We start from the raw sequence: 72,089 nt of genomic DNA on the forward strand, positions 1-72,089 counted from the left end.
CAGGCGGTGGCCTACCGAGAGCTGGATGGTCACTTGAGGGCATCACAGCAGCTACAAGGGGGTGAGTACAGTGGCCATTACAACAATAATATCTAGGTGGCATGGGATTTGGGTGGTGGGTGTCAGTTAGTGGGTGCCCCTTAATGCCAGTCCAGACATTGCAGCGTGATCCAGCTCCAGGGTAATGTTTGAAAGGGAAAACAAGGTAAACTAGCTAGGTTGCATTCCATGTCAGACAGGGCTCAGTGGGTCCCAGAAGGTGTCCAGTTGGTGGTGTTTCGCCCTCATCTTGCTGTGGCCTCTACCCAAATCAATAGCAGTGCAATGTACAGTGTTCAATCCTGATCCCTGTGTGTGACGGTGCTGTGTATGCCAACTGTGGTGTTGGTGCAGTAACTGACCCAGTGTTCTCTTTCTCTCTCCCCACTTTATCTTCTGTCATCCTGTCAATGTATGCATTAGCATTTTCTGGCGGAGGAGCAGGGTCACCGGTGACAGAGGGAGCTGAATCCCACAGGACCCAAGAGGCAGAGTTCACCAACGCCAAGGGAACCAGTGGGACGGAGGGAGAGGGGGCACCACAGCGGAGACAGGTGACAACACAGACTCAGATACATCTTCCCAGACCCACTCTCCTCAACCCCAACCCATCCCATGCACACATATAGACGAGCATGCATACAAAACAACACACAAGAGTAGCACAGTCACACACAGGCACCACACTTCAACACACAAGCACTCACGCAAACACCAGACAGTTGCAGACACAACCACATCCACTGCCTCCACTGTCTCCCACTCCTCCTCCTCCACCTCCGTCACATCCACACTCACACCTGCATGCACTGCTTCAACATCCACCACCAGCATTATCACACCAAGCAGCACACACCTCACTAGCTGACACTGCCGAAACATCCATGAACGCGTCCCCGGTGTCCTCTCCAACTCTATCTGTTCCCCCTCCTCCTAAAGGTCAAAAACGCAAGCACTCCATCACCCAACAGCCATCCACCTCACATCAGCACACTCCCCATGCACCTGCACCCAATTTCAGCAGAAGTACTCCTCCAACAACCACTCCCTCAACCTACACTCCCGTCCCTCCTCCCTCTTCCCGCCCCACTGTCCCTAAAAAGCTTTTCCATGCCTAACTTGACCTCTTCCCCTCCCCTCACCCCATCCTGCCCATAAGAGCAGGGTCCCAAGGACCCGGGCCAGCACCTCAGCCAAACAGTTCATGCTGACGTTCGAGGTACCTCCTAGTCGTGGAGGCAAGACAGTGATAGTTCCCACTACACCAGCCAGGAAGGGTAAGGATCCCACAGCCACTGCCATGAAGGGGAAGAAGCCCTCAACTCCTGCCATGAAAGGGAAGGAGGCTGTTCCTCCTCGCATGAAGGGGAACGAGGCCGCACCTCCTGCCATGAAGGGGAAGAAGCCCTCGACTCCTGCCATGAAGGGAAAGAAGACCTCAACTCCTGCCATAAAGGGGAAGAAGCCCTCGACATCTGCTGTGAAGGGGAAGAAGCCCTCGACATCTGCTGTGAAGGGGAAGAAGCCCTTGACTCCAGCAGAGGGAGGCAGGATGACACCACCACCAGTGGACACGGAGCCCTAGCCTCCAGCTGAGGCAGTGCAGCCCACTCCTCCTGCAGATGCTGTACCTTCACCGGCTGAGACAGTGCAGCCCTCACCTCCAGCAGAGGCTGCCCAGGAGGCACCTTCACCTGCTAACATAGTGCATCCCTCCTCTCCAGATGAGACAGTGCAGCCCTCACCTCCAGCAGAGGGCATGTAGGCTACCCTTCCGGAACTGCTGTACAAGGAGCCCCGTCCAGAACCAGTGGGCAAGTCATCCACCTGAGAGACTGTGCCTTGCACTCCCCAGCACAGAGAAATGGGCATGGAGCCCCCTCCAGACAGTGGACAAGTTCCTGAATTCAGCTGAGGTGCCCCCCTGCCCCCTGAGGTGCCTGCCCACTTGCAAAATGATGCCCCTGCAGTTTATGTCAGGGGACAAGTTGAACCTTGGACTGTGCCCTGTGGCCATGTGTGCCCTTTGTACTTTGGACTGGGCATTGGCCCTTTGTGGACAATTGTACATATCAAGTTCATGTGGTGGCTTTTCCCTTGCTAATAGATTTTCAGTACTTCCCAAATCTAGTCCTTGTTTTATTGTGCTGTGTGTCTTGTGCGATTGGTTTACATCTGCATCTGGTATATATTTGTATATATATGTATAATATGTATACACACACATCCATATACATATCTATTTATATATATTTATTTAAATATCTATCTATCTATCTATCTATCTATCTATCTATCTATCTATCTATCTATCTATCTATCTATATTTAGTTACAAAAACAAAGGTCACAGGGACGTTCTAGTTAGGTTGTGAATTTACTCACACAAAAACAAAGAAGTTCACCAGTTAGAGTTATTTCAAGTAACTATAACTCGTGGCCTAAGGTAACTATAACTATCGGCCTAAGGTAACTATAACTTTTGACCCCGCTATGCAGTTTTTCTTCAAAAATGTGACTTCTAATGTTTCACTGATATTTTTATTAACGTTATAAAAGTTGTCATGAGTGCTGTGAAATCTTGGGTAATTTGCAGTGCATGGTGAGGTCACAAGTTATAGTTACCTTAGGCCGAGGGGGGCGTGGCCAAGATGGCGGCCGGAGCGGACGCTTGAACGAGGAGCTACGCTCTCGGCCCACTAGAATCCTTCATCGATCCTGACCCCAGCGCCAAAACAATACTAAAGTTGTAATCCGGAGCCTCCCCTAAGTCCTCTCATAGGATTGCTAGGCTCCGTAACACATGCAACAACTAGAAACGTGCGACGCGCGGTCCCATGGGGCCAGAGCCGAAGAGGATATCAATTGGCGCCCCGGCCGATAAGACCTCACGAGACTGGGATCGCGGCCCAGCCCTTCGGACGAAAGGGACGGATCTTCGGCAGAGTGCGGCCATGTAGATTGGAGCTCCTCGCTGCCACACACTTGAGGCTCAGGGAACCGGAAGAGGTGTCGGCGGGGTGAGGCAGAGCACGTGGCTCAGGACAGGCAGGATCGGACCGTCGCAGAACTTGGAACGGCAGCCCGAGGTAAGAAGCGCAGTGGACACACTGCGATCCCGGGGAAGCGCTTTTCACAAGCTGATCACGGCTCGATCGGGGCTATGAACGGTGGGGCAGCCTGATCCCCCGCTGGGTGCTCCCCTTTGCATGGCGGCCCGCAGGCCCGGAAATGGCAGAAGTGGCGGATTCGGGGAGAGGCAGTGCCCGCTGCCCCGGATGAGCTAGGCCCGAGACGAGAAGAATAAAAGTATTTAAGCGGACTTGAGGGGCGCTCCCTGCTGCCGTTCGCGGCTCGCCTTGGGCAGTGGACACAGGGCATCGGCCCCGAAGCCGAGAGGGGGGCCAACGATTGGAAGGACAGTATCATGGGGCGGGTGCCCGCGGCGCAACAGACGCCCGAAAACAAACACAATGCCATGGCCCAAGTGCACAAAATAAGCAATGACAACCCGTTCTAGCAGATAAACAACGTGGGCCCTCTCGCATAGCCTACCACTTAAAAGCCGCCCGCTGGAAGACAACACCGCTTAACAGCAGCACTCAACGACCCCGTGTGGGCAAAGGCACGATACCCTCAGACAATCCACTAGCATAAAACAGAAGGCATAATGGTCAAACCAAAACTACCCAAATTGGGACCCAGCTCGGACAGCGGCACCCCACCAGAATCACAAAGGACAACAATATCACAAGTGAATGAGACACTCCGCAAGCACTCGTTACAATTTGAAAAACTGCTGCAAGCAGTCATGGATACTAAGACTTCCCTCAAGAGTAAAATTGACTTTGCAATCTCGGAAATCACCATTCTTCGAGCGGATCACCACAAACTTACAGATAGGGTTGCGGACACAGAAACAGCATTAGAAAATGTCCAACCAGAGGTAACTGTCATGAAAAACAAAATACAGCAACTAGAGACGGAAATCACACAGCTACAGCGAAGAACTGAGGAGGCAGAGGGCCGGTCCAGACGCAATAACATCAGATTCTTGGGAATCCCAGAAAGAGCAGAAACATCACAGGCTGAAGTATTCCTGGAGAACTGGCTTAAAGACACAATGAAAATACAAGACTCTACTAAAGTTCCAATTATAGAAAGAGCTCACAGAATCCCAGGCAGACCTCCTCGCCTGGGCGCCCCACCCCACCCACTGATAGCGACATTTCTAAACTGCAGAGACAGGGACCTTGTCTTACAGCATTTCAGAACCTCTGGCACGGCCAGCATGAAGAATTGCATTATCACTGCCTACCCGGACTATATGACTGAAGTTCAAAACAAAAGGGCCTTGTTCTTCAAAATCAAGCAAGTCTTAAGAGAGAATAAAATTACTTATTCACTCATGTTCCCAGCTCGCCTCCGGATAATTTCAGATAAAAAACACTCATATTTCCAACGCTGGAGGACGCCTGGACCTGGGCACACGCGAAAGGCATAGTCGACCCAACTAAAGAAGACAAGCAAAAGGAAGAATGGATAACCCTGTACCCCCATAGAGGGAAAAAAAAGAAAAACAACTTGGTGAGACCAACCAAAACACAAATGGCAGATGATTAGACGCAAGCCTTAAAAGAGATCAGCACATTAGCACGTTCGCAATTGAGCACTAATAATGAAGCAGAGTGTATCGACAGTAGCTCGCAACACAGTGATACCAGCCCCTCCCTCTCTCCGTTGGCGAGGGGGCCGAGCCTCACCCCACATGCGGCCGACGAAATATGAGAACCACTCTCTGGTATCCCCAAAGGACCGAAACTAAAGACACCTGCCCTAAAATGTCTACGGACATAATACGAGGGAAAGCTCACTTCAAAAGTACACTGGTTGCATGCTGATCCGGATCGGCCGTGCGCTGAAGCTGAAATAACAACACCTAATTATAAGGAAACTCACAAGCTGGCGCTGGGAACAACCTGTACTAATACGGTCCAGGGGCGAGAGACTAGCCTTCATCTACGCGCGCCCCCCACTACCTACACGGTACCTGAATGGAACAGTACCCCTTCGGACACGATTTAGGCACCGGTTGTGCCAAAACACTTTAAGTTGTGCTTTGCTCAGTATATCCTTTTTATTGGTTTCTGTTGCTTTCCTCTATTCTACTTTTCTTAGTAGGTGCTTACACCAATTTCTCGGGCCACTAATATCCTACACATGCGGGACGGTAATCGGACGGGGGCCAAAGCGTGCGATGATACTATGCCGGGTGATGCAAAGAGCCAACATTATCCCCTGAGGCGGACCCTCAGGGAGATAGCCAACACAACGTAAAATGACACATAAGGACACAACATACAACATAATAACAGAATGTAAAAGGCAAGGCCGGTGCAGTTAAACGCAACAGGGTACGGGCACACCTAAAACGCCATCATATACACATTGCTATATTACAGGAAACACACATCACTCCAGCAGATGCCAAATCATTGGAAAAAAGTTGGGCGGGACAACTATACACAGCAGGCACATCATCTTTCGCGAGGGGGGTCATGATATGGATAGCGCCCGGGGTGCCATAATCTACAAAACATAATACAACAGATAAAGAAGACAGGTATATCCAGTTGATCGGCACACTGGATGGAGAACCATTAGCGATTACTGGGTTATACACTCCTAACGTTAAGCAGAGCGAATTTCTACAAACCACCATATCTCACCTATCAAACACCTTAAACATACCCAATATTTGGGGTGGCAACATGAACTGCTTGCCACAAATAGATATGGACAGATCTCCCCCCCCGCTGGTGTCTGCCCCAGTAAGGAAAAACTCACAAACACTGCAATCCTGGATATCCCAGCGCCGACTGATTGACGTGTGGAGATACCTCCACCCATTGGACAGGGAATACTCTTACCACTCACCTGTGCACCTCCTACACACCCGCATAGACCTAATACTCTGCTAACTTGAACTGACATACAAATTCACCAAAGCTGAATACTCCGCTAGAGTGATCTCAGATCACAGTCCGCTCATAGCACAAATCAAGTGGGGCAGACCACGCACATGCATCCCAACGTGGCGTTTGCAACCACAACTTTTACTGGACCCCCCCTTCAGGAAAGAGATAGCCACTCAAATTACCACATATTTTGCACTTCATAAAGGAACGACGAAGTCCAGAGCAAATGAATGGGACGCACATAAAGTAGTGGTCAGGGGCATATGCATGTCAATGTCCAGGGGGTAAGAGAAACATTGACAAATGAAATCCGAATGCACGAGCAAAATGTGAAAACCGCAGAATGTAAATTTGCAGAGGGTGCAATAGACAATGTGGGCCTCACAGCTATGCGCACATTGTGGAAGGACGCAGACCACCGACTGAGACAATACGACTATAAATATCATATGGCCCGTAGGCATTTAGAGGGCGATAGACCGGGCAGACTTCTGGCATGGCTCCTGAAAAACGAGAGACATAGTGCTCCTATCGGTGCGATACGGCTAAGCTCGGGAGCAATCGTAAACAGCCAGGCTGAAATAAATGACGCCTTCAGAGAATATTATAGCACATTATATAGAGCGCACCCCCCCCCCCACACAAGAACAACTGCGTAAGTTCCTTAGTGGAATACAAATAAAGCAACTCACACTAATACAGGCCGAGGTACTAGATAGACCAATAGACATCGCGGAAGTGCAACAGACATTACGTCAGCTGACACACGGTAAAGCACCGGGATGTGATGGCCTCCCCATAGAATATTATAACACCTTCCAAACGCAAATGCTAGCGCCATACTTTGAAATGCTGGGTGAAGCCCTTGAACGAGGTCAACTACCCGAATCACAACGTGAGGCAATAATAGTGGTGCTGCCCAAGCCAGGCCGAGACCCAATGGATGTCCGCTCATACCGACCTCTGTCACTATTAAATACAGATTGCAAACTACTAGGCAAAATACTAGCAAACCGCCTTCTCCCACTGCTGTCGACTCTGGTGCACCACGACCAATCGGGATTCATACCCGGCCGCAACACACATGTCAATATTAGGAACTTACTACGATTAATGGCAAACACCCCTGAAAATGAATGCAGACGAGTAGCGGTGTCACTGGACATTGAAAAAGCGTTCGACACACTGGGTTGGCCTTTTCTGCTAGAAACACTTGAACTCATGGGCTTTGGCAAGACATTTGTTGGGTGGACTAAAACGTTATACTCTGAACCGACAGCTAAAGTTAAAACAGGCGAAACTATATCTGAGAGGTTTAGAGTACAAAGAGGCACAAGACAGGGATGCCCATTATCTCCACTGCTGTTTGCTCTCGCCATTGAGCCCCTGGCCACCCGACTTCGCACGTATGCGTCAGAATGGGGCATTCCAGACGGCCCGCAGCACCGTATAGTTTCTCTGTATGCAGACGATGCATTATTATTTTTGCGTGACTATGCCACCTCCCTTCCTGGTATGCTCGAGCTACTAGATCAATTTGGTACTATATCCGGGCTTAAGGTCAACTGGTCGAAATCCTGTCTATTTCCAATGCGTGCGATTCCAGACTCATGCCACATAGTCCACTCTTCGACTGAGCTGCAATGGTGCTACACTACATTTAAGTACTTGGGCATAAATATTTACAATGACCCCCAGGATCTAAAGGAGGGCAATCTAGGACGCGCGATCAGAGCCCTCCGTGGATCCTTACCCTTCTGGTGCTCGCTCCCACTCTCCCCTCTGGGCAGAGTGGCCATTGCAAAGATGGTGGTCTTATCACGCCTGCTATACTTTTTTTCTGCGCTACCACTGACACTCCCTGCCTCCTTCTCTAAATCCCTATCCAGCATATTGTCAGACCTAATTTGGGGTAACGGCCGTCGTAGAGTGGCCCAAAACAAAATATACTACCCACTGGCACAGGGCGGGATGGGGGTACCATGACTAGAACTATACTATGCAATCGCCCAGCTGCAGTGGGTGCTTAAATGGATACGCGACCCTGCAAACACAGAAGCACAAAGTATATATGGCGAATTAGGACATACTAACATATTACGCCACCCATCAGATAGGGACGACACATGGCGTATGTTGGAAAATGGGTTATTGGTAGGGCAGGTAGGTACCTACACCTAGCAACAAGCCACTAACCTCCACATAGGTACAGTTAGGTCTCAGTAAATTAATCCCAGCTCAACCCTTGGTAGCTTGGCAACGAGCGTCAAGGCTTAACTTAGGAGACAAAGTGTAAAGCATTCAAATATCACAAAACAGTAATTAAATAAAACACAGAAAACAGTTTAAAAGTCGAAAACCAATTTATAAAAATAGTTTATATTTTTATCTTTAAAATGACACAAAAACGATTAAAATCGGTTCAGGGGAACCGGAGATATGAATTTTTAAAGAATTATTACTTTTCTAGCGCTTAGAAACAAAAAGCGCCAATCGGGTCATCTGGTTGCACCTCGACCGGGGCAAAGTCAAACTTTCAGGCCGACCGCGATGGAGCCCTGCTCGGCTACAGGTCGCGGGAGGCCTTGGTTAAAAAGTTACCTTCTGACTTAGGCCCTCATTACGACCCTGGCGGTATAGAACCGCCAGGGCCGCGGCACGCGGGAGCACCGCCGACAGGCTGGCAGTGCCCCGCAGGGCATTCTGACCGCGGCGGTAACGCCGCAGTCAGAACAGGAAAACTGGCGGTCTCCCGCCAGTTTCCCGTGGCCCGTTTGAATCCTCCAAGGCGGCGCAGCTTGCTGCGCCGCCGAATGGATTCTGACAAGCCATACCGCCATCCTGTTCCTGGCGGTTCGGCCGCCAGGAACAGGATGGCGGTATGGCTTGTCGTGGGGCCCCTGGGGCGCCCCTGCAGTGCCCATGCCAATGGCATGGGCACTGCAGGGCCCCCGTAAGAGGCCCCACTTTGCATTGCAGACAGTGAAATACGCGACGGGTGCCACTGCACCCGTCGCACCTTCCCACTCCGCCGGCTCGATTCCGAGCCGGCGTCCTCGTGGGAAGGTTGTTTCCCGCTGGGCTGGCGGGCGGCCGCCCAGCGGGAAACTCAGAATGCCGGTTGCGGTCTTGAGACCGCAGTGCGGTATTCCTGCGGCGCAACTGTGGCGGGCGGCCTCCGCCGCCCGTCAAAGTTGTAATGAGGGCCTTAGTCTTTATTTTGAAGTTTTTCTTCACCGGGACCAACCACGAAGTCAGGCCGGGTCGCTGTTGAGGCAAGCCGGCTAGAATTTCCGCGGCGGGTCGGTCCCTCTCTGGAGCTTTTTTCCAAAAATTCTCAAATCTTTTCCAAACTTCTGGGGCTTCACCCAGATGTTCTTTTAAGGTTCTTTTGGGGTCCACAGCTCACCCCAAGGGTCCAGAAGTTCTGTGATGGTCCTTGGGGGGTGCGGACTTCAACTCCCAGAATGCACCTGGCGCAAACTCCTTTTTGGCCACTGGACAGTGGTCAGCTGGACGCTTTCTTCAGGAGTTGGTGCAGGGGACTCTGGTTAGCAATTTTTCACCTGTAGCAAACAGGGAGTCCCTCCTTGAACCAGTTGAAGCTAGGCAAAGTCCTTCTTGTGGTGAAGCCCAAGTGTGCAGCTGGTGCAGTCCTTCTGAGTGCAGGTTCCAGGTGCAGGCCAGGGGTCCAGCAGGGCAGTCCTTCTTCTTCTTTAGTTCCTTTCTTGTTGAATTCTGGAGGGGATCTGAGGTGTGGGTGCAGGTCTGCCAGTTTTATCCTTGCTCCTGGGTGAAAAGCAGGGGGGTCCTAGTTCTCCAATCAGGGACAGGGTCGTCCCCCTGTGATGACCACTTCCTGGGAAGTGTGGCAAAAATCCATCCCAGAAGGCAACAGTCTCTAAAAATCCAACATGGATGAATCTGATTTTTGGAGGTTACATCTGGCTGAGCCCACCCACTGGTGTGGCTAAAAATCATAAACACACCCCTCTCCTGCCCTCTCCTAATCTAATCAAGGGGGCACCTAGCTGTCTGGGGTTGCAGGATGTGGGGGTGTTGCTGGGTGCTGCAAATGTGCTTCTCTGCCTTTGAAGACCAGTTTGGCAGCCCTCCCCCTTCCTGCCTCACCATCTGCTGAGGGAAGATTCTCTCCCCCAAGCACATTCCTTTGTGTGAAGCCAGGCCACTTCACACCTAATCAAGGCAGCCTGGCAGAAGCTGCTGCAGGCTGGCCAATCAGAGCACAGCAGCAAAAACAATGCAGAGCTGAAATTGGCAACTTTTTAGGTAAAGTCTAAACTTTTTACCTGGACAAGTTATATTAAATCCAACAACTGGAAGTTGTGGGATTTATTACAACAATCAATTTGATACCAAATTCTTGGTATGTAACATTTAAGGAGACTTTAAAATTTAAAATAAAGTCTGCCCATTCTAGCCTATGAAGGCCATTTACTTCAATGAGGGAAAAACGAATTTGGCTGTTTTTACCTCACCAGGGCTTATAAATCTATTTTTATAAAGTCCCTGCTTATAGTTACATGGCACCCAGCCCTAGGGGCACATAGGGCACACCTTAGGGGTGACTTATATGTAAAAATAAGGTAGTTTAAGACTTTGGAAGTACCTTTAATTCCAAAGTCGAATTTGCATATAACTTTAATTTAAAAGCAGCCAGCAAAGCAGGCCTGCCTTTAAAATGACACTGGGCACCTCAGCAGTGCACCTAGGTGTGCACCACCTATGCTGTGGTCCCTAAACCTACATGCCCTACCATATACTAGGGACTTATAGGTAGGTTAACTTAGCCAATTATAATTAGCCTAATTTGCATATTGATTTTACACAGAGCACAGGCCCTGGGACTGGTTAGCAGTACCCAGGGCACCATCAAAGTCAGGAAAACACCAGCAAAAAGAGGAAAATAGGGGCAAAAAGTTATGGGGCCTCTGCAATCAGCCCTGTTTTCTCACAGCGTACACAAAATATACTACTGCGTAATGCACGACGAATATGGCACAAATATGTGCTGTGTGGTGACAGGCCACCACAATACTCCCCCAAGATACCCCTATTAGACATACCCAAAATTGAAATAATAGCTGCAAAACTAGATTTATCAACCTGGCCAGAGAAAGGCATACAAACAGTGGGCGACTTATTCAACGACGGGCAACTAAGCACATGTGAGGCACTAGATGCCGCTCACAACCTAGGACGAGGTGATTTCATCACATTCGGAGCGGTGCGACAATTAATACGCGCTACTTGGAAATGCGGGAACAAAGAACCCACTGTAGCCCCAATACTACACGAATTGTTACATAACCCGCAAAACCTACCGAATATCTTGGGAATATATGGAACCCTGACCACAAAATTCACACAAGGCCAAGAACAAGCTAAAAGTAGATGGGACCAGACCCTCACTTACACTCTATCACAACACGAGTGGAACCAGGCCATATCGACACACACAGTATCACGTAACCCCAGGCTAAGATACACACAGTTTAACTACTTACATCAGACATACTTATCACCACACCGACTCGCACAAATGTTTCCTCAATTAACCCAGAAATGCCCAAGATGCAGCACCATCGAAGCTACTTTCTTTCACATGACATGGGAATGTCCCCCGATTTTGAATGCTTGGAGCAACATAATAACTCAAATAACTACATGGCTCGAAGTTCCATTGGCCCTCAGCCCAGCGCTATGTTTACTGGGAATAAGAGAAAGACCTAAATGCAAAAAGCAAATACACAAATGTATAGACTTAGCGTTAGTCTTGTACAGGCAATTAATAGCTATGCACTGGAAAGCTCCCAACGCACCAGGGCTGACACTATGGCACACAGAACTATTGCGCTGGGCAAAAGCAGAGACATACACATTGCAATCACTACAGGATAGAGGGATCAAAGTGAAGGGCCTTACAACCTGGAACTTCTTTGTCACAACACTTGAAAACAAGGACGATGAGCACCCCCCATGACCAGAAAAACGCAAACACTCAAATGAACAGCAAACAATAGGAGCAATAGTAAACTGTGCATAACCTAAATAACAACACTAAATACACCCCGAACACCCACTAACCAAAAGAAGCCGAATAACACTGCTACAATAATGAAGCCAATCCTCTTGGCTCCCTATATCTGCCCCTTCCCACGCTCTTTACCACTATTACACTTACCTTTTCTCTTTAGTTTCTATCTCTCTTCTCTCACTCAAACGATCTCCGTGAATACTAGCAACAAACACCAAACTAGCCATTAATATAAGAAAGCAGACCGCAAAGGTGTGACTATAATATTGGTGCTATACATAAGTGTATTATTCCAAAGGTACTAATACTGCGTATGGAGATTGTTTCTAATTTCTAATTTCTCTATTTAGCTTATACCGATGTGTAATGTTCAATAAATACAAATAAAAAGATGTTAAAAATAAAACCTTAGGCCGCTAGTGTTAGTTTTTTGAAGTAACTCTAACTATGACTGCTGAATTTCTATTGTTTGGTGGAACTAAATTCAGAACCTAACTATTACGTCCCTTTAACCTTTGGTTTTTTAAATTAATTCATAAGCTTTTTTTAAATTGCATTTCATAACTAAAACGTTCCTGTAATCTTTGTTTTTTCTATGAATTTCTATGTTTTTTAGCGTAAAGTAATTTTCATATGGTAATCTATATGTTAATCCAACCACCGACGCGTACAGCCTGCATCCAGACCCTGCAGCCAAACTCCCTAACCACCAAACCCCACGATGAGCACAGCCTTTGGCCGTTTGCAACAGGTGTTATCCGCAGGACCTGTCTCTCTGGGTGTGAGAATTGGTGTGAGAGGGTGTCTCTGGGTGTGAGAGTGGATGTGAGAGTGTCTGTGTAGGTGTGAGAGGGTCTATGTGGGTGTGAGGGTCAGTGTGAGAGTCTCTGATTGCACTCCAATAGATGAAAGATGCATTCCTCTTCACAAAGCATTTCAGATCATCTTTCAATATGAAATCGTGGAGTAAACTCTCTTGCTTTTCCTTCACCAAGCCAAAGAGTGAGGATCATTTGTCCATTTCCAGAAGTGGAGCTTCAACTGGGGCACCTGGTAGGTTTATATTTGGAAGTGCTTTCTGTTCAGGTTTCATTTCTCTGAAATGGTGATCACGGCTAGAACTGAAGCTCACCTGCTCGCTTAACCAACAAGAGTCCACAGTTTTGCACAAAATGTCTTTCCAGCTGGAGCACCTTCTTCTGGTTAGTTAGTAAGTGCTACCTCATTGGTTGAAGGGCCAATGTGGGAGGGGGGCTGTGAAATCCCCCCTACCCTGCTGATTTCGACCCAAGGACCCCATCCTCGGGTCCACTACAATTCAATGGGGGGGTCCACGTGGTCCCCCTCCCTGAGTCAATCCTAAAGATCCCCATGGACCCAGCCAGGTCCCTGCCTCCTGAGGAGCTGGCATTGCTATCACAGACATAGAGCTGCTAAACATGCAGCTCACTCTCTGTGAGAGCAATAGTTTTCTCTGTTTCCCTGCCCCCATGACTGTGGGAGGGAAAAAAGAGGAAACCTCCACTCCCAGCAAGTGAGAGCAGTTTGACTGCTCTTGTTTGCTGGGACTGGAGTATTTGCCCTGACTTGGCCGGAGCTGTCAAAGCCCCCCCCAAGTCATGATAAATGGCTATGTCTTGGGGGTGGGTGCCCCAGGACAAAACAGAAACCAGCCCAGAGGGGTGGCACCCCCCAGGGCTATTATTGGCTCCATGAGGGGTCCCCACAAACAATTGTAAACAGCCCTGAGGAGGTGTTGGTTAATGGGACTGTGGGTCCAGAATGGACTCCTTCTTTATTTTAATTCAGCCCCCAAGAGGTGGCACTCCATGCGGCTGCGGGGGTCCACGCTACCCCTTCATTGATTGTTTAGCCCTGGGGAGTTGGTGGTCACTGGGGCTGTGAAGGAGCTGGCTTTCTGCCTTTGAAGTTGGCAAACTTCAAAGGAAAGTCTCTATTGTTCACAAAATCCTGACCTGCCTAGGCCTGGCTCCGGACTCACACCAGGGGGTTGGAGACTGCATTGCGTGAGGGCAGGCACAGCCCATTAAGGTATAGGTGTCCACTCCTCCCTAAACTCATATGGCTCATCAGGATATGCATGCTACACCCTAGCTCCCTTTGTGTCACTGTCTAGTGAAGATTCACAAACAGTCCAACTGTCAGTCTGGCCCAGACAGGAAATACACAAGCAGGCAGAGTCATAGAATGGTTTAAGCAAGAAAATGTCTACTTTCTAAAAGTAGCATTTTCAAACAGATAATTTAAAAACCAACTTTACCAAAATATGTATTTTGAAATTGTGAGTCCAGAGACCCCTACATCCTTAACTCTATCTGCTCTCAAAGGGAAACTCTGCTTTAATGATAATTAAAGGCAGCCCCCATGTTAACCTATGAGAGAGATAGGCCTTGCAACAGTGAAAAACGAATATGGTGGTATTTCACTAGAAGAACATGTAAGAACACACCAGCACAAGTCCTACCTTTAACATACATTGCACCCTGCCCATAAGGCTACTTAGAGCCTACCTTAGGAGTGCCGTACATGTATATGGGGACGGGTTTGGCCTACCAGGTCGAATTGACAGTTTAAAACTGTGCACACAGACACTGCAGTGGCAGGTGTGAGCCATGTTTACAGGGCTACTCATGTGGGTGGCACAACCAGTGCTGCAGGCCCACTAGTAGCATTTGATTTACAGGCCCTGGGTACCTTTAGTGCACTTTACTAAGGACTCACTAGTAAACTCAGTATGCCAATCATGGATAAACCAATACAATTTACATAGAGAAAACTTGCATTTTACCAATGGTCAGCAGTGGGAAAGTGTCAGAGTACCAAAAACAGCAATAAAACAGCCCAGCACACAGTCGAAATATGGGAAGAAGAGGCTGAAAAATAGGGGAGACCACACCAAGCATGCAAGGTCTAACAGGAGCACAACAGGAATATATTTTAGAACTCACTTAAAATGTGCCCTAATTTTTCTTTCTACAACACTAATCATAATTTCCATGACAAAATGAACCCCTTCATTTTGTTCTTTCTAAATTAAATGTTTTAAGTTTTACCAGTTTGATTAAATCAAGATAACTTCAGGTGTACCACACTTTTGTCATAAGTAAGATTGTTAGTGCTAGAGTTCTTATTTAGATCACTGTGGTAGGCTGCAGTAGAACACATGGAAATCAACTGACAAACTGCTCCATGCTTTTTTGAGAATGTATGTCTTCATTCTCATAAGGCTGAAAAAGAAAGCATGAATTTACAGAAAATGTGCTCTCATTTTAGCTTCTGGAGCACCTCCCATAACCTCTACAGGAAAATGATGAGAAAACAGTTTTCTCTGAAATATGATTCATGAAATCCCAGCATGGCAAAATCACTTTTGAACACACCACAATTTCTAAAATTAGTAAGGTACCATCAACACATGATTTATATTGTAACAATAATGTGTTATCACCCTTTATACATTCTCCTTTTTGTGGCCCACATAACCTGCCACTCACTACTATGCATTTCAATATGGTACTACCCTATATATTGGTTCCAAGAAGGCTGCAATGCCTTTCTGGTTGAAGTGCTAACAGCCAATCAGGAACTCACCATGAGATTTGTGATTAGGCTCAGTCCACATATGCAAATTTATTTTTCCTTTAAATTCTTAAAAACGTCTGAACAGATTTACACTGAATAACAAAAAGCACTCTTTCTGGACCAACAGATATCTGCCTGACAAATTTGGTGTAATTCTTTCCAGTAGTTTTGAGATGAAGTATTGTCTAAATTCTCTTTGGGAATTCAAATGGGAAAGCACTTTTTTTGATCCCCCCTTTTCTCAGCCTCCGCCCAATGGATCACAATGAAACTTTCCATGCACAAAAATATTCATGAACAGACTTTTTATGGAACATTTTGTGAAGATTAGTCAAGTAGCTCCAAAGATATAGCCAAGTCAAAAAACACTTTCTCTATGGAAACTAGGTCCTAACCATAACTACCTACTGGATATATCTATCTATATATATATATATATATATATATATATATATATATATATATATACATATATATATATATGTACACAAGACTGCGGTTGCTAGTAGATAGTTATAGTTATGACTTAGTTTTGTTTTGCCATTAACTTTGTCCCAATTTGCTGAATCTTCACAAACTTTTCAAAATGTGTCTACAACTCACTTCATCTGTGGTCTTGAAAGTTTTGGGATGATTAGCTGGTAAAAAGGGGGTGGAGTCCCAAAACGCATTATACCCATTCAATTTTTCATGGTGATTTTAGACTTGATTGCAGCCTGAACTTCTTGACGGAAATACACCAAGGGCCTCATTATGACCCTGGCGGGCGGCGGAGGCCGCCCGCCAGGATCCCGCCCTCCAAATTACCGCGCCGCGGTCAAAAGACCGCGGCGGGTATTACGAGTTTTCCCCTGGGCTGGCGGGCGGTTCCAGTAAAACCGCCCGCCTGCCCAGGGGAAAACGACCTTCCCACGAGGATGCCGGCTCGTAATCGAGCCGGCGGAGTGGGAAGGTGCGACGGGTGCTACTGCACCCGTCGCGTATTTCACTGTCTGCAAGGCAGACACTGAAATACTTTTCGGGGCCCTCTTACGGGGGCCCCTGCCGTGCCCATGCCATTGGCATGGGCACGGCAGGGGCCCCCAGGGGCCCCGCGACCCCCCCTACCGCCATCCTGTTCATGGCGGCTTTCCCGCCATGAACTGGATGGCGGTAGGGGGGTCAGAATCCTCATGGCTGCGGAGCGCGCTCCGCAGCCATGGAGGATTCCAAAGAGCAGCGGAAAGTCAGCGGGAGACCGCTGACTTTCCGCTTCTGACCGCGGCTGAACCGCCGCGGTCAGAATGCTCATTGGAGCACCGCCAGCCTGTTGGCGGTGCTCCCGTGGTCGGTGGCCCTGGCGGCCACCGGCCGCCAGGGTCAGAATGACCCTCCAAGTTTGGCAGAAAGCTAGCTCTTGGTCCAGGAAGTGTGCATGTTGTGATTTAGTGTAAATCTGTAATTTTGGAGTTAATATTAGAAAAAGAAGTATAGCTACCTAGGGACGTGGATCATCTGTGGATCCACCTGCAGGCGATCTGTGGATCCACGCACCAAAGAAAGGCCCTGATTTGCTGGCCACAAAAGAGAAAAGTTGTGCCCACCATTTTATGCATCAGGAAATGGATCCTGGAAAGTAGCCTGCAATTTACATGAAGTTTCCTGACCCCATTTTTGTGCTAAAGTGGTGCCAAAAGCATTGCAACATCTGTGGATCCACCACAGAGCTCAGCGCCACACCTGCATAAATATGCAATGGATCTACATATCCAACCATGAATTAAACATATATATATATATATATATATATATATATATATATATATATATAAATATATATATACACTCACACACCCAAATAGAGACTCCCAAAGCGACATTCAGACCCACCGACAGACCCACTGAGACATTGTGACACCCACTCACACACACCCATAGACACTCACTCACCCACTTACACATCCACACAAACACTCACACAACCAGTAACAGTCCCACACAGGCAATCACACACCTACTCATAAACTCACACAGATACATACCCACTCACAGACCCACACACACTCAAACACCCACTCACAGGCCCACACAGACACTCTCACACTGACTCACAGACCCATACAGATACTCTCACACCCACTCACAGACCAATACAGACACTCACACACCCACTCACACACCATAACACACACACACCTACTCACAGACCCACACAAACGCTCTCATACCCACTTAAAGACCCACACGGACACTCTTAATCCCACTTGCACACCCACACAGCCACTCACACCTGCTCACAGACCTGTACAGTCATGCACCCACTAACAGACCCACACAGACACTCTCATCCCCACTCACAGACTCACACAGATACTTAAACAAGCACTAAAAGAGCCAGAAACCCACTCTCTCACCTACTCACACACTGATAAAATCACAGAAATATCAACTGTCACATCCCAAAGTGTTACTGGTATGTACTAGATGAGTACTTTTGGGTTGTAAATCCACAATGAATCTGTGGACCTGAATGAGATTTAAAAAGCATGAATTGAAAAAAACAGAAAAATATTAGATCTGAAAAGAGCTGTTGTGTTTATGACGTGTAGATAATAATTACACATAAAACAGGATGTAGTCTTTCAAGTTCTGGAAGTACACTCTGTTGCCTTCCTCTGTCAAATGAGCTCCATCATTTCTTTATACACTGTCCAGATCAAAGCATCAATTAATGAGGGTTATAAATCCCATGTTGTGATCTCTGAGGAATTCAGAAACAGTTTTATTCAAATGCTTCCTGGATTTGTCTATCTGGGGACAGAATTCAGCTGACCACTTCCACTTCTGACTTTAGCAAATTTTTGAGAACACTTAGGCAGTGTGTGGGAAACATGTTGTCAATTTACCAAGGGTATACTTCATAAGGATTTCCAGTCCTACTGCAGTAATGGTACCTAGGTAAATGCCACCACAGTGCGCAACCATGAGGTCTAGATTTTTGTAATTCATAACGCTTTCAACCAAAGGCAGCAATTGATGCCACTTTAATCCTCTCTGGCCAAGCAAAGTAATATGCGCATTAGGTAAACCCAGGTCTCTGTCAATGCCACTCTTTCTATCACACTGTCTGGCCCAAAGGCAAAAGTATGGCCCACAATCCATACTCTGAGCGTTTTAAAGGGAAGCTGGAGTAGCACACAGGAGAAGGCTGCAGCTGAATGAGATAGATTTCAAATGAAAGGCAGTTAAAATGAAGGATAGCACATAGAATTTAAAAGATCATTTTTGATTGGATAGTGTAAATATGCAGAAAGCTAAAACTAGGTAGTCATATTAAGGTAAAAGTAAGTGTATGTATGATTGGAGAAATAAGAAAAAACTAATGGTGTTTGGCATATGTTTTTAATTCCAAATACTCAACCACACCTGCTGAAGTTTAGTTTTAAGGCTAGAATGACGCCCTGAGTCAGAATTCTGAACATTTCATTTGTTGCTAGCAGAGAATGTTTTAAACTTGGTCACTGTGGAGATGGAGCTACACGAGCATGGGTCAAGGGTACAAAAAAGACTAGACTATTAACATGAAGCTAGAGTGATATAGAAAGAAATGCTGAATAAGGAGTGTTTGGGTTCAAATTTAGTAATTTATAGCAAGTTTAGTTAACTGAAAATTATTTTTAGTTGAAATGTGAAGTGGATTTTCAGTCTCCTGTGTGGATCCATGGATCTGCTGTGAATTTCATGGGGGGCCATGCTGAGTGCTGCAGCGGATCCAAACCCCAACCAAATTGGGCTTCTTTAGAGAAGTATGAGAAAGGATTAAAAAAGATTGACCATTCAAGAGTGATATCACAAAATCAAATATAAAAGAAAGGTTATGATTTGTTTTCTACATATGTTTCCCTGAAAGCAAAGATGTAAAGGTTGCCATTAATGGTTCAATTGTATAAGAGTGGTACACCATTCTTATGCTTGGTATTTCTCATTTTCATCGAAAAAAGATTCTAACTGACAAAAAATCTTACAGACCAACAAACACATTTTACGGGTCTGTGAATTAGGATGTAAAAGAAAGTGTGTTTTAAAAGGTATGTGTGTATGTAAGGTGGATGACAGTGTGTAGGATGTTCACAAAAGTGATAGGGTATTTAAAGGGAGGGCACATCATGAAAATAAGGAAAAGTATAGTGATCACCAAACAACTGAAAAAGATTTGTAGAGAGTAACAATACTTTTTTTATCTATGTGTTAAAAGCTTGTGTGTTTTGAAAGTAGATGTAGATGATTAATTACAGTAAATCAAAGATTAATACATTTTTGTACCCAGTCAGAAATACAGCCAGATACTTATACACAAAGTTTCAGTTTTAGAGAACCAACTATCATCACTGTACTAGTATAAGTAGAGAGTGACACACTGTTTTTCACACCACCATACAGACATTCTGGCCCTCATTATGACATTGGCGGTAAAAGCCGCTTACCACCCTGCAGAAGACGCCACCACACCACCACAGCCGCGGAATTCCACCACTGCTATTATGACCCACAGTTCAGATCCGCCTAAATTCAGACACCCACACAAATCCGCCACACCAAAGGTCAGTGATAAACTGCCGATAACAAAACCTTCACTGTCACGCCAACAGAAATACGCCCACATCATCACGACCCACGAATCCACGAGGCGGTCTTTCAACCGCGGTATTCCATTGGCAGTACACACAGCCGCGCTCAAAATACACACACATGTACAAAACACAGCCACATTGGACAATTCAAAATACACACACCTGATACACACACACACACCACTCCCACACACTCAATACAATATAAAACACAAACCCACATCATCCACAAACCCTTACGACCACAAATCACGAACGAAAGCCAGAGAGAGACACCACCCTCAACAGCACTAGCATTCACAGGCACACAACACCATCACCCACATAACTTCCATGCACCTCACACAACACCCCACTACATATCAGCACACTTATCACCCCACACACCACCCCACACATCACCTACACCACCCCATGGCACGGCAAAGACACCCCAGGTTCTCGGAGGAGGAGCTCAGGGTCATGGTGGAGGAAATCGTCCGGGTAGAGCCACAGCTATTTGGATCACAGGTGCAGCACACCTCCATTGCAAGGAAGATGGAGCTATGGCGAAGAATAGTGGACAGGGTCAACGCAGTGGGACAACACCCAAGAAATCGGGAAGACATCAGGAAGAGGTGGAACAACCTACGGGGGAAGGTGCGTCCATGGTCTCCAGACACCACCTGGCGGCGGACCCCCACCCCCTCCCTCACAACTAACAAAATGGGAGGAGCAGGTCTTGCCGATTCTACATCCTGAGGGCCTCGCAGGAGTAGGTGGAGGAATGGACTCTGGTAAGTCAAAGCTTTACTATTACATCCCCCACCCTACCTGCATTCCAGGACATACCCCCACCTTCACACTCACCCCCATCACTCCAACTCCTCACAAATGTCCCACTATCACAAACCACCCATCCCAACACCAAGCCCCTGACACTAGCCTGGATGATGAACTGCCCACCCCTTCCGCAGGCGCTAGTGGACCTGAGGCACAGCCACATGACCACCACACCAGCACCCTACCCCCTGCAGAGGGAGAACCACCTCGCAAACGGTCCCTGAGATCCAGGACAAAGACAGAGAACAATGCCAAGACCCCCGCCAAGAAATGAGACCACCCTGATTGTCATCCTACAGTCCCACTTTGTCACCCTGTCCATCCTCAAACTGCCCTAACTCCACTTCCTATGCCCATTTGGGCAATGCACCTGTGAGACTAATAGACTGGACTCTGCCATGGATATTTCTCCGCCATCACCCCTCACCATTTTACAACCCCCTCCAATATTGAGCACTTAAATAAACACCCTTAAAGCACAAAAAAATCTGGAGTCTGTCTGTGATTTCGGAATACTGTATTAGCAATAACTGTGGCAAAAAGCTTTTTCATTGGTAATGGCAACATACCTATGTCACACAGCTCTAGTCCATGAGGAATCAAAGCAGATGTCACACAGTGGGACCCACATCTGTGAAATCGTAAGGGAAAGTGACAACTCAGTGACCATACACTGGGTGAAAACAACAGACAGTAGAGAGGTAGTAGTGTTTAAGTACATATAGGAGGCAGGTTTGTATTCTTACCTGTGTGTCACTGGAAATATTGCTGGATCACTGAGTCCCTGTTGTCCATGTCTTCTTCCTCTGCTTGCTCGTCTTCACTGTCCACAGGCTCCACAGCTGCAACAAAACCGCCATATGGACCATCCTCCTGCAGAAAGGGCACCTGTCGTCGCAAAGCCAAGTTATGAAGCATACAGCAGGCCACAATGATCTGGAACATCCTTCTTTGGTGAGTAGAATAGGGATCCACCTGTCATATGGAGGCACCTGAACCTGGCCTTCAGGAGGCCAAAGGTCCGCTCAATCACCCTCCTAGTTCACCCATAGGCCTCATTGTAGCGTTCCTCTGCCCTTGTCCTGGGATTCCTCACTGGAGTCAGTAGCCTTGAAAGGTTGGGGTAACCAGAGTCACCTGCAAATGGCGAGGGACAACTGTTAGACACACACTAACCTGGAGGGATATCCCCAGACCCAGACAACCATTCCCACCGACTAGCTTCCAGGTGCTCACCTAAAAGCCACACATGGTGCCTCTGGATTTGACCCATCACATAAGGGATGCTGCTATTTCGCAGGATGTAAGCGTCATGCACTGAGCCAGGGAACATGGCATTCACATGGGAGATGTACTAGTCTGCCAAACATACCATCTGTACATTCATCGAATGATAACTCTTCCGGTTTCTGTACACCTGTTCACTCCTGTGGGGGGAGGGACCGAAGCCACATGGGTCCCATCAATGGCACCTATCATGTTGGGGATATGTCCCAGGGCATAGAAATCACCTTTCACTGTAGGAAAATCCTCCACCTGAGGGAAAACAATGTAGCTCCGCATGTGTTTCAGCAGGGCAGACAACACTCTGGACAACACGTTGGAAAACATAGGCTGGGACATCCCTGATGCCATGGCCACTGTTGTTTGAAAAGACCCACTTGCAAGGAAATGGAGTACTGACAGCACCTGCACTTGAGGGGGGATTCCTGTGGGATGGCGAATAGCTGACATCAGGTCTGGCTCCAACTGGGTACACAGTTCTTGGATTGTGGCACGGTCAAGCCTGTATGTGATTATCACATGTCTTTCCTCCATTGTTGACAGGTCTACCAACAGTTGGTACACTGGAGGATGCCGCCATCTCTTCACATGTCCCAGCGGACGGTGCCTATGAAGGACGACAGCGAGCACAGAGTCAAACAACTCAGAGGTACGTACCCACAGCTTACAAAGAACACCATTCATACTCAAAAAGTGGCCTGTATGTGTGTTGAGTCTAGGCCTAGGTATGTGTGACGCAGTTGAAAATGAAGCCATGTGGGCCCCTGAAATGGTGGCTGCCTGACCTCTAAAGTGGGACAATGGGATGTGAGATAACTGCGCTGGCGTTGTACACCGTCGTGGTAGGCGGTCGGAGACCGCAGTGCAATGCTGCATTGGTTAACATTAGACCCTATGGGTCCCAGGAGCCAATGACGATGTACGCCGGCGGTGACAGTACGCACCGCCGCAGAAGTGACCGTCATTTTCTATCTGTTCAATCACTCGATACCTGATCTTGGAGAGGACCTATACTGCAAGTGCTGCTGTGACCTCGGTCTGGAAGAGACAATGGCTCGAGTGTCTGCGGAAAGGGTCCCTGCCTTCACATCGGAGGAGTTGGAGAAACTCGTGGACGGGGTCCTCCCCCAGTACATGCTACTCTACGGTCCTCCAGACAAACAGGTAAGTACACTGGGAGCATGCTGTATGGGCTATGCCTGTGTTGAGAGGGGTGGATGTAAGAAGTAAGGAGGGAGAGTGTGGCGTGCATGAAACGACTGTGAGTGCATGTGCCACATGGCAAGGGTAGGGATGGGGGTCAATCACTTTGACGGTGCAGTTGGTAATAACTTTCTCTTCCCCCAGTACAAATCATGTAGGTTAGCGCCCACCAGAAAAAACATATTTGGCGTGCCATAGCCAAGGACATCCGGACCCTGGGGGTCTACCACAGACGGAGCACCCGCTGCCAGAAAAGATGGGAGGACATTCGCCGCTGGAGCAAGAAGACGGCGGAGGCTCAGCTGGGGATGGCCTCCCAACGTGGGAGGGGTGCCCGTTGCACCATGACCCCCCTGATGTTCAGGAATCTTGCGGTGGCGTACCCGGAGTTGGATAGGCGCTTGAGGGCATCACAGCAGCCTCAAGGGGGTGAATACACTCGCATTCTGCTGACGTTGCACGCAGTGGAGGGGTCTGGGTGGGGAGGTGGGCTGTGGGTTTCCCTTGGCCAGGGCGAGTTCCGTAGGCAAGGTCCCTCCATAAGGCAGGCCATGTGGCACCCCACCCCACCTCTGTAGAGTGACAATTACACCTAGTCATGCCCCTGTGTCATCTATGTGTGCAGATGTCATCCATAGCCTTGTAGGGCATTTACCAGGAATTGAACAGTGGAGCCCAAGAGCGCGGCGTAGTGCAGGGGGCTTCTGTGTCTGTCGTGTCCGCCAACGGTAGCGGTAATGCATGCACTCAACATGTCTTTCTTCTGTCTCCCCCCCTTTTTGTGGTCTCGCTGTTGGAAAATGGGTTATTGGTAGGGCAGGTAGGTACCTACACTTAGCAACAAGCCACAAACCTCCACAAAAGTACAGTTAGGTCTCAGTAAATTAATCCCAGCTCTACCCTTGGTAGCTTGGCATCGAGCGTCAAGGCTTAACTTAGGAGACAAAGTGTAAAGCATTCAAATATCACAAAACAGTAATTAAATAAAACACAGGAAACAGTTTAAAAATCCAAAACCAATTTATAAAAATAGCTTATATTTTTATCTTTAAAATGACACAAAAACGATTAAAATCGGTTCAGGGGAACCGGAGATATGAATTTTTAAAGTATTATTATTTTCTAGCGCTTAGAAACGAAAAGCGCCAATCGGGTCATCTGGTTGCACCAGGACCGGGGCAAAGTCAAACTTTCAGGCCGACCGCGATGGAGCCCTGCTCGGCTACAAGTCGCGGGAGGCCTCGGTTAAAAAGTTACCTTCTGACTTAGTCTCTTTTTTGATGTTTTTCTTCCCCGGGACGAACCTGCCAGTTGGATCCGACCTCCTGGAGCCCTTGTCCGGATACGCGGAGTCGGTTTCCTCGGTGGTGATTTTTACCTTCGGACTTAGTCGTTTTTTCGAGATGAAAATCCTTCGACCGGGGTAAACCTGGATCTTGATCCGACGTCCGTGGAGCCCTTCTCGGATACGATGGCTGGAAGGTCCCGGTCAACTTTTTACGTTCGGACTTAGTCTCTTTTTCGGATGTTTTTCTTTACCGGGACGAACCACGAAGTCAGGCCGGGTCGCGGTTGAGGCAAGCCGGCTAGAATTTCCGCGTCGGGTCGGTCACTTTATGGAGCTTTTTTCTAAAAATTCTCCAATCTTCTCCAAACTTCTGGGGCTTCACCCAGATGTTCTTTTAAGGTTCTTTTGGGGTCCACAGCTCACCCCAAGGGTCCAGAAGTTCTGTGATGGTCCTTGGGAAGTGCGGACTTCAACTCCCAGAATGCACCTGGCGCAAACTCCTTTTTGGCCACTGGACAGTGGTCAGCTGGTCACTTTTTCAGGAGTTGGTGCAGGGGACTCTGGTTAGCAATTTTTCACCTGTAGCAAACAGGGAGTCCCTCCTTGAACCAGTGGAAGCCAGGCAAAGTCCTTCTTGTGGTGAAGCCCAAGTGTGCAGCTGGTGCAGTCTTTCTGAGTGCAGGGTCCAGGTGCAGGCCAGGGGTCCAGCAGGGCAGTCCTTCTTCTCCTTGTAGTTCTTTCTTCTTGAAATTTGGTGGGGATCTGAGGCGTGGGTGCAGGTCTGCCAGTTTTATCCTTGCTCCTGGGTGAAAAGCAGGGGGGCCCTGGTCCTCCAATCAGGGACAGGGTCGTCCCCCTGTGATGACCACTTCCTGGGAAGTGTGGCAAAAATCCATCCCAGAAGGCAACAGTCTCTAAAAATCCAAAATGGATGAATCTGATTTTTGGAGGAGAGATCTGGCTGAGCCCACCCACTGGTGTGGCTAAAAATCATAAACACACCCCTCTCCTGCCCTCTCCTAATCTAATCAAGGGGGCACCTAGCTGTCTGGGGTTGCAGGATGTGGGGGTGTTGCTGGGTGCTCCAGATGTCCTTCTCTGCCTTTGAAGACCAGTTTGGCAGCCCTCCCCCTTCCTGCCTCACCATCTGCTGAGGGGAGATTCTCTCCCCCAAGCACATTCCTTTGTGTGAAGTCAGGCCACTTCACACCTCATTAAAGTAGCCTGGCAGAAGCTGCTGCAGGCTGGCCAATCAGAGCACAGCAGCAAAAACAATGCAGAGCTGAAATTGGCAACTTTTTAGGTAAAGTCTAAACTTTTTACCTGCACTAGTTATATTAAATCCAACAACTGGAAGTTGTGGGATTTATTATAACAATCAATTTGATACCAAATTCTTGGTATGTAACATTTAAGGAGACTTTAAAATTTAAAATAAAGTCTGCCCATTCTAGCCTATGAAGGCCATTTACTTCAATGAGGGAAAAACGAATTTGGCTGTTTTTACCTCACCAGGGCTTATAAATCTATTTTTATAAAGTCCCTGCTTATAGTTACATGGCACCCAGCCCTAGGGGCACATAGGGCACACCTTAGGGGTGACTTATATGTAAAAATAAGGTAATTTAAGACTTTGGAAGTACCTTTAATTCCAAAGTCGAATTTGCATATAACTTTAATTTAAAAGCAGCCAGCAAGGCATGCTTGCTTTTAAAATGACACTGGGCACCTCAGCAATGCACCTAGGTGTGCACCACCTATGCTGTGGTCCCTAAACCTACATGCCCTACCATATACTAGGGACTTATAGGTAGGTTAACTTAGCCAATTATAATTAGCCTAATTTGCATATCCATTTTACACAGAGCACAGGCCCTGGGACTGGTTAGCAGTACCCAGGGCACCATCAGAGTCAGGAAAACACCACCATAAAGTGGAAAATGGGGGCAAAAAGTTAGGGGGCCTCTGCAATCAGCCCCAGTTTCTCACACAACCCCCCCCCCAGCCCACACGCCCAGGAGACTCAGCCCAACCCTGGGAGAGTCTTCCTGGCTTGTTAGGCGAGGAAGACAGTGCAGAAAACTGGCTGTCCCTTTGCAGGGCCTACTCTGCCTTATATCCTCCTGTCAGGGTCACTCCCTCTGGGTAGTGAAGCCATCCCAACAGTAAAAGGACCCAACCCAAACTGAAACTTCCCTCTAGGGGGGTCTTCCTCCTCTCTCTCTGCCAACTTGGGTAGTGAGGTGCCCACCTCCCCTACTCCTAACTTTGCTAGGGCAACACCTAGCTTACCCAAAGAGGTCACCCAACACTTGAGCAACCCCACCATGACCAACAGGGTCAGGGGGCCTACTTTGCTATTGGCCCTGGGGTCTGCCTCCCAGGCCAAGTACAGTGCTGCCAGGAAGGCTAGCACCCAGCAGAGGCTACTGACAGCTGTCAGTACCCAGAACCACACCCTAAGCTCTCCACTGACAGGTGGCTGAGCTGCTTTAGGGGCAACTTTGGGGTCCTGGCACCCCTCTTGCTGTCTAGAGTGGGGGGCTACCACCTCCTGTGGCAGACACCCTCCTTCCACTCTCCCTTCTGTCAGTGCAGGGGCAACACCTTGCATCTGGACAGCTGCCTGACTACTCAGGACTTCCTTGGGGTCAGGTGAGGCCTCACCAGTGCCACCTCTGGGCTCCCCCCTCACTGGGGCAGAAGGCCTTTGGCTCCCTGGAACTCTCTTTAAGAGTGGCCTACCCTTCCTTTTCTTCTTTCCTTTTCTTGGGGACCCCTGTCTCCTAACTGTAGGGACTGACTCCCCAGGACTTTGGGTTGGGGGGGCGCCCTGGGCGACCACCCCATCTGTGACCAGACTCACCTCTGGGAGGTCATTGCCCAGGATACAATCTAGGGGAAGGTCAGCACTGACTACCACCCTAATCCAGTCAAGGATACCCTCCCTCTCTAGGGGCACTATGGCTACAGGTTTGGAGGTGACCTCCCCTGTGGCTATCCTGACTTTCTTTGTCTTTCCTGGGACATACATGTCTGGGGTCACTAACCGGTCACTCACTACAGTGTGACTGGCACAGGTGTCTCTCAGGCCAGTGGTAGGGATCCCATTCACTTGAATGTGGTGGAAGTGCCTACTCCCACCCTCAGGGATCACCAGCTTACCATCTGGTCCTGTCTCCCAGCACAATGCTAGGAGGACTTCATCATCTGAGGAATCCTCCTCTATGGCTACACTGGACAGCCCAGTGCTAACCACTTTCTTTGGACAGGCTGCATCTCCTCTGAAGTGACCTGTCTGCTGACAGTCAAAGCAAGCCCTACTGTCCAAGAGCTTTTTTAACCCTGGGTCTCCCTGTCTCTGCATGTCAGATTGGGAGTGGGATTTACTCTCCTCCTTCTTAGGGTTCTGGGGTACAGAGGGAGTCTCTGTGGTGGGCTTACCACCTCCCTCCTTAGGTTCTTGGGGACCTGTCCCCCCCTTCTTGGAGTCTCCCCCCTGGGACTTGACAACCACCCTGGTTCTCAACCACTCATCAGCTGCCTCCCCTAGCTCTCTAGGGTTGGTCAGCTTAGAGTCCACTAGATGCTGGCGTAACCTTTCTTGGATACAATTGGTCAAGATGTGCTCTCTCATGATCAGATTGTATAACCCCTCATAAGTATTTACTTTGTTGCCAATAATCCAGCCCTCTAGTGCCTTTAGTGAGGTGTCCACAAAGTCAACCCAAGACTGGGTACTGACCTTCTGGGTGTCCCTGAACTTCATTCTATATTGCTCTGGGGTCAGACCAAACTTCTTGACTAAGCACCTCTTCATACTAGGGTATGAATCTGCCTCCTCCCCCCTTAAGGTCAGAAGCCTATCCCTCCCTGAGTTGGGGACCAACTCCCACAAAAGGGAACCCCAGTATTGAGGCCTAACCCTTCTCATTTGGAGTGCCCTCTCAAAGGCCCCTAGCCACTTATCTATGTCATCCCCCTCTACATAAGCAGGAACCACCCCCTTGGGTAATCTGGGGCAAACTCCCCCACCCATGGACACCTCAGCTTCTTTATCGCTGCTTCCATCTTTTTTTTCTTTGCTTGCCCACTTCTTTTTTTCTAGGGCAAGCTTATCTGCCTCCAAAGCTATGTAGGCTAGCTGGGCTTCCAGCTCTCTCTCCCTGATGGATGGGTTCTCTCCTCCTGAAAGGACCCTCTTCCTACCACTAGCTTTGGGTCTGCCCCTAGTGACTGTATCCAGTGAGGACCGTTCCTCCTCTTCCTCACTTGGGGTCTGATGCCTTCCCTCCCCTGAGTGGTTAGAGTTAGCATCTTCCTCTTTTTCTTCCTCCACTGGAGCTTCCTCTGTCTCTACCTCTTGGGCCTCAGCCCATGCTGTCAGGGATGTGATCAGGATTTGCTTCCTGAGATCAGTGGTTGCAGGCAACCCTCTTTCAATACACAACCCCCTAAGCTGGACTACTGTCAGTGTGGGTAGGCTAGCCAGATCAAGCTCCATGGTTCCCTAGTTTTGTGTCACCAAAAACTTTTTGCAAAAATTGGAAACAAGAATTTAGAAAAATTACAAAAATTCAATAATTGAAATTAATCCAAATTAATTAAAAAAATAAAATAAAAAAAAATTAAAAATTAAAAACAATTTTTGCACTAGGACAATTTAAAGGATTTTTAATTTGTTTTATCTAAAACTGTAACGTGATATTGAACACAAGTACAGGATCCCGTCGCTGCTTCCAATTATGTTGGAAAATGGGTTATTGGTAGGGCAGGTAGGTACCTACACTTAGCAACAAGCCACAAACCTCCACAAAAGTACAGTTAGGTCTCAGTAAATTAATCCCAGCTCTACCCTTGGTAGCTTGGCATCGAGCGTCAAGGCTTAACTTAGGAGACAAAGTGTAAAGCATTCAAATATCACAAAACAGTAATTAAATAAAACACAGGAAACAGTTTAAAAATCCAAAACCAATTTATAAAAATAGCTTATATTTTTATCTTTAAAATGACACAAAAACGATTAAAATCGGTTCAGGGGAACCGGAGATATGAATTTTTAAAGTATTATTATTTTCTAGCGCTTAGAAACGAAAAGCGCCAATCGGGTCATCTGGTTGCACCAGGACCGGGGCAAAGTCAAACTTTCAGGCCGACCGCGATGGAGCCCTGCTCGGCTACAAGTCGCGGGAGGCCTCGGTTAAAAAGTTACCTTCTGACTTAGTCTCTTTTTTGATGTTTTTCTTCCCCGGGACGAACCTGCCAGTTGGATCCGACCTCCTGGAGCCCTTGTCCGGATACGCGGAGTCGGTTTCCTCGGTGGTGATTTTTACCTTCGGACTTAGTCGTTTTTTCGAGATGAAAATCCTTCGACCGGGGTAAACCTGGATCTTGATCCGACGTCCGTGGAGCCCTTCTCGGATACGATGGCTGGAAGGTCCCGGTCAACTTTTTACGTTCGGACTTAGTCTCTTTTTCGGATGTTTTTCTTTACCGGGACGAACCACAAAGTCAGGCCGGGTCGCGGTTGAGGCAAGCCGGCTAGAATTTCCGCGTCGGGTCGGTCACTTTATGGAGCTTTTTTCTAAAAATTCTCCAATCTTCTCCAAACTTCTGGGGCTTCACCCAGATGTTCTTTTAAGGTTCTTTTGGGGTCCACAGCTCACCCCAAGGGTCCAGAAGTTCTGTGATGGTCCTTGGGAAGTGCGGACTTCAACTCCCAGAATGCACCTGGCGCAAACTCCTTTTTGGCCACTGGACAGTGGTCAGCTGGTCACTTTTTCAGGAGTTGGTGCAGGGGACTCTGGTTAGCAATTTTTCACCTGTAGCAAACAGGGAGTCCCTCCTTGAACCAGTGGAAGCCAGGCAAAGTCCTTCTTGTGGTGAAGCCCAAGTGTGCAGCTGGTGCAGTCTTTCTGAGTGCAGGGTCCAGGTGCAGGCCAGGGGTCCAGCAGGGCAGTCCTTCTTCTCCTTGTAGTTCTTTCTTCTTGAAATTTGGTGGGGATCTGAGGCGTGGGTGCAGGTCTGCCAGTTTTATCCTTGCTCCTGGGTGAAAAGCAGGGGGGCCCTGGTCCTCCAATCAGGGACAGGGTCGTCCCCCTGTGATGACCACTTCCTGGGAAGTGTGGCAAAAATCCATCCCAGAAGGCAACAGTCTCTAAAAATCCAAAATGGATGAATCTGATTTTTGGAGGAGAGATCTGGCTGAGCCCACCCACTGGTGTGGCTAAAAATCATAAACACACCCCTCTCCTGCCCTCTCCTAATCTAATCAAGGGGGCACCTAGCTGTCTGGGGTTGCAGGATGTGGGGGTGTTGCTGGGTGCTCCAGATGTCCTTCTCTGCCTTTGAAGACCAGTTTGGCAGCCCTCCCCCTTCCTGCCTCACCATCTGCTGAGGGGAGATTCTCTCCCCCAAGCACATTCCTTTGTGTGAAGTCAGGCCACTTCACACCTCATTAAAGTAGCCTGGCAGAAGCTGCTGCAGGCTGGCCAATCAGAGCACAGCAGCAAAAACAATGCAGAGCTGAAATTGGCAACTTTTTAGGTAAAGTCTAAACTTTTTACCTGCACTAGTTATATTAAATCCAACAACTGGAAGTTGTGGGATTTATTATAACAATCAATTTGATACCAAATTCTTGGTATGTAACATTTAAGGAGACTTTAAAATTTAAAATAAAGTCTGCCCATTCTAGCCTATGAAGGCCATTTACTTCAATGAGGGAAAAACGAATTTGGCTGTTTTTACCTCACCAGGGCTTATAAATCTATTTTTATAAAGTCCCTGCTTATAGTTACATGGCACCCAGCCCTAGGGGCACATAGGGCACACCTTAGGGGTGACTTATATGTAAAAATAAGGTAATTTAAGACTTTGGAAGTACCTTTAATTCCAAAGTCGAATTTGCATATAACTTTAATTTAAAAGCAGCCAGCAAGGCATGCTTGCTTTTAAAATGACACTGGGCACCTCAGCAATGCACCTAGGTGTGCACCACCTATGCTGTGGTCCCTAAACCTACATGCCCTACCATATACTAGGGACTTATAGGTAGGTTAACTTAGCCAATTATAATTAGCCTAATTTGCATATCCATTTTACACAGAGCACAGGCCCTGGGACTGGTTAGCAGTACCCAGGGCACCATCAGAGTCAGGAAAACACCACCATAAAGTGGAAAATGGGGGCAAAAAGTTAGGGGGCCTCTGCAATCAGCCCCAGTTTCTCACACAACCCCCCCCCAGCCCACACGCCCAGGAGACTCAGCCCAACCCTGGGAGAGTCTTCCTGGCTTGTTAGGCGAGGAAGACAGTGCAGAAAACTGGCTGTCCCTTTGCAGGGCCTACTCTGCCTTATATCCTCCTGTCAGGGTCACTCCCTCTGGGTAGTGAAGCCATCCCAACAGTAAAAGGACCCAACCCAAACTGAAACTTCCCTCTAGGGGGGTCTTCCTCCTCTCTCTCTGCCAACTTGGGTAGTGAGGTGCCCACCTCCCCTACTCCTAACTTTGCTAGGGCAACACCTAGCTTACCCAAAGAGGTCACCCAACACTTGAGCAACCCCACCATGACCAACAGGGTCAGGGGGCCTACTTTGCTATTGGCCCTGGGGTCTGCCTCCCAGGCCAAGTACAGTGCTGCCAGGAAGGCTAGCACCCAGCAGAGGCTACTGACAGCTGTCAGTACCCAGAACCACACCCTAAGCTCTCCACTGACAGGTGGCTGAGCTGCTTTAGGGGCAACTTTGGGGTCCTGGCACCCCTCTTGCTGTCTAGAGTGGGGGGCTACCACCTCCTGTGGCAGACACCCTCCTTCCACTCTCCCTTCTGTCAGTGCAGGGGCAACACCTTGCATCTGGACAGCTGCCTGACTACTCAGGACTTCCTTGGGGTCAGGTGAGGCCTCACCAGTGCCACCTCTGGGCTCCCCCCTTACTGGGGCAGAAGGCCTTTGGCTCCCTGGAACTCTCTTTAAGAGTGGCCTACCCTTCCTTTTCTTCTTTCCTTTTCTTGGGGACCCCTGTCTCCTAACTGTAGGGACTGACTCCCCAGGACTTTGGGTTGGGGGGGCGCCCTGGGCGACCACCCCATCTGTGACCAGACTCACCTCTGGGAGGTCATTGCCCAGGATACAATCTAGGGGAAGGTCAGCACTGACTACCACCCTAATCCTGTCAAGGATACCCTCCCTCTCTAGGGGCACTATGGCTACTGGTTTGGAGGTGACCTCCCCTGTGGCTATCCTGACTTTCTTTGTCTTTCCTGGGACATACATGTCTGGGGTCACTAACCGGTCACTCACTACAGTGTGACTGGCACAGGTGTCTCTCAGGCCAGTGGTAGGGATCCCATTCACTTGAATGTGGTGGAAGTGCCTACTCCCACCCTCAGGGATCACCAGCTTACCATCTGGTCCTGTCTCCCAGCACAATGCTAGGAGGACTTCATCATCTGAGGAATCCTCCTCTATGGCTACACTGGACAGCCCAGTGCTAACCACTTTCTTTGGACAGGCTGCATCTCCTCTGAAGTGACCTGTCTGCTGACAGTCAAAGCAAGCACTACTGTCCAAGAGCTTTTTTAACCCTGGGTCTCCCTGTCTCTGCATGTCAGATTGGGAGTGGGATTTACTCTCCTCCTTCTTAGGGTTCTGGGGTACAGAGGGAGTCTCTGTGGTGGGCTTACCACCTCCCTCCTTAGGTTCTTGGGGACCTGTCCCCCCCTTCTTGGAGTCTCCCCCCTGGGACTTGACAACCACCCTGGTTCTCAACCACTCATCAGCTGCCTCCCCTAGCTCTCTAGGGTTGGTCAGCTTAGAGTCCACTAGATGCTGGCGTAACCTTTCTTGGATACAATTGGTCAAGATGTGCTCTCTCATGATCAGATTGTATAACCCCTCATAAGTATTTACTTTGTTGCCAATAATCCAGCCCTCTAGTGCCTTTAGTGAGGTGTCCACAAAGTCAACCCAAGACTGGGTACTGACCTTCTGGGTGTCCCTGAACTTCATTCTATATTGCTCTGGGGTCAGACCAAACTTCTTGACTAAGCACCTCTTCATACTAGGGTATGAATCTGCCTCCTCCCCCCTTAAGGTCAGAAGCCTATCCCTCCCTGAGTTGGGGACCAACTCCCACAAAAGGGAACCCCAGTATTGAGGCCTAACCCTTCTCATTTGGAGTGCCCTCTCAAAGGCCCCTAGCCACTTATCTATGTCATCCCCCTCTACATAAGCAGGAACCACCCCCTTGGGTAATCTGGGGCAAACTCCCCCACCCATGGACACCTCAGCTTCTTTATCGCTGCTTCCATCTTTTTTTTCTTTGCTTGCCCACTTCTTTTTTTCTAGGGCAAGCTTATCTGCCTCCAAAGCTATGTAGGCTAGCTGGGCTTCCAGCTCTCTCTCCCTGATGGATGGGTTCTCTCCTCCTGAAAGGACCCTCTTCCTACCACTAGCTTTGGGTCTGCCCCTAGTGACTGTATCCAGTGAGGACCGTTCCTCCTCTTCCTCACTTGGGGTCTGATGCCTTCCCTCCCCTGAGTGGTTAGAGTTAGCATCTTCCTCTTTTTCTTCCTCCACTGGAGCTTCCTCTGTCTCTACCTCTTGGGCCTCAGCCCATGCTGTCAGGGATGTGATCAGGATTTGCTTCCTGAGATCAGTGGTTGCAGGCAACCCTCTTTCAATACACAACCCCCTAAGCTGGACTACTGTCAGTGTGGGTAGGCTAGCCAGATCAAGCTCCATGGTTCCCTAGTTTTGTGTCACCAAAAACTTTTTGCAAAAATTGGAAACAAGAATTTAGAAAAATTACAAAAATTCAATAATTGAAATTAATCCAAATTAATTAAAAAAAATAAATAAAAAAAAATTAAAAATTAAAAACAATTTTTGCACTAGGACAATTTAAAGGATTTTTAATTTGTTTTATCTAAAACTGTAACGTGATATTGAACACAAGTACAGGATCCCGTCGCTGCTTCCAATTATGTTGGAAAATGGGTTATTGGTAGGGCAGGTAGGTACCTACACTTAGCAACAAGCCACAAACCTCCACAAAAGTACAGTTAGGTCTCAGTAAATTAATCCCAGCTCTACCCTTGGTAGCTTGGCATCGAGCGTCAAGGCTTAACTTAGGAGACAAAGTGTAAAGCATTCAAATATCACAAAACAGTAATTAAATAAAACACAGGAAACAGTTTAAAAATCCAAAACCAATTTATAAAAATAGCTTATATTTTTATCTTTAAAATGACACAAAAACGATTAAAATCGGTTCAGGGGAACCGGAGATATGAATTTTTAAAGTATTATTATTTTCTAGCGCTTAGAAACGAAAAGCGCCAATCGGGTCATCTGGTTGCACCAGGACCGGGGCAAAGTCAAACTTTCAGGCCGACCGCGATGGAGCCCTGCTCGGCTACAAGTCGCGGGAGGCCTCGGTTAAAAAGTTACCTTCTGACTTAGTCTCTTTTTTGATGTTTTTCTTCCCCGGGACGAACCTGCCAGTTGGATCCGACCTCCTGGAGCCCTTGTCCGGATACGCGGAGTCGGTTTCCTCGGTGGTGATTTTTACCTTCGGACTTAGTCGTTTTTTCGAGATGAAAATCCTTCGACCGGGGTAAACCTGGATCTTGATCCGACGTCCGTGGAGCCCTTCTCGGATACGATGGCTGGAAGGTCCCGGTCAACTTTTTACGTTCGGACTTAGTCTCTTTTTCGGATGTTTTTCTTTACCGGGACGAACCACAAAGTCAGGCCGGGTCGCGGTTGAGGCAAGCCGGCTAGAATTTCCGCGTCGGGTCGGTCACTTTATGGAGCTTTTTTCTAAAAATTCTCCAGTCTTCTCCAAACTTCTGGGGCTTCACCCAGATGTTCTTTTAAGGTTCTTTTGGGGTCCACAGCTCACCCCAAGGGTCCAGAAGTTCTGTGATGGTCCTTGGGAAGTGCGGACTTCAACTCCCAGAATGCACCTGGCGCAAACTCCTTTTTGGCCACTGGACAGTGGTCAGCTGGTCACTTTTTCAGGAGTTGGTGCAGGGGACTCTGGTTAGCAATTTTTCACCTGTAGCAAACAGGGAGTCCCTCCTTGAACCAGTGGAAGCCAGGCAAAGTCCTTCTTGTGGTGAAGCCCAAGTGTGCAGCTGGTGCAGTCTTTCTGAGTGCAGGGTCCAGGTGCAGGCCAGGGGTCCAGCAGGGCAGTCCTTCTTCTCCTTGTAGTTCTTTCTTCTTGAAATTTGGTGGGGATCTGAGGCGTGGGTGCAGGTCTGCCAGTTTTATCCTTGCTCCTGGGTGAAAAGCAGGGGGGCCCTGGTCCTCCAATCAGGGACAGGGTCGTCCCCCTGTGATGACCACTTCCTGGGAAGTGTGGCAAAAATCCATCCCAGAAGGCAACAGTCTCTAAAAATCCAAAATGGATGAATCTGATTTTTGGAGGAGAGATCTGGCTGAGCCCACCCACTGGTGTGGCTAAAAATCATAAACACACCCATCTCCTGCCCTCTCCTAATCTAATCAAGGGGGCACCTAGCTGTCTGGGGTTGCAGGATGTGGGGGTGTTGCTGGGTGCTCCAGATGTCCTTCTCTGCCTTTGAAGACCAGTTTGGCAGCCCTCCCCCTTCCTGCCTCACCATCTGCTGAGGGGAGATTCTCTCCCCCAAGCACATTCCTTTGTGTGAAGTCAGGCCACTTCACACCTCATTAAAGTAGCCTGGCAGAAGCTGCTGCAGGCTGGCCAATCAGAGCACAGCAGCAAAAACAATGCAGAGCTGAAATTGGCAACTTTTTAGGTAAAGTCTAAACTTTTTACCTGCACTAGTTATATTAAATCCAACAACTGGAAGTTGTGGGATTTATTATAACAATCAATTTGATACCAAATTCTTGGTATGTAACATTTAAGGAGACTTTAAAATTTAAAATAAAGTCTGCCCATTCTAGCCTATGAAGGCCATTTACTTCAATGAGGGAAAAACGAATTTGGCTGTTTTTACCTCACCAGGGCTTATAAATCTATTTTTATAAAGTCCCTGCTTATAGTTACATGGCACCCAGCCCTAGGGGCACATAGGGCACACCTTAGGGGTGACTTATATGTAAAAATAAGGTAATTTAAGACTTTGGAAGTACCTTTAATTCCAAAGTCGAATTTGCATATAACTTTAATTTAAAAGCAGCCAGCAAGGCATGCTTGCTTTTAAAATGACACTGGGCACCTCAGCAATGCACCTAGGTGTGCACCACCTATGCTGTGGTCCCTAAACCTACATGCCCTACCATATACTAGGGACTTATAGGTAGGTTAACTTAGCCAATTATAATTAGCCTAATTTGCATATCCATTTTACACAGAGCACAGGCCCTGGGACTGGTTAGCAGTACCCAGGGCACCATCAGAGTCAGGAAAACACCACCATAAAGTGGAAAATGGGGGCAAAAAGTTAGGGGGCCTCTGCAATCAGCCCCAGTTTCTCACACAACCCCCCCCAGCCCACACGCCCAGGAGACTCAGCCCAACCCTGGGAGAGTCTTCCTGGCTTGTTAGGCGAGGAAGACAGTGCAGAAAACTGGCTGTCCCTTTGCAGGGCCTACTCTGCCTTATATCCTCCTGTCAGGGTCACTCCCTCTGGGTAGTGAAGCCATCCCAACAGTAAAAGGACCCAACCCAAACTGAAACTTCCCTCTAGGGGGGTCTTCCTCCTCTCTCTCTGCCAACTTGGGTAGTGAGGTGCCCACCTCCCCTACTCCTAACTTTGCTAGGGCAACACCTAGCTTACCCAAAGAGGTCACCCAACACTTGAGCAACCCCACCATGACCAACAGGGTCAGGGGGCCTACTTTGCTATTGGCCCTGGGGTCTGCCTCCCAGGCCAAGTACAGTGCTGCCAGGAAGGCTAGCACCCAGCAGAGGCTACTGACAGCTGTCAGTACCCAGAACCACACCCTAAGCTCTCCACTGACAGGTGGCTGAGCTGCTTTAGGGGCAACTTTGGGGTCCTGGCACCCCTCTTGCTGTCTAGAGTGGGGGGCTACCACCTCCTGTGGCAGACACCCTCCTTCCACTCTCCCTTCTGTCAGTGCAGGGGCAACACCTTGCATCTGGACAGCTGCCTGACTACTCAGGACTTCCTTGGGGTCAGGTGAGGCCTCACCAGTGCCACCTCTGGGCTCCCCCCTTACTGGGGCAGAAGGCCTTTGGCTCCCTGGAACTCTCTTTAAGAGTGGCCTACCCTTCCTTTTCTTCTTTCCTTTTCTTGGGGACCCCTGTCTCCTAACTGTAGGGACTGACTCCCCAGGACTTTGGGTTGGGGGGGCGCCCTGGGCGACCACCCCATCTGTGACCAGACTCACCTCTGGGAGGTCATTGCCCAGGATACAATCTAGGGGAAGGTCAGCACTGACTACCACCCTAATCCAGTCAAGGATACCCTCCCTCTCTAGGGGCACTATGGCTACAGGTTTGGAGGTGACCTCCCCTGTGGCTATCCTGACTTTCTTTGTCTTTCCTGGGACATACATGTCTGGGGTCACTAACCGGTCACTCACTACAGTGTGACTGGCACAGGTGTCTCTCAGGCCAGTGGTAGGGATCCCATTCACTTGAATGTGGTGGAAGTGCCTACTCCCACCCTCAGGGATCACCAGCTTACCATCTGGTCCTGTCTCCCAGCACAATGCTAGGAGGACTTCATCATCTGAGGAATCCTCCTCTATGGCTACACTGGACAGCCCAGTGCTAACCACTTTCTTTGGACAGGCTGCATCTCCTCTGAAGTGACCTGTCTGCTGACAGTCAAAGCAAGCCCTACTGTCCAAGAGCTTTTTTAACCCTGGGTCTCCCTGTCTCTGCATGTCAGATTGGGAGTGGGATTTACTCTCCTCCTTCTTAGGGTTCTGGGGTACAGAGGGAGTCTCTGTGGTGGGCTTACCACCTCCCTCCTTAGGTTCTTGGGGACCTGTCCCCCCCTTCTTGGAGTCTCCCCCCTGGGACTTGACAACCACCCTGGTTCTCAACCACTCATCAGCTGCCTCCCCTAGCTCTCTAGGGTTGGTCAGCTTAGAGTCCACTAGATGCTGGCGTAACCTTTCTTGGATACAATTGGTCAAGATGTGCTCTCTCATGATCAGATTGTATAACCCCTCATAAGTATTTACTTTGTTGCCAATAATCCAGCCCTCTAGTGCCTTTAGTGAGGTGTCCACAAAGTCAACCCAAGACTGGGTACTGACCTTCTGGGTGTCCCTGAACTTCATTCTATATTGCTCTGGGGTCAGACCAAACTTCTTGACTAAGCACCTCTTCATACTAGGGTATGAATCTGCCTCCTCCCCCCTTAAGGTCAGAAGCCTATCCCTCCCTGAGTTGGGGACCAACTCCCACAAAAGGGAACCCCAGTATTGAGGCCTAACCCTTCTCATTTGGAGTGCCCTCTCAAAGGCCCCTAGCCACTTATCTATGTCATCCCCCTCTACATAAGCAGGAACCACCCCCTTGGGTAATCTGGGGCAAACTCCCCCACCCATGGACACCTCAGCTTCTTTATCGCTGCTTCCATCTTTTTTTTCTTTGCTTGCCCACTTCTTTTTTTCTAGGGCAAGCTTATCTGCCTCCAAAGCTATGTAGGCTAGCTGGGCTTCCAGCTCTCTCTCCCTGATGGATGGGTTCTCTCCTCCTGAAAGGACCCTCTTCCTACCACTAGCTTTGGGTCTGCCCCTAGTGACTGTATCCAGTGAGGACCGTTCCTCCTCTTCCTCACTTGGGGTCTGATGCCTTCCCTCCCCTGAGTGGTTAGAGTTAGCATCTTCCTCTTTTTCTTCCTCCACTGGAGCTTCCTCTGTCTCTACCTCTTGGGCCTCAGCCCATGCTGTCAGGGATGTGATCAGGATTTGCTTCCTGAGATCAGTGGTTGCAGGCAACCCTCTTTCAATACACAACCCCCTAAGCTGGACTACTGTCAGTGTGGGTAGGCTAGCCAGATCAAGCTCCATGGTTCCCTAGTTTTGTGTCACCAAAAACTTTTTGCAAAAATTGGAAACAAGAATTTAGAAAAATTACAAAAATTCAATAATTGAAATTAATCCAAATTAATTAAAAAAAATAAATAAAAAAAAATTAAAAATTAAAAACAATTTTTGCACTAGGACAATTTAAAGGATTTTTAATTTGTTTTATCTAAAACTGTAACGTGATATTGAACACAAGTACAGGATCCCGTCGCTGCTTCCAATTATGTTGGAAAATGGGTTATTGGTAGGGCAGGTAGGTACCTACACTTAGCAACAAGCCACAAACCTCCACAAAAGTACAGTTAGGTCTCAGTAAATTAATCCCAGCTCTACCCTTGGTAGCTTGGCATCGAGCGTCAAGGCTTAACTTAGGAGACAAAGTGTAAAGCATTCAAATATCACAAAACAGTAATTAAATAAAACACAGGAAACAGTTTAAAAATCCAAAACCAATTTATAAAAATAGCTTATATTTTTATCTTTAAAATGACACAAAAACGATTAAAATCGGTTCAGGGGAACCGGAGATATGAATTTTTAAAGTATTATTATTTTCTAGCGCTTAGAAACGAAAAGCGCCAATCGGGTCATCTGGTTGCACCAGGACCGGGGCAAAGTCAAACTTTCAGGCCGACCGCGATGGAGCCCTGCTCGGCTACAAGTCGCGGGAGGCCTCGGTTAAAAAGTTACCTTCTGACTTAGTCTCTTTTTTGATGTTTTTCTTCCCCGGGACGAACCTGCCAGTTGGATCCGACCTCCTGGAGCCCTTGTCCGGATACGCGGAGTCGGTTTCCTCGGTGGTGATTTTTACCTTCGGACTTAGTCGTTTTTTCGAGATGAAAATCCTTCGACCGGGGTAAACCTGGATCTTGATCCGACGTCCGTGGAGCCCTTCTCGGATACGATGGCTGGAAGGTCCCGGTCAACTTTTTACGTTCGGACTTAGTCTCTTTTTCGGATGTTTTTCTTTACCGGGACGAACCACAAAGTCAGGCCGGGTCGCGGTTGAGGCAAGCCGGCTAGAATTTCCGCGTCGGGTCGGTCACTTTATGGAGCTTTTTTCTAAAAATTCTCCAATCTTCTCCAAACTTCTGGGGCTTCACCCAGATGTTCTTTTAAGGTTCTTTTGGGGTCCACAGCTCACCCCAAGGGTCCAGAAGTTCTGTGATGGTCCTTGGGAAGTGCGGACTTCAACTCCCAGAATGCACCTGGCGCAAACTCCTTTTTGGCCACTGGACAGTGGTCAGCTGGTCACTTTTTCAGGAGTTGGTGCAGGGGACTCTGGTTAGCAATTTTTCACCTGTAGCAAACAGGGAGTCCCTCCTTGAACCAGTGGAAGCCAGGCAAAGTCCTTCTTGTGGTGAAGCCCAAGTGTGCAGCTGGTGCAGTCTTTCTGAGTGCAGGGTCCAGGTGCAGGCCAGGGGTCCAGCAGGGCAGTCCTTCTTCTCCTTGTAGTTCTTTCTTCTTGAAATTTGGTGGGGATCTGAGGCGTGGGTGCAGGTCTGCCAGTTTTATCCTTGCTCCTGGGTGAAAAGCAGGGGGGCCCTGGTCCTCCAATCAGGGACAGGGTCGTCCCCCTGTGATGACCACTTCCTGGGAAGTGTGGCAAAAATCCATCCCAGAAGGCAACAGTCTCTAAAAATCCAAAATGGATGAATCTGATTTTTGGAGGAGAGATCTGGCTGAGCCCACCCACTGGTGTGGCTAAAAATCATAAACACACCCCTCTCCTGTCCTCTCCTAATCTAATCAAGGGGGCACCTAGCTGTCTGGGGTTGCAGGATGTGGGGGTGTTGCTGGGTGCTCCAGATGTCCTTCTCTGCCTTTGAAGACCAGTTTGGCAGCCCTCCCCCTTCCTGCCTCACCATCTGCTGAGGGGAGATTCTCTCCCCCAAGCACATTCCTTTGTGTGAAGTCAGGCCACTTCACACCTCATTAAAGTAGCCTGGCAGAAGCTGCTGCAGGCTGGCCAATCAGAGCACAGCAGCAAAAACAATGCAGAGCTGAAATTGGCAACTTTTTAGGTAAAGTCTAAACTTTTTACCTGCACTAGTTATATTAAATCCAACAACTGGAAGTTGTGGGATTTATTATAACAATCAATTTGATACCAAATTCTTGGTATGTAACATTTAAGGAGACTTTAAAATTTAAAATAAAGTCTGCCCATTCTAGCCTATGAAGGCCATTTACTTCAATGAGGGAAAAACGAATTTGGCTGTTTTTACCTCACCAGGGCTTATAAATCTATTTTTATAAAGTCCCTGCTTATAGTTACATGGCACCCAGCCCTAGGGGCACATAGGGCACACCTTAGGGGTGACTTATATGTAAAAATAAGGTAATTTAAGACTTTGGAAGTACCTTTAATTCCAAAGTCGAATTTGCATATAACTTTAATTTAAAAGCAGCCAGCAAGGCATGCTTGCTTTTAAAATGACACTGGGCACCTCAGCAATGCACCTAGGTGTGCACCACCTATGCTGTGGTCCCTAAACCTACATGCCCTACCATATACTAGGGACTTATAGGTAGGTTAACTTAGCCAATTATAATTAGCCTAATTTGCATATCCATTTTACACAGAGCACAGGCCCTGGGACTGGTTAGCAGTACCCAGGGCACCATCAGAGTCAGGAAAACACCACCATAAAGTGGAAAATGGGGGCAAAAAGTTAGGGGGCCTCTGCAATCAGCCCCAGTTTCTCACACAACCCCCCCCCAGCCCACACGCCCAGGAGACTCAGCCCAACCCTGGGAGAGTCTTCCTGGCTTGTTAGGCGAGGAAGACAGTGCAGAAAACTGGCTGTCCCTTTGCAGGGCCTACTCTGCCTTATATCCTCCTGTCAGGGTCACTCCCTCTGGGTAGTGAAGCCATCCCAACAGTAAAAGGACCCAACCCAAACTGAAACTTCCCTCTAGGGGGGTCTTCCTCCTCTCTCTCTGCCAACTTGGGTAGTGAGGTGCCCACCTCCCCTACTCCTAACTTTGCTAGGGCAACACCTAGCTTACCCAAAGAGGTCACCCAACACTTGAGCAACCCCACCATGACCAACAGGGTCAGGGGGCCTACTTTGCTATTGGCCCTGGGGTCTGCCTCCCAGGCCAAGTACAGTGCTGCCAGGAAGGCTAGCACCCAGCAGAGGCTACTGACAGCTGTCAGTACCCAGAACCACACCCTAAGCTCTCCACTGACAGGTGGCTGAGCTGCTTTAGGGGCAACTTTGGGGTCCTGGCACCCCTCTTGCTGTCTAGAGTGGGGGGCTACCACCTCCTGTGGCAGACACCCTCCTTCCACTCTCCCTTCTGTCAGTGCAGGGGCAACACCTTGCATCTGGACAGCTGCCTGACTACTCAGGACTTCCTTGGGGTCAGGTGAGGCCTCACCAGTGCCACCTCTGGGCTCCCCCCTTACTGGGGCAGAAGGCCTTTGGCTCCCTGGAACTCTCTTTAAGAGTGGCCTACCCTTCCTTTTCTTCTTTCCTTTTCTTGGGGACCCCTGTCTCCTAACTGTAGGGACTGACTCCCCAGGACTTTGGGTTGGGGGGGCGCCCTGGGCGACCACCCCATCTGTGACCAGACTCACCTCTGGGAGGTCATTGCCCAGGATACAATCTAGGGGAAGGTCAGCACTGACTACCACCCTAATCCAGTCAAGGATACCCTCCCTCTCTAGGGGCACTATGGCTACAGGTTTGGAGGTGACCTCCCCTGTGGCTATCCTGACTTTCTTTGTCTTTCCTGGGACATACATGTCTGGGGTCACTAACCGGTCACTCACTACAGTGTGACTGGCACAGGTGTCTCTCAGGCCAGTGGTAGGGATCCCATTCACTTGAATGTGGTGGAAGTGCCTACTCCCACCCTCAGGGATCACCAGCTTACCATCTGGTCCTGTCTCCCAGCACAATGCTAGGAGGACTTCATCATCTGAGGAATCCTCCTCTATGGCTACACTGGACAGCCCAGTGCTAACCACTTTCTTTGGACAGGCTGCATCTCCTCTGAAGTGACCTGTCTGCTGACAGTCAAAGCAAGCCCTACTGTCCAAGAGCTTTTTTAACCCTGGGTCTCCCTGTCTCTGCATGTCAGATTGGGAGTGGGATTTACTCTCCTCCTTCTTAGGGTTCTGGGGTACAGAGGGAGTCTCTGTGGTGGGCTTACCACCTCCCTCCTTAGGTTCTTGGGGACCTGTCCCCCCCTTCTTGGAGTCTCCCCCCTGGGACTTGACAACCACCCTGGTTCTCAACCACTCATCAGCTGCCTCCCCTAGCTCTCTAGGGTTGGTCAGCTTAGAGTCCACTAGATGCTGGCGTAACCTTTCTTGGATACAATTGGTCAAGATGTGCTCTCTCATGATCAGATTGTATAACCCCTCATAAGTATTTACTTTGTTGCCAATAATCCAGCCCTCTAGTGCCTTTAGTGAGGTGTCCACAAAGTCAACCCAAGACTGGGTACTGACCTTCTGGGTGTCCCTGAACTTCATTCTATATTGCTCTGGGGTCAGACCAAACTTCTTGACTAAGCACCTCTTCATACTAGGGTATGAATCTGCCTCCTCCCCCCTTAAGGTCAGAAGCCTATCCCTCCCTGAGTTGGGGACCAACTCCCACAAAAGGGAACCCCAGTATTGAGGCCTAACCCTTCTCATTTGGAGTGCCCTCTCAAAGGCCCCTAGCCACTTATCTATGTCATCCCCCTCTACATAAGCAGGAACCACCCCCTTGGGTAATCTGGGGCAAACTCCCCCACCCATGGACACCTCAGCTTCTTTATCGCTGCTTCCATCTTTTTTTTCTTTGCTTGCCCACTTCTTTTTTTCTAGGGCAAGCTTATCTGCCTCCAAAGCTATGTAGGCTAGCTGGGCTTCCAGCTCTCTCTCCCTGATGGATGGGTTCTCTCCTCCTGAAAGGACCCTCTTCCTACCACTAGCTTTGGGTCTGCCCCTAGTGACTGTATCCAGTGAGGACCGTTCCTCCTCTTCCTCACTTGGGGTCTGATGCCTTCCCTCCCCTGAGTGGTTAGAGTTAGCATCTTCCTCTTTTTCTTCCTCCACTGGAGCTTCCTCTGTCTCTACCTCTTGGGCCTCAGCCCATGCTGTCAGGGATGTGATCAGGATTTGCTTCCTGAGATCAGTGGTTGCAGGCAACCCTCTTTCAATACACAACCCCCTAAGCTGGACTACTGTCAGTGTGGGTAGGCTAGCCAGATCAAGCTCCATGGTTCCCTAGTTTTGTGTCACCAAAAACTTTTTGCAAAAATTGGAAACAAGAATTTAGAAAAATTACAAAAATTCAATAATTGAAATTAATCCAAATTAATTAAAAAAAATAAATAAAAAAAAATTAAAAATTAAAAACAATTTTTGCACTAGGACAATTTAAAGGATTTTTAATTTGTTTTATCTAAAACTGTAACGTGATATTGAACACAAGTACAGGATCCCGTCGCTGCTTCCAATTATGTTGGAAAATGGGTTATTGGTAGGGCAGGTAGGTACCTACACTTAGCAACAAGCCACAAACCTCCACAAAAGTACAGTTAGGTCTCAGTAAATTAATCCCAGCTCTACCCTTGGTAGCTTGGCATCGAGCGTCAAGGCTTAACTTAGGAGACAAAGTGTAAAGCATTCAAATATCACAAAACAGTAATTAAATAAAACACAGGAAACAGTTTAAAAATCCAAAACCAATTTATAAAAATAGCTTATATTTTTATCTTTAAAATGACACAAAAACGATTAAAATCGGTTCAGGGGAACCGGAGATATGAATTTTTAAAGTATTATTATTTTCTAGCGCTTAGAAACGAAAAGCGCCAATCGGGTCATCTGGTTGCACCAGGACCGGGGCAAAGTCAAACTTTCAGGCCGACCGCGATGGAGCCCTGCTCGGCTACAAGTCGCGGGAGGCCTCGGTTAAAAAGTTACCTTCTGACTTAGTCTCTTTTTTGATGTTTTTCTTCCCCGGGACGAACCTGCCAGTTGGATCCGACCTCCTGGAGCCCTTGTCCGGATACGCGGAGTCGGTTTCCTCGGTGGTGATTTTTACCTTCGGACTTAGTCGTTTTTTCGAGATGAAAATCCTTCGACCGGGGTAAACCTGGATCTTGATCCGACGTCCGTGGAGCCCTTCTCGGATACGATGGCTGGAAGGTCCCGGTCAACTTTTTACGTTCGGACTTAGTCTCTTTTTCGGATGTTTTTCTTTACCGGGACGAACCACAAAGTCAGGCCGGGTCGCGGTTGAGGCAAGCCGGCTAGAATTTCCGCGTCGGGTCGGTCACTTTATGGAGCTTTTTTCTAAAAATTCTCCAATCTTCTCCAAACTTCTGGGGCTTCACCCAGATGTTCTTTTAAGGTTCTTTTGGGGTCCACAGCTCACCCCAAGGGTCCAGAAGTTCTGTGATGGTCCTTGGGAAGTGCGGACTTCAACTCCCAGAATGCACCTGGCGCAAACTCCTTTTTGGCCACTGGACAGTGGTCAGCTGGTCACTTTTTCAGGAGTTGGTGCAGGGGACTCTGGTTAGCAATTTTTCACCTGTAGCAAACAGGGAGTCCCTCCTTGAACCAGTGGAAGCCAGGCAAAGTCCTTCTTGTGGTGAAGCCCAAGTGTGCAGCTGGTGCAGTCTTTCTGAGTGCAGGGTCCAGGTGCAGGCCAGGGGTCCAGCAGGGCAGTCCTTCTTCTCCTTGTAGTTCTTTCTTCTTGAAATTTGGTGGGGATCTGAGGCGTGGGTGCAGGTCTGCCAGTTTTATCCTTGCTCCTGGGTGAAAAGCAGGGGGGCCCTGGTCCTCCAATCAGGGACAGGGTCGTCCCCCTGTGATGACCACTTCCTGGGAAGTGTGGCAAAAATCCATCCCAGAAGGCAACAGTCTCTAAAAATCCAAAATGGATGAATCTGATTTTTGGAGGAGAGATCTGGCTGAGCCCACCCACTGGTGTGGCTAAAAATCATAAACACACCCCTCTCCTGCCCTCTCCTAATCTAATCAAGGGGGCACCTAGCTGTCTGGGGTTGCAGGATGTGGGGGTGTTGCTGGGTGCTCCAGATGTCCTTCTCTGCCTTTGAAGACCAGTTTGGCAGCCCTCCCCCTTCCTGCCTCACCATCTGCTGAGGGGAGATTCTCTCCCCCAAGCACATTCCTTTGTGTGAAGTCAGGCCACTTCACACCTCATTAAAGTAGCCTGGCAGAAGCTGCTGCAGGCTGGCCAATCAGAGCACAGCAGCAAAAACAATGCAGAGCTGAAATTGGCAACTTTTTAGGTAAAGTCTAAACTTTTTACCTGCACTAGTTATATTAAATCCAACAACTGGAAGTTGTGGGATTTATTATAACAATCAATTTGATACCAAATTCTTGGTATGTAACATTTAAGGAGACTTTAAAATTTAAAATAAAGTCTGCCCATTCTAGCCTATGAAGGCCATTTACTTCAATGAGGGAAAAACGAATTTGGCTGTTTTTACCTCACCAGGGCTTATAAATCTATTTTTATAAAGTCCCTGCTTATAGTTACATGGCACCCAGCCCTAGGGGCACATAGGGCACACCTTAGGGGTGACTTATATGTAAAAATAAGGTAATTTAAGACTTTGGAAGTACCTTTAATTCCAAAGTCGAATTTGCATATAACTTTAATTTAAAAGCAGCCAGCAAGGCATGCTTGCTTTTAAAATGACACTGGGCACCTCAGCAATGCACCTAGGTGTGCACCACCTATGCTGTGGTCCCTAAACCTACATGCCCTACCATATACTAGGGACTTATAGGTAGGTTAACTTAGCCAATTATAATTAGCCTAATTTGCATATCCATTTTACACAGAGCACAGGCCCTGGGACTGGTTAGCAGTACCCAGGGCACCATCAGAGTCAGGAAAACACCACCATAAAGTGGAAAATGGGGGCAAAAAGTTAGGGGGCCTCTGCAATCAGCCCCAGTTTCTCACACAACCCCCCCCCAGCCCACACGCCCAGGAGACTCAGCCCAACCCTGGGAGAGTCTTCCTGGCTTGTTAGGCGAGGAAGACAGTGCAGAAAACTGGCTGTCCCTTTGCAGGGCCTACTCTGCCTTATATCCTCCTGTCAGGGTCACTCCCTCTGGGTAGTGAAGCCATCCCAACAGTAAAAGGACCCAACCCAAACTGAAACTTCCCTCTAGGGGGGTCTTCCTCCTCTCTCTCTGCCAACTTGGGTAGTGAGGTGCCCACCTCCCCTACTCCTAACTTTGCTAGGGCAACACCTAGCTTACCCAAAGAGGTCACCCAACACTTGAGCAACCCCACCATGACCAACAGGGTCAGGGGGCCTACTTTGCTATTGGCCCTGGGGTCTGCCTCCCAGGCCAAGTACAGTGCTGCCAGGAAGGCTAGCACCCAGCAGAGGCTACTGACAGCTGTCAGTACCCAGAACCACACCCTAAGCTCTCCACTGACAGGTGGCTGAGCTGCTTTAGGGGCAACTTTGGGGTCCTGGCACCCCTCTTGCTGTCTAGAGTGGGGGGCTACCACCTCCTGTGGCAGACACCCTCCTTCCACTCTCCCTTCTGTCAGTGCAGGGGCAACACCTTGCATCTGGACAGCTGCCTGACTACTCAGGACTTCCTTGGGGTCAGGTGAGGCCTCACCAGTGCCACCTCTGGGCTCCCCCCTTACTGGGGCAGAAGGCCTTTGGCTCCCTGGAACTCTCTTTAAGAGTGGCCTACCCTTCCTTTTCTTCTTTCCTTTTCTTGGGGACCCCTGTCTCCTAACTGTAGGGACTGACTCCCCAGGACTTTGGGTTGGGGGGGCGCCCTGGGCGACCACCCCATCTGTGACCAGACTCACCTCTGGGAGGTCATTGCCCAGGATACAATCTAGGGGAAGGTCAGCACTGACTACCACCCTAATCCAGTCAAGGATACCCTCCCTCTCTAGGGGCACTATGGCTACAGGTTTGGAGGTGACCTCCCCTGTGGCTATCCTGACTTTCTTTGTCTTTCCTGGGACATACATGTCTGGGGTCACTAACCGGTCACTCACTACAGTGTGACTGGCACAGGTGTCTCTCAGGCCAGTGGTAGGGATCCCATTCACTTGAATGTGGTGGAAGTGCCTACTCCCACCCTCAGGGATCACCAGCTTACCATCTGGTCCTGTCTCCCAGCACAATGCTAGGAGGACTTCATCATCTGAGGAATCCTCCTCTATGGCTACACTGGACAGCCCAGTGCTAACCACTTTCTTTGGACAGGCTGCATCTCCTCTGAAGTGACCTGTCTGCTGACAGTCAAAGCAAGCACTACTGTCCAAGAGCTTTTTTAACCCTGGGTCTCCCTGTCTCTGCATGTCAGATTGGGAGTGGGATTTACTCTCCTCCTTCTTAGGGTTCTGGGGTACAGAGGGAGTCTCTGTGGTGGGCTTACCACCTCCCTCCTTAGGTTCTTGGGGACCTGTCCCCCCCTTCTTGGAGTCTCCCCCCTGGGACTTGACAACCACCCTGGTTCTCAACCACTCATCAGCTGCCTCCCCTAGCTCTCTAGGGTTGGTCAGCTTAGAGTCCACTAGATGCTGGCGTAACCTTTCTTGGATACAATTGGTCAAGATGTGCTCTCTCATGATCAGATTGTATAACCCCTCATAAGTATTTACTTTGTTGCCAATAATCCAGCCCTCTAGTGCCTTTAGTGAGGTGTCCACAAAGTCAACCCAAGACTGGGTACTGACCTTCTGGGTGTCCCTGAACTTCATTCTATATTGCTCTGGGGTCAGACCAAACTTCTTGACTAAGCACCTCTTCATACTAGGGTATGAATCTGCCTCCTCCCCCCTTAAGGTCAGAAGCCTATCCCTCCCTGAGTTGGGGACCAACTCCCACAAAAGGGAACCCCAGTATTGAGGCCTAACCCTTCTCATTTGGAGTGCCCTCTCAAAGGCCCCTAGCCACTTATCTATGTCATCCCCCTCTACATAAGCAGGAACCACCCCCTTGGGTAATCTGGGGCAAACTCCCCCACCCATGGACACCTCAGCTTCTTTATCGCTGCTTCCATCTTTTTTTTCTTTGCTTGCCCACTTCTTTTTTTCTAGGGCAAGCTTATCTGCCTCCAAAGCTATGTAGGCTAGCTGGGCTTCCAGCTCTCTCTCCCTGATGGATGGGTTCTCTCCTCCTGAAAGGACCCTCTTCCTACCACTAGCTTTGGGTCTGCCCCTAGTGACTGTATCCAGTGAGGACCGTTCCTCCTCTTCCTCACTTGGGGTCTGATGCCTTCCCTCCCCTGAGTGGTTAGAGTTAGCATCTTCCTCTTTTTCTTCCTCCACTGGAGCTTCCTCTGTCTCTACCTCTTGGGCCTCAGCCCATGCTGTCAGGGATGTGATCAGGATTTGCTTCCTGAGATCAGTGGTTGCAGGCAACCCTCTTTCAATACACAACCCCCTAAGCTGGACTACTGTCAGTGTGGGTAGGCTAGCCAGATCAAGCTCCATGGTTCCCTAGTTTTGTGTCACCAAAAACTTTTTGCAAAAATTGGAAACAAGAATTTAGAAAAATTACAAAAATTCAATAATTGAAATTAATCCAAATTAATTAAAAAAAATAAATAAAAAAAAATTAAAAATTAAAAACAATTTTTGCACTAGGACAATTTAAAGGATTTTTAATTTGTTTTATCTAAAACTGTAACGTGATATTGAACACAAGTACAGGATCCCGTCGCTGCTTCCAATTATGTTGGAAAATGGGTTATTGGTAGGGCAGGTAGGTACCTACACTTAGCAACAAGCCACAAACCTCCACAAAAGTACAGTTAGGTCTCAGTAAATTAATCCCAGCTCTACCCTTGGTAGCTTGGCATCGAGCGTCAAGGCTTAACTTAGGAGACAAAGTGTAAAGCATTCAAATATCACAAAACAGTAATTAAATAAAACACAGGAAACAGTTTAAAAATCCAAAACCAATTTATAAAAATAGCTTATATTTTTATCTTTAAAATGACACAAAAACGATTAAAATCGGTTCAGGGGAACCGGAGATATGAATTTTTAAAGTATTATTATTTTCTAGCGCTTAGAAACGAAAAGCGCCAATCGGGTCATCTGGTTGCACCAGGACCGGGGCAAAGTCAAACTTTCAGGCCGACCGCGATGGAGCCCTGCTCGGCTACAAGTCGCGGGAGGCCTCGGTTAAAAAGTTACCTTCTGACTTAGTCTCTTTTTTGATGTTTTTCTTCCCCGGGACGAACCTGCCAGTTGGATCCGACCTCCTGGAGCCCTTGTCCGGATACGCGGAGTCGGTTTCCTCGGTGGTGATTTTTACCTTCGGACTTAGTCGTTTTTTCGAGATGAAAATCCTTCGACCGGGGTAAACCTGGATCTTGATCCGACGTCCGTGGAGCCCTTCTCGGATACGATGGCTGGAAGGTCCCGGTCAACTTTTTACGTTCGGACTTAGTCTCTTTTTCGGATGTTTTTCTTTACCGGGACGAACCACAAAGTCAGGCCGGGTCGCGGTTGAGGCAAGCCGGCTAGAATTTCCGCGTCGGGTCGGTCACTTTATGGAGCTTTTTTCTAAAAATTCTCCAGTCTTCTCCAAACTTCTGGGGCTTCACCCAGATGTTCTTTTAAGGTTCTTTTGGGGTCCACAGCTCACCCCAAGGGTCCAGAAGTTCTGTGATGGTCCTTGGGAAGTGCGGACTTCAACTCCCAGAATGCACCTGGCGCAAACTCCTTTTTGGCCACTGGACAGTGGTCAGCTGGTCACTTTTTCAGGAGTTGGTGCAGGGGACTCTGGTTAGCAATTTTTCACCTGTAGCAAACAGGGAGTCCCTCCTTGAACCAGTGGAAGCCAGGCAAAGTCCTTCTTGTGGTGAAGCCCAAGTGTGCAGCTGGTGCAGTCTTTCTGAGTGCAGGGTCCAGGTGCAGGCCAGGGGTCCAGCAGGGCAGTCCTTCTTCTCCTTGTAGTTCTTTCTTCTTGAAATTTGGTGGGGATCTGAGGCGTGGGTGCAGGTCTGCCAGTTTTATCCTTGCTCCTGGGTGAAAAGCAGGGGGGCCCTGGTCCTCCAATCAGGGACAGGGTCGTCCCCCTGTGATGACCACTTCCTGGGAAGTGTGGCAAAAATCCATCCCAGAAGGCAACAGTCTCTAAAAATCCAAAATGGATGAATCTGATTTTTGGAGGAGAGATCTGGCTGAGCCCACCCACTGGTGTGGCTAAAAATCATAAACACACCCATCTCCTGCCCTCTCCTAATCTAATCAAGGGGGCACCTAGCTGTCTGGGGTTGCAGGATGTGGGGGTGTTGCTGGGTGCTCCAGATGTCCTTCTCTGCCTTTGAAGACCAGTTTGGCAGCCCTCCCCCTTCCTGCCTCACCATCTGCTGAGGGGAGATTCTCTCCCCCAAGCACATTCCTTTGTGTGAAGTCAGGCCACTTCACACCTCATTAAAGTAGCCTGGCAGAAGCTGCTGCAGGCTGGCCAATCAGAGCACAGCAGCAAAAACAATGCAGAGCTGAAATTGGCAACTTTTTAGGTAAAGTCTAAACTTTTTACCTGCACTAGTTATATTAAATCCAACAACTGGAAGTTGTGGGATTTATTATAACAATCAATTTGATACCAAATTCTTGGTATGTAACATTTAAGGAGACTTTAAAATTTAAAATAAAGTCTGCCCATTCTAGCCTATGAAGGCCATTTACTTCAATGAGGGAAAAACGAATTTGGCTGTTTTTACCTCACCAGGGCTTATAAATCTATTTTTATAAAGTCCCTGCTTATAGTTACATGGCACCCAGCCCTAGGGGCACATAGGGCACACCTTAGGGGTGACTTATATGTAAAAATAAGGTAATTTAAGACTTTGGAAGTACCTTTAATTCCAAAGTCGAATTTGCATATAACTTTAATTTAAAAGCAGCCAGCAAGGCATGCTTGCTTTTAAAATGACACTGGGCACCTCAGCAATGCACCTAGGTGTGCACCACCTATGCTGTGGTCCCTAAACCTACATGCCCTACCATATACTAGGGACTTATAGGTAGGTTAACTTAGCCAATTATAATTAGCCTAATTTGCATATCCATTTTACACAGAGCACAGGCCCTGGGACTGGTTAGCAGTACCCAGGGCACCATCAGAGTCAGGAAAACACCACCATAAAGTGGAAAATGGGGGCAAAAAGTTAGGGGGCCTCTGCAATCAGCCCCAGTTTCTCACACAACCCCCCCCCAGCCCACACGCCCAGGAGACTCAGCCCAACCCTGGGAGAGTCTTCCTGGCTTGTTAGGCGAGGAAGACAGTGCAGAAAACTGGCTGTCCCTTTGCAGGGCCTACTCTGCCTTATATCCTCCTGTCAGGGTCACTCCCTCTGGGTAGTGAAGCCATCCCAACAGTAAAAGGACCCAACCCAAACTGAAACTTCCCTCTAGGGGGGTCTTCCTCCTCTCTCTCTGCCAACTTGGGTAGTGAGGTGCCCACCTCCCCTACTCCTAACTTTGCTAGGGCAACACCTAGCTTACCCAAAGAGGTCACCCAACACTTGAGCAACCCCACCATGACCAACAGGGTCAGGGGGCCTACTTTGCTATTGGCCCTGGGGTCTGCCTCCCAGGCCAAGTACAGTGCTGCCAGGAAGGCTAGCACCCAGCAGAGGCTACTGACAGCTGTCAGTACCCAGAACCACACCCTAAGCTCTCCACTGACAGGTGGCTGAGCTGCTTTAGGGGCAACTTTGGGGTCCTGGCACCCCTCTTGCTGTCTAGAGTGGGGGGCTACCACCTCCTGTGGCAGACACCCTCCTTCCACTCTCCCTTCTGTCAGTGCAGGGGCAACACCTTGCATCTGGACAGCTGCCTGACTACTCAGGACTTCCTTGGGGTCAGGTGAGGCCTCACCAGTGCCACCTCTGGGCTCCCCCCTTACTGGGGCAGAAGGCCTTTGGCTCCCTGGAACTCTCTTTAAGAGTGGCCTACCCTTCCTTTTCTTCTTTCCTTTTCTTGGGGACCCCTGTCTCCTAACTGTAGGGACTGACTCCCCAGGACTTTGGGTTGGGGGGGCGCCCTGGGCGACCACCCCATCTGTGACCAGACTCACCTCTGGGAGGTCATTGCCCAGGATACAATCTAGGGGAAGGTCAGCACTGACTACCACCCTAATCCAGTCAAGGATACCCTCCCTCTCTAGGGGCACTATGGCTACAGGTTTGGAGGTGACCTCCCCTGTGGCTATCCTGACTTTCTTTGTCTTTCCTGGGACATACATGTCTGGGGTCACTAACCGGTCACTCACTACAGTGTGACTGGCACAGGTGTCTCTCAGGCCAGTGGTAGGGATCCCATTCACTTGAATGTGGTGGAAGTGCCTACTCCCACCCTCAGGGATCACCAGCTTACCATCTGGTCCTGTCTCCCAGCACAATGCTAGGAGGACTTCATCATCTGAGGAATCCTCCTCTATGGCTACACTGGACAGCCCAGTGCTAACCACTTTCTTTGGACAGGCTGCATCTCCTCTGAAGTGACCTGTCTGCTGACAGTCAAAGCAAGCCCTACTGTCCAAGAGCTTTTTTAACCCTGGGTCTCCCTGTCTCTGCATGTCAGATTGGGAGTGGGATTTACTCTCCTCCTTCTTAGGGTTCTGGGGTACAGAGGGAGTCTCTGTGGTGGGCTTACCACCTCCCTCCTTAGGTTCTTGGGGACCTGTCCCCCCCTTCTTGGAGTCTCCCCCCTGGGACTTGACAACCACCCTGGTTCTCAACCACTCATCAGCTGCCTCCCCTAGCTCTCTAGGGTTGGTCAGCTTAGAGTCCACTAGATGCTGGCGTAACCTTTCTTGGATACAATTGGTCAAGATGTGCTCTCTCATGATCAGATTGTATAACCCCTCATAAGTATTTACTTTGTTGCCAATAATCCAGCCCTCTAGTGCCTTTAGTGAGGTGTCCACAAAGTCAACCCAAGACTGGGTACTGACCTTCTGGGTGTCCCTGAACTTCATTCTATATTGCTCTGGGGTCAGACCAAACTTCTTGACTAAGCACCTCTTCATACTAGGGTATGAATCTGCCTCCTCCCCCCTTAAGGTCAGAAGCCTATCCCTCCCTGAGTTGGGGACCAACTCCCACAAAAGGGAACCCCAGTATTGAGGCCTAACCCTTCTCATTTGGAGTGCCCTCTCAAAGGCCCCTAGCCACTTATCTATGTCATCCCCCTCTACATAAGCAGGAACCACCCCCTTGGGTAATCTGGGGCAAACTCCCCCACCCATGGACACCTCAGCTTCTTTATCGCTGCTTCCATCTTTTTTTTCTTTGCTTGCCCACTTCTTTTTTTCTAGGGCAAGCTTATCTGCCTCCAAAGCTATGTAGGCTAGCTGGGCTTCCAGCTCTCTCTCCCTGATGGATGGGTTCTCTCCTCCTGAAAGGACCCTCTTCCTACCACTAGCTTTGGGTCTGCCCCTAGTGACTGTATCCAGTGAGGACCGTTCCTCCTCTTCCTCACTTGGGGTCTGATGCCTTCCCTCCCCTGAGTGGTTAGAGTTAGCATCTTCCTCTTTTTCTTCCTCCACTGGAGCTTCCTCTGTCTCTACCTCTTGGGCCTCAGCCCATGCTGTCAGGGATGTGATCAGGATTTGCTTCCTGAGATCAGTGGTTGCAGGCAACCCTCTTTCAATACACAACCCCCTAAGCTGGACTACTGTCAGTGTGGGTAGGCTAGCCAGATCAAGCTCCATGGTTCCCTAGTTTTGTGTCACCAAAAACTTTTTGCAAAAATTGGAAACAAGAATTTAGAAAAATTACAAAAATTCAATAATTGAAATTAATCCAAATTAATTAAAAAAAATAAATAAAAAAAAATTAAAAATTAAAAACAATTTTTGCACTAGGACAATTTAAAGGATTTTTAATTTGTTTTATCTAAAACTGTAACGTGATATTGAACACAAGTACAGGATCCCGTCGCTGCTTCCAATTATGTTGGAAAATGGGTTATTGGTAGGGCAGGTAGGTACCTACACTTAGCAACAAGCCACAAACCTCCACAAAAGTACAGTTAGGTCTCAGTAAATTAATCCCAGCTCTACCCTTGGTAGCTTGGCATCGAGCGTCAAGGCTTAACTTAGGAGACAAAGTGTAAAGCATTCAAATATCACAAAACAGTAATTAAATAAAACACAGGAAACAGTTTAAAAATCCAAAACCAATTTATAAAAATAGCTTATATTTTTATCTTTAAAATGACACAAAAACGATTAAAATCGGTTCAGGGGAACCGGAGATATGAATTTTTAAAGTATTATTATTTTCTAGCGCTTAGAAACGAAAAGCGCCAATCGGGTCATCTGGTTGCACCAGGACCGGGGCAAAGTCAAACTTTCAGGCCGACCGCGATGGAGCCCTGCTCGGCTACAAGTCGCGGGAGGCCTCGGTTAAAAAGTTACCTTCTGACTTAGTCTCTTTTTTGATGTTTTTCTTCCCCGGGACGAACCTGCCAGTTGGATCCGACCTCCTGGAGCCCTTGTCCGGATACGCGGAGTCGGTTTCCTCGGTGGTGATTTTTACCTTCGGACTTAGTCGTTTTTTCGAGATGAAAATCCTTCGACCGGGGTAAACCTGGATCTTGATCCGACGTCCGTGGAGCCCTTCTCGGATACGATGGCTGGAAGGTCCCGGTCAACTTTTTACGTTCGGACTTAGTCTCTTTTTCGGATGTTTTTCTTTACCGGGACGAACCACAAAGTCAGGCCGGGTCGCGGTTGAGGCAAGCCGGCTAGAATTTCCGCGTCGGGTCGGTCACTTTATGGAGCTTTTTTCTAAAAATTCTCCAATCTTCTCCAAACTTCTGGGGCTTCACCCAGATGTTCTTTTAAGGTTCTTTTGGGGTCCACAGCTCACCCCAAGGGTCCAGAAGTTCTGTGATGGTCCTTGGGAAGTGCGGACTTCAACTCCCAGAATGCACCTGGCGCAAACTCCTTTTTGGCCACTGGACAGTGGTCAGCTGGTCACTTTTTCAGGAGTTGGTGCAGGGGACTCTGGTTAGCAATTTTTCACCTGTAGCAAACAGGGAGTCCCTCCTTGAACCAGTGGAAGCCAGGCAAAGTCCTTCTTGTGGTGAAGCCCAAGTGTGCAGCTGGTGCAGTCTTTCTGAGTGCAGGGTCCAGGTGCAGGCCAGGGGTCCAGCAGGGCAGTCCTTCTTCTCCTTGTAGTTCTTTCTTCTTGAAATTTGGTGGGGATCTGAGGCGTGGGTGCAGGTCTGCCAGTTTTATCCTTGCTCCTGGGTGAAAAGCAGGGGGGCCCTGGTCCTCCAATCAGGGACAGGGTCGTCCCCCTGTGATGACCACTTCCTGGGAAGTGTGGCAAAAATCCATCCCAGAAGGCAACAGTCTCTAAAAATCCAAAATGGATGAATCTGATTTTTGGAGGAGAGATCTGGCTGAGCCCACCCACTGGTGTGGCTAAAAATCATAAACACACCCCTCTCCTGCCCTCTCCTAATCTAATCAAGGGGGCACCTAGCTGTCTGGGGTTGCAGGATGTGGGGGTGTTGCTGGGTGCTCCAGATGTCCTTCTCTGCCTTTGAAGACCAGTTTGGCAGCCCTCCCCCTTCCTGCCTCACCATCTGCTGAGGGGAGATTCTCTCCCCCAAGCACATTCCTTTGTGTGAAGTCAGGCCACTTCACACCTCATTAAAGTAGCCTGGCAGAAGCTGCTGCAGGCTGGCCAATCAGAGCACAGCAGCAAAAACAATGCAGAGCTGAAATTGGCAACTTTTTAGGTAAAGTCTAAACTTTTTACCTGCACTAGTTATATTAAATCCAACAACTGGAAGTTGTGGGATTTATTATAACAATCAATTTGATACCAAATTCTTGGTATGTAACATTTAAGGAGACTTTAAAATTTAAAATAAAGTCTGCCCATTCTAGCCTATGAAGGCCATTTACTTCAATGAGGGAAAAACGAATTTGGCTGTTTTTACCTCACCAGGGCTTATAAATCTATTTTTATAAAGTCCCTGCTTATAGTTACATGGCACCCAGCCCTAGGGGCACATAGGGCACACCTTAGGGGTGACTTATATGTAAAAATAAGGTAATTTAAGACTTTGGAAGTACCTTTAATTCCAAAGTCGAATTTGCATATAACTTTAATTTAAAAGCAGCCAGCAAGGCATGCTTGCTTTTAAAATGACACTGGGCACCTCAGCAATGCACCTAGGTGTGCACCACCTATGCTGTGGTCCCTAAACCTACATGCCCTACCATATACTAGGGACTTATAGGTAGGTTAACTTAGCCAATTATAATTAGCCTAATTTGCATATCCATTTTACACAGAGCACAGGCCCTGGGACTGGTTAGCAGTACCCAGGGCACCATCAGAGTCAGGAAAACACCACCATAAAGTGGAAAATGGGGGCAAAAAGTTAGGGGGCCTCTGCAATCAGCCCCAGTTTCTCACACAACCCCCCCCCAGCCCACACGCCCAGGAGACTCAGCCCAACCCTGGGAGAGTCTTCCTGGCTTGTTAGGCGAGGAAGACAGTGCAGAAAACTGGCTGTCCCTTTGCAGGGCCTACTCTGCCTTATATCCTCCTGTCAGGGTCACTCCCTCTGGGTAGTGAAGCCATCCCAACAGTAAAAGGACCCAACCCAAACTGAAACTTCCCTCTAGGGGGGTCTTCCTCCTCTCTCTCTGCCAACTTGGGTAGTGAGGTGCCCACCTCCCCTACTCCTAACTTTGCTAGGGCAACACCTAGCTTACCCAAAGAGGTCACCCAACACTTGAGCAACCCCACCATGACCAACAGGGTCAGGGGGCCTACTTTGCTATTGGCCCTGGGGTCTGCCTCCCAGGCCAAGTACAGTGCTGCCAGGAAGGCTAGCACCCAGCAGAGGCTACTGACAGCTGTCAGTACCCAGAACCACACCCTAAGCTCTCCACTGACAGGTGGCTGAGCTGCTTTAGGGGCAACTTTGGGGTCCTGGCACCCCTCTTGCTGTCTAGAGTGGGGGGCTACCACCTCCTGTGGCAGACACCCTCCTTCCACTCTCCCTTCTGTCAGTGCAGGGGCAACACCTTGCATCTGGACAGCTGCCTGACTACTCAGGACTTCCTTGGGGTCAGGTGAGGCCTCACCAGTGCCACCTCTGGGCTCCCCCCTTACTGGGGCAGAAGGCCTTTGGCTCCCTGGAACTCTCTTTAAGAGTGGCCTACCCTTCCTTTTCTTCTTTCCTTTTCTTGGGGACCCCTGTCTCCTAACTGTAGGGACTGACTCCCCAGGACTTTGGGTTGGGGGGGCGCCCTGGGCGACCACCCCATCTGTGACCAGACTCACCTCTGGGAGGTCATTGCCCAGGATACAATCTAGGGGAAGGTCAGCACTGACTACCACCCTAATCCAGTCAAGGATACCCTCCCTCTCTAGGGGCACTATGGCTACAGGTTTGGAGGTGACCTCCCCTGTGGCTATCCTGACTTTCTTTGTCTTTCCTGGGACATACATGTCTGGGGTCACTAACCGGTCACTCACTACAGTGTGACTGGCACAGGTGTCTCTCAGGCCAGTGGTAGGGATCCCATTCACTTGAATGTGGTGGAAGTGCCTACTCCCACCCTCAGGGATCACCAGCTTACCATCTGGTCCTGTCTCCCAGCACAATGCTAGGAGGACTTCATCATCTGAGGAATCCTCCTCTATGGCTACACTGGACAGCCCAGTGCTAACCACTTTCTTTGGACAGGCTGCATCTCCTCTGAAGTGACCTGTCTGCTGACAGTCAAAGCAAGCACTACTGTCCAAGAGCTTTTTTAACCCTGGGTCTCCCTGTCTCTGCATGTCAGATTGGGAGTGGGATTTACTCTCCTCCTTCTTAGGGTTCTGGGGTACAGAGGGAGTCTCTGTGGTGGGCTTACCACCTCCCTCCTTAGGTTCTTGGGGACCTGTCCCCCCCTTCTTGGAGTCTCCCCCCTGGGACTTGACAACCACCCTGGTTCTCAACCACTCATCAGCTGCCTCCCCTAGCTCTCTAGGGTTGGTCAGCTTAGAGTCCACTAGATGCTGGCGTAACCTTTCTTGGATACAATTGGTCAAGATGTGCTCTCTCATGATCAGATTGTATAACCCCTCATAAGTATTTACTTTGTTGCCAATAATCCAGCCCTCTAGTGCCTTTAGTGAGGTGTCCACAAAGTCAACCCAAGACTGGGTACTGACCTTCTGGGTGTCCCTGAACTTCATTCTATATTGCTCTGGGGTCAGACCAAACTTCTTGACTAAGCACCTCTTCATACTAGGGTATGAATCTGCCTCCTCCCCCCTTAAGGTCAGAAGCCTATCCCTCCCTGAGTTGGGGACCAACTCCCACAAAAGGGAACCCCAGTATTGAGGCCTAACCCTTCTCATTTGGAGTGCCCTCTCAAAGGCCCCTAGCCACTTATCTATGTCATCCCCCTCTACATAAGCAGGAACCACCCCCTTGGGTAATCTGGGGCAAACTCCCCCACCCATGGACACCTCAGCTTCTTTATCGCTGCTTCCATCTTTTTTTTCTTTGCTTGCCCACTTCTTTTTTTCTAGGGCAAGCTTATCTGCCTCCAAAGCTATGTAGGCTAGCTGGGCTTCCAGCTCTCTCTCCCTGATGGATGGGTTCTCTCCTCCTGAAAGGACCCTCTTCCTACCACTAGCTTTGGGTCTGCCCCTAGTGACTGTATCCAGTGAGGACCGTTCCTCCTCTTCCTCACTTGGGGTCTGATGCCTTCCCTCCCCTGAGTGGTTAGAGTTAGCATCTTCCTCTTTTTCTTCCTCCACTGGAGCTTCCTCTGTCTCTACCTCTTGGGCCTCAGCCCATGCTGTCAGGGATGTGATCAGGATTTGCTTCCTGAGATCAGTGGTTGCAGGCAACCCTCTTTCAATACACAACCCCCTAAGCTGGACTACTGTCAGTGTGGGTAGGCTAGCCAGATCAAGCTCCATGGTTCCCTAGTTTTGTGTCACCAAAAACTTTTTGCAAAAATTGGAAACAAGAATTTAGAAAAATTACAAAAATTCAATAATTGAAATTAATCCAAATTAATTAAAAAAAATAAATAAAAAAAAATTAAAAATTAAAAACAATTTTTGCACTAGGACAATTTAAAGGATTTTTAATTTGTTTTATCTAAAACTGTAACGTGATATTGAACACAAGTACAGGATCCCGTCGCTGCTTCCAATTATGTTGGAAAATGGGTTATTGGTAGGGCAGGTAGGTACCTACACTTAGCAACAAGCCACAAACCTCCACAAAAGTACAGTTAGGTCTCAGTAAATTAATCCCAGCTCTACCCTTGGTAGCTTGGCATCGAGCGTCAAGGCTTAACTTAGGAGACAAAGTGTAAAGCATTCAAATATCACAAAACAGTAATTAAATAAAACACAGGAAACAGTTTAAAAATCCAAAACCAATTTATAAAAATAGCTTATATTTTTATCTTTAAAATGACACAAAAACGATTAAAATCGGTTCAGGGGAACCGGAGATATGAATTTTTAAAGTATTATTATTTTCTAGCGCTTAGAAACGAAAAGCGCCAATCGGGTCATCTGGTTGCACCAGGACCGGGGCAAAGTCAAACTTTCAGGCCGACCGCGATGGAGCCCTGCTCGGCTACAAGTCGCGGGAGGCCTCGGTTAAAAAGTTACCTTCTGACTTAGTCTCTTTTTTGATGTTTTTCTTCCCCGGGACGAACCTGCCAGTTGGATCCGACCTCCTGGAGCCCTTGTCCGGATACGCGGAGTCGGTTTCCTCGGTGGTGATTTTTACCTTCGGACTTAGTCGTTTTTTCGAGATGAAAATCCTTCGACCGGGGTAAACCTGGATCTTGATCCGACGTCCGTGGAGCCCTTCTCGGATACGATGGCTGGAAGGTCCCGGTCAACTTTTTACGTTCGGACTTAGTCTCTTTTTCGGATGTTTTTCTTTACCGGGACGAACCACAAAGTCAGGCCGGGTCGCGGTTGAGGCAAGCCGGCTAGAATTTCCGCGTCGGGTCGGTCACTTTATGGAGCTTTTTTCTAAAAATTCTCCAGTCTTCTCCAAACTTCTGGGGCTTCACCCAGATGTTCTTTTAAGGTTCTTTTGGGGTCCACAGCTCACCCCAAGGGTCCAGAAGTTCTGTGATGGTCCTTGGGAAGTGCGGACTTCAACTCCCAGAATGCACCTGGCGCAAACTCCTTTTTGGCCACTGGACAGTGGTCAGCTGGTCACTTTTTCAGGAGTTGGTGCAGGGGACTCTGGTTAGCAATTTTTCACCTGTAGCAAACAGGGAGTCCCTCCTTGAACCAGTGGAAGCCAGGCAAAGTCCTTCTTGTGGTGAAGCCCAAGTGTGCAGCTGGTGCAGTCTTTCTGAGTGCAGGGTCCAGGTGCAGGCCAGGGGTCCAGCAGGGCAGTCCTTCTTCTCCTTGTAGTTCTTTCTTCTTGAAATTTGGTGGGGATCTGAGGCGTGGGTGCAGGTCTGCCAGTTTTATCCTTGCTCCTGGGTGAAAAGCAGGGGGGCCCTGGTCCTCCAATCAGGGACAGGGTCGTCCCCCTGTGATGACCACTTCCTGGGAAGTGTGGCAAAAATCCATCCCAGAAGGCAACAGTCTCTAAAAATCCAAAATGGATGAATCTGATTTTTGGAGGAGAGATCTGGCTGAGCCCACCCACTGGTGTGGCTAAAAATCATAAACACACCCATCTCCTGCCCTCTCCTAATCTAATCAAGGGGGCACCTAGCTGTCTGGGGTTGCAGGATGTGGGGGTGTTGCTGGGTGCTCCAGATGTCCTTCTCTGCCTTTGAAGACCAGTTTGGCAGCCCTCCCCCTTCCTGCCTCACCATCTGCTGAGGGGAGATTCTCTCCCCCAAGCACATTCCTTTGTGTGAAGTCAGGCCACTTCACACCTCATTAAAGTAGCCTGGCAGAAGCTGCTGCAGGCTGGCCAATCAGAGCACAGCAGCAAAAACAATGCAGAGCTGAAATTGGCAACTTTTTAGGTAAAGTCTAAACTTTTTACCTGCACTAGTTATATTAAATCCAACAACTGGAAGTTGTGGGATTTATTATAACAATCAATTTGATACCAAATTCTTGGTATGTAACATTTAAGGAGACTTTAAAATTTAAAATAAAGTCTGCCCATTCTAGCCTATGAAGGCCATTTACTTCAATGAGGGAAAAACGAATTTGGCTGTTTTTACCTCACCAGGGCTTATAAATCTATTTTTATAAAGTCCCTGCTTATAGTTACATGGCACCCAGCCCTAGGGGCACATAGGGCACACCTTAGGGGTGACTTATATGTAAAAATAAGGTAATTTAAGACTTTGGAAGTACCTTTAATTCCAAAGTCGAATTTGCATATAACTTTAATTTAAAAGCAGCCAGCAAGGCATGCTTGCTTTTAAAATGACACTGGGCACCTCAGCAATGCACCTAGGTGTGCACCACCTATGCTGTGGTCCCTAAACCTACATGCCCTACCATATACTAGGGACTTATAGGTAGGTTAACTTAGCCAATTATAATTAGCCTAATTTGCATATCCATTTTACACAGAGCACAGGCCCTGGGACTGGTTAGCAGTACCCAGGGCACCATCAGAGTCAGGAAAACACCACCATAAAGTGGAAAATGGGGGCAAAAAGTTAGGGGGCCTCTGCAATCAGCCCCAGTTTCTCACACAACCCCCCCCCAGCCCACACGCCCAGGAGACTCAGCCCAACCCTGGGAGAGTCTTCCTGGCTTGTTAGGCGAGGAAGACAGTGCAGAAAACTGGCTGTCCCTTTGCAGGGCCTACTCTGCCTTATATCCTCCTGTCAGGGTCACTCCCTCTGGGTAGTGAAGCCATCCCAACAGTAAAAGGACCCAACCCAAACTGAAACTTCCCTCTAGGGGGGTCTTCCTCCTCTCTCTCTGCCAACTTGGGTAGTGAGGTGCCCACCTCCCCTACTCCTAACTTTGCTAGGGCAACACCTAGCTTACCCAAAGAGGTCACCCAACACTTGAGCAACCCCACCATGACCAACAGGGTCAGGGGGCCTACTTTGCTATTGGCCCTGGGGTCTGCCTCCCAGGCCAAGTACAGTGCTGCCAGGAAGGCTAGCACCCAGCAGAGGCTACTGACAGCTGTCAGTACCCAGAACCACACCCTAAGCTCTCCACTGACAGGTGGCTGAGCTGCTTTAGGGGCAACTTTGGGGTCCTGGCACCCCTCTTGCTGTCTAGAGTGGGGGGCTACCACCTCCTGTGGCAGACACCCTCCTTCCACTCTCCCTTCTGTCAGTGCAGGGGCAACACCTTGCATCTGGACAGCTGCCTGACTACTCAGGACTTCCTTGGGGTCAGGTGAGGCCTCACCAGTGCCACCTCTGGGCTCCCCCCTTACTGGGGCAGAAGGCCTTTGGCTCCCTGGAACTCTCTTTAAGAGTGGCCTACCCTTCCTTTTCTTCTTTCCTTTTCTTGGGGACCCCTGTCTCCTAACTGTAGGGACTGACTCCCCAGGACTTTGGGTTGGGGGGGCGCCCTGGGCGACCACCCCATCTGTGACCAGACTCACCTCTGGGAGGTCATTGCCCAGGATACAATCTAGGGGAAGGTCAGCACTGACTACCACCCTAATCCAGTCAAGGATACCCTCCCTCTCTAGGGGCACTATGGCTACAGGTTTGGAGGTGACCTCCCCTGTGGCTATCCTGACTTTCTTTGTCTTTCCTGGGACATACATGTCTGGGGTCACTAACCGGTCACTCACTACAGTGTGACTGGCACAGGTGTCTCTCAGGCCAGTGGTAGGGATCCCATTCACTTGAATGTGGTGGAAGTGCCTACTCCCACCCTCAGGGATCACCAGCTTACCATCTGGTCCTGTCTCCCAGCACAATGCTAGGAGGACTTCATCATCTGAGGAATCCTCCTCTATGGCTACACTGGACAGCCCAGTGCTAACCACTTTCTTTGGACAGGCTGCATCTCCTCTGAAGTGACCTGTCTGCTGACAGTCAAAGCAAGCCCTACTGTCCAAGAGCTTTTTTAACCCTGGGTCTCCCTGTCTCTGCATGTCAGATTGGGAGTGGGATTTACTCTCCTCCTTCTTAGGGTTCTGGGGTACAGAGGGAGTCTCTGTGGTGGGCTTACCACCTCCCTCCTTAGGTTCTTGGGGACCTGTCCCCCCCTTCTTGGAGTCTCCCCCCTGGGACTTGACAACCACCCTGGTTCTCAACCACTCATCAGCTGCCTCCCCTAGCTCTCTAGGGTTGGTCAGCTTAGAGTCCACTAGATGCTGGCGTAACCTTTCTTGGATACAATTGGTCAAGATGTGCTCTCTCATGATCAGATTGTATAACCCCTCATAAGTATTTACTTTGTTGCCAATAATCCAGCCCTCTAGTGCCTTTAGTGAGGTGTCCACAAAGTCAACCCAAGACTGGGTACTGACCTTCTGGGTGTCCCTGAACTTCATTCTATATTGCTCTGGGGTCAGACCAAACTTCTTGACTAAGCACCTCTTCATACTAGGGTATGAATCTGCCTCCTCCCCCCTTAAGGTCAGAAGCCTATCCCTCCCTGAGTTGGGGACCAACTCCCACAAAAGGGAACCCCAGTATTGAGGCCTAACCCTTCTCATTTGGAGTGCCCTCTCAAAGGCCCCTAGCCACTTATCTATGTCATCCCCCTCTACATAAGCAGGAACCACCCCCTTGGGTAATCTGGGGCAAACTCCCCCACCCATGGACACCTCAGCTTCTTTATCGCTGCTTCCATCTTTTTTTTCTTTGCTTGCCCACTTCTTTTTTTCTAGGGCAAGCTTATCTGCCTCCAAAGCTATGTAGGCTAGCTGGGCTTCCAGCTCTCTCTCCCTGATGGATGGGTTCTCTCCTCCTGAAAGGACCCTCTTCCTACCACTAGCTTTGGGTCTGCCCCTAGTGACTGTATCCAGTGAGGACCGTTCCTCCTCTTCCTCACTTGGGGTCTGATGCCTTCCCTCCCCTGAGTGGTTAGAGTTAGCATCTTCCTCTTTTTCTTCCTCCACTGGAGCTTCCTCTGTCTCTACCTCTTGGGCCTCAGCCCATGCTGTCAGGGATGTGATCAGGATTTGCTTCCTGAGATCAGTGGTTGCAGGCAACCCTCTTTCAATACACAACCCCCTAAGCTGGACTACTGTCAGTGTGGGTAGGCTAGCCAGATCAAGCTCCATGGTTCCCTAGTTTTGTGTCACCAAAAACTTTTTGCAAAAATTGGAAACAAGAATTTAGAAAAATTACAAAAATTCAATAATTGAAATTAATCCAAATTAATTAAAAAAAATAAATAAAAAAAAATTAAAAATTAAAAACAATTTTTGCACTAGGACAATTTAAAGGATTTTTAATTTGTTTTATCTAAAACTGTAACGTGATATTGAACACAAGTACAGGATCCCGTCGCTGCTTCCAATTATGTTGGAAAATGGGTTATTGGTAGGGCAGGTAGGTACCTACACTTAGCAACAAGCCACAAACCTCCACAAAAGTACAGTTAGGTCTCAGTAAATTAATCCCAGCTCTACCCTTGGTAGCTTGGCATCGAGCGTCAAGGCTTAACTTAGGAGACAAAGTGTAAAGCATTCAAATATCACAAAACAGTAATTAAATAAAACACAGGAAACAGTTTAAAAATCCAAAACCAATTTATAAAAATAGCTTATATTTTTATCTTTAAAATGACACAAAAACGATTAAAATCGGTTCAGGGGAACCGGAGATATGAATTTTTAAAGTATTATTATTTTCTAGCGCTTAGAAACGAAAAGCGCCAATCGGGTCATCTGGTTGCACCAGGACCGGGGCAAAGTCAAACTTTCAGGCCGACCGCGATGGAGCCCTGCTCGGCTACAAGTCGCGGGAGGCCTCGGTTAAAAAGTTACCTTCTGACTTAGTCTCTTTTTTGATGTTTTTCTTCCCCGGGACGAACCTGCCAGTTGGATCCGACCTCCTGGAGCCCTTGTCCGGATACGCGGAGTCGGTTTCCTCGGTGGTGATTTTTACCTTCGGACTTAGTCGTTTTTTCGAGATGAAAATCCTTCGACCGGGGTAAACCTGGATCTTGATCCGACGTCCGTGGAGCCCTTCTCGGATACGATGGCTGGAAGGTCCCGGTCAACTTTTTACGTTCGGACTTAGTCTCTTTTTCGGATGTTTTTCTTTACCGGGACGAACCACAAAGTCAGGCCGGGTCGCGGTTGAGGCAAGCCGGCTAGAATTTCCGCGTCGGGTCGGTCACTTTATGGAGCTTTTTTCTAAAAATTCTCCAATCTTCTCCAAACTTCTGGGGCTTCACCCAGATGTTCTTTTAAGGTTCTTTTGGGGTCCACAGCTCACCCCAAGGGTCCAGAAGTTCTGTGATGGTCCTTGGGAAGTGCGGACTTCAACTCCCAGAATGCACCTGGCGCAAACTCCTTTTTGGCCACTGGACAGTGGTCAGCTGGTCACTTTTTCAGGAGTTGGTGCAGGGGACTCTGGTTAGCAATTTTTCACCTGTAGCAAACAGGGAGTCCCTCCTTGAACCAGTGGAAGCCAGGCAAAGTCCTTCTTGTGGTGAAGCCCAAGTGTGCAGCTGGTGCAGTCTTTCTGAGTGCAGGGTCCAGGTGCAGGCCAGGGGTCCAGCAGGGCAGTCCTTCTTCTCCTTGTAGTTCTTTCTTCTTGAAATTTGGTGGGGATCTGAGGCGTGGGTGCAGGTCTGCCAGTTTTATCCTTGCTCCTGGGTGAAAAGCAGGGGGGCCCTGGTCCTCCAATCAGGGACAGGGTCGTCCCCCTGTGATGACCACTTCCTGGGAAGTGTGGCAAAAATCCATCCCAGAAGGCAACAGTCTCTAAAAATCCAAAATGGATGAATCTGATTTTTGGAGGAGAGATCTGGCTGAGCCCACCCACTGGTGTGGCTAAAAATCATAAACACACCCCTCTCCTGCCCTCTCCTAATCTAATCAAGGGGGCACCTAGCTGTCTGGGGTTGCAGGATGTGGGGGTGTTGCTGGGTGCTCCAGATGTCCTTCTCTGCCTTTGAAGACCAGTTTGGCAGCCCTCCCCCTTCCTGCCTCACCATCTGCTGAGGGGAGATTCTCTCCCCCAAGCACATTCCTTTGTGTGAAGTCAGGCCACTTCACACCTCATTAAAGTAGCCTGGCAGAAGCTGCTGCAGGCTGGCCAATCAGAGCACAGCAGCAAAAACAATGCAGAGCTGAAATTGGCAACTTTTTAGGTAAAGTCTAAACTTTTTACCTGCACTAGTTATATTAAATCCAACAACTGGAAGTTGTGGGATTTATTATAACAATCAATTTGATACCAAATTCTTGGTATGTAACATTTAAGGAGACTTTAAAATTTAAAATAAAGTCTGCCCATTCTAGCCTATGAAGGCCATTTACTTCAATGAGGGAAAAACGAATTTGGCTGTTTTTACCTCACCAGGGCTTATAAATCTATTTTTATAAAGTCCCTGCTTATAGTTACATGGCACCCAGCCCTAGGGGCACATAGGGCACACCTTAGGGGTGACTTATATGTAAAAATAAGGTAATTTAAGACTTTGGAAGTACCTTTAATTCCAAAGTCGAATTTGCATATAACTTTAATTTAAAAGCAGCCAGCAAGGCATGCTTGCTTTTAAAATGACACTGGGCACCTCAGCAATGCACCTAGGTGTGCACCACCTATGCTGTGGTCCCTAAACCTACATGCCCTACCATATACTAGGGACTTATAGGTAGGTTAACTTAGCCAATTATAATTAGCCTAATTTGCATATCCATTTTACACAGAGCACAGGCCCTGGGACTGGTTAGCAGTACCCAGGGCACCATCAGAGTCAGGAAAACACCACCATAAAGTGGAAAATGGGGGCAAAAAGTTAGGGGGCCTCTGCAATCAGCCCCAGTTTCTCACACTCGCTGTTCTTGTGTGCATTAGCATCATCTGGCAGAGGAGCAGTGGCACCCGAGCACCAGGGGGTTGTATCCCACATGGCCATAGAGGGCCACACTACGGAATCGTACTTCACCAGTGGGACGGAGGGCGAGGGGAGCTCCACGGCGGGACAGGAGCTGAGACCAGTGACACGGACTCATCCTCTGATGGGAGCTCCCTTGTGGTGGCCACCCCCGTCTACAGGTACAGCGGCCACCCCCCTTCTAGCACCGCCCCCCAGCAGCCCCTCAGCCTTTGCCCCGTGCCCACTCACCCGGGAGGGTGGGCATCACCTTCACCCCAGGCATTTCAGGCCCTGCCCCAGTCACCCCTGCTGCCCTCAGTGAGGAGGCCATTGACCTCCTCAGGTCCCTCACTGTTGGGCAGTCTACCATTTTGAAAGCCATCCAGGGTGTAGAAAGGCAGTTGCAACAAACAAATGCATTCCTGGAGGGCATTCATTCTGGTTAGGCGGCCCTTCAGCGAGCTTTTCAGACTCTGGTCTCAGCACTGATGGCAGCCATTGTCCCTGCGTCTAGCCTCCCCCTTCCAACTTCCTCCTCCCCGACCCAATCCCCTGTACCTCAGCCTATCCCAAGCACACCTACAGACCAGCATGCACACACATCAACACACAAGTGAAGCTCAGGCAAACATAAGCACCACACATCCCACAGGCACACACATGCAGACACACCAACATCCACTGCCTCCACTGTGTCCCCCTCCTCCTCGTCTCCCTCCTCCCTCCCTGTCTCGTCTACACTCACACCTGCATGCAGTACCTCTACAGCCACTACGTCCCTCTCCTGCACACCCACCACCACACCCCGCTCACGTGCAGTCACCACCCCCACTACCATTCACACGTCCCCTGTGTCCTCTCCCAGTGTGTCTTTGACGCCCCCTCCGAAGATACACAAATGCAGGCACACACCCACCCAACCGCCATCCACCTTATTACAGCCTCCAGCGCATGCACCTTCACCCAAAGTCAGCAAACGAACACCTCCTACAACCACAACCTCTTCCTCCACTCCCAAACCCCCTCTAGCTACCCATCCCAGTGTGTCAAAAAACACTTTTCCTGTCCAACCTTGACCTCTTTCCCACACCTCCCCCACCCCGTCCGTCTCCTAGGTCACGACCTAGCACCTCAGCCACAACATATCCGGGACCAGTGGCGCCTGTAGCCACTGGAATCTGGAGTGCACTGGCCACCAGGGCAGCCAATGTGGCACAGAGCCACAGCACAGACAGTCCCCCACCTGTGAAACATCAGAAGTTGGCCAGTGCCTGGCTGGAGAGGGGGAAGACTCCAGCCACCAAAGCCGCTCCCAGGGGTCCCGGTGGGAGTGTGGAGTCAGCTGTGACACCTTCCAAGGTGGGGAAGGGCCACAAGAAACCCGACAAGTCTGGGAAGAGCAGCACGGCGGAGCAGACCGCCATCATCCCTGCTGCCCAAGAGGCCACCGCCAGCACAAGCCCAGCTGCCCAGGAGGCCACCGCCAGCACAAGCCCAGCTGCCCAGGAGGCCACCGCCAGCACCATCCCAGCTGCCCAGGAGGCCACCGCCAGCACCAGCCCAGCTGCCCAGGAGGCCACCGCCAGCACAAGCCCAGCTACCCAGGAGGCCACCTCCAGCACAAGCCCAGCTGCCCATGGCCATGAAGGACCACCAGCAAAAGACCCGCTGGGCCATGAAGGACCGCCAGCAAAAGCCCCACTGGGCCATGAAGTACCGCCAGCAAAAGCCACGCTGGGCCATGAAGGTCCGCCAGCAGCTGAGTCCCTGCAATGGAGACCGCTGTCTCAAGCACCGCTGAACAGGGCACCACCGTCTCAAGCACCGCTGAACAGGGTACCACCGTCTCAAGCACCGCTGAACAGGGCACAGCCTCCTCAAGCACCGCTGAACAGGGCACCGCCGCCTCAAGCACCAATGAACAGGGCACCGCCACCTCAAGCACTGCTGAACAGGGCACCACCGCCTCAAGCACCGCTAGCCCATGAGCGCCAAGGGCACTGACGCTACTGAGTCGGTCACAGGCAGACTGAAGCACTCTGAGCACCATGCTCCCTCCAGAACCAGTGGAGAGATCCATCCACTACCTCTGTCCTAAGCAGGATGAAGCACTCTGGGCGCCATGCCCCCTCCAGAACCAGTGGAGACTCTTATCCACTTGAGAGACTGTGGCTTTGCACTCCCCAGGATGGAACAGTGGGCAACTCACCCACTGTATAGACTTGAGAGACTGTGGCTTTGCACTCCGCGGGATGGAACAGTGGGCAACCCACCCACTGTATAGACTTGAGAGACTCTGGCTTTGCACTTCCCAGGATTGAACAGTGGGCATGTGGCCCCCTCGTGGATATGGCGTTGTGCACTCAACCGGCTGAGGTGCCCCCCCCTTTCCCTCCCTCTGAGGTGCCTGTTTGCTTGCTCTCTGATGCCCCTGCAGTGTTCTCTCCGTCATGGTCGGGGATCTTGTGTGGGCCTCGCCCATACTGTGTGGGCCCAGTGTTCCACGGACTTAATTGGAGCCCTACCTGGACTACTATGCTTGGTATATATTTTGTAAATGGTGTATATATATATTTTTGCGTACTTGTTTTTAATATATTACAATGGTTACACTCATTTTCTATTGTCTTTGCATTCTTCCTGGGGGGTGTAACTGTGATGTATTAATATGCAGTAGTGTGTGTGTTGTAGTGGGTGAGGGTGGGGGTGTTGCGTGTTGCGTGTGTGTCCCTGTTTTTTCCCTCCCCTGTGTCGTAGGTGCAGTACTCACCGTGGTCTTTGCCGCCGGCGTTCATGCTCCTGGTAGAGGAGGAGGAAGACTATCGCAGGTTAAATTTGGAGTTCCGGGTCCATGGTGTCCTCGTTCCTCGTGGGATGTGTAGAGGTGAGCGTTTTCCCGTTTTCCCTTTGGAATTCCTGTTTCCGCCGTGTTTTTATCCATGGTGAATTCGCCCTGAAAAAGGTGGCAGATTGGTGGGTTGTAGTAGTGTGGGCGGTACATTGTCTCCCGTCTGTCTGTTGGCGGTGACCGCCGCGCTGTTTGTTTATACCGCCGTGGCAGTCAGAGTGTTAAAGTGGCTGTCTTTGTTGGCGGTTTCCGCCACGGTCGCAATTGCAAATTTTTTACCGCTGGCGTGTTGGCGGTCTTACTGCCGCTTTAAGACCGTCCGCCAGGGTTGTAATGACCACCTCTGTGATTTAGTCACAGTCATATAAAGCCATTTCTGAATCCAG

This window comes from Pleurodeles waltl, chromosome 2_2, assembly GCF_031143425.1.
Source record: "Pleurodeles waltl isolate 20211129_DDA chromosome 2_2, aPleWal1.hap1.20221129, whole genome shotgun sequence".
Taxonomy (NCBI): Eukaryota; Metazoa; Chordata; class Amphibia; order Caudata; family Salamandridae; genus Pleurodeles; species Pleurodeles waltl.